The sequence below is a fragment of the Xenopus laevis genome, chromosome 5L, assembly GCF_017654675.1.
Source record: "Xenopus laevis strain J_2021 chromosome 5L, Xenopus_laevis_v10.1, whole genome shotgun sequence".
NCBI classification, from domain to species: domain Eukaryota; kingdom Metazoa; phylum Chordata; class Amphibia; order Anura; family Pipidae; genus Xenopus; species Xenopus laevis.
The window spans coordinates 141,709,535-141,781,623 of record NC_054379.1 but is presented as its reverse complement, the minus strand read 5'-3'; the positions used below and the strand labels follow the sequence as shown (position 1 = coordinate 141,781,623).

Here is a 72,089-nt window from a genome sequence, read left to right as displayed (position 1 = left end):
ATTTCCCTTCTCATCCCTCATTTACATATGCAAATTAGGATTTGAATTCGGTTCAGCCAGACACAAGGATTCAGCCAAATTCGAATCTTGCGGAAAAAGGCAGAATCCTGGCCGAATCCCAAACCGAATCCTGGATTCCATGCATCCCTAATATACAGTATATATATACTGTATAGTCCATTTAGATGCCAGCACTCTTTAAAAAATGTAGTTATTTGCCTGGGTGCAGAGCCACAGCAGCATTATTCAATTCGAAAACAAGTCCACACACTCAAGTCTTAAAGAACAAAAAATATATTTAAGTTTATTACTGGGAGACTAATGTTTCCTCCAGCAATCTAGCCTTTGGCTCGATCTTTAACTAGATCTAGCCTTTGGCTAAATTGCTGGCTGTGATAGTTCCCTTTTAAGCTTATATGTTTACTTTTACATTTTGGTTTGATGTTCAGGTCTCTCCAGATTTTTTTTTTGCAACCAGATTTGTTTCTGCTCCAGTATACATTTTATACTTAATTCGAGAATCATGTATATGTTGTCTACTCTGTATCCAAATATTTTCACTTCCATTGCTTTTGCTGACAGTACTTCTTTTACTATAATGCTACTTGGCAAAAGGATTATATTGGATTTAACACCTTGAACTGTTTACCAAAAGCTGGACAGCTTTTAAATCCACAAGTGTTGGCAAAATGATGGCATGCTTTGTAAATCCCCCATCATTTTTCCATTTACCTTTGTTACTCAGATTTACTTGATTGTGTCACAGAGGATGGCGACAGAGAATGTAGCAACTCTTCTCACTTGGCAATGCTTCTTTTCATGTCTTACTCCTGTTAACAATTTGAGCTACTAAAAAGTTATTTTAGATGCTTGAAACATTCTTATGGTTTTGTCTAATGCAAGATCATATTGTTATTATTATTAGAAAAGACTGGCAGAGGAAGAGGTGGCTGGATCTGGCAGCAAAAAGGAGATGGCAAATGAACAGAGAGTTACAGTAGTCAGTATATGTAATATGATGAGAGAGTAAATAAGAATTTTGGTGGCATCTTGTGTGATAAATGATTTTACAGGTATAGGATCCATTCTCCATAGCGAGTGAATCTGGCCTGTTTCGCTGAAAAATTTGCAAAACAGATTAATGTCTATGGGTGCTGTGGCGACTTTTTTTTAGCTTAATATATGGGCAACTTTTCTATGAGGAATTTTGCCGGAAGGTCATGTCCCATAGACTGCACTTTAATTAACTAATTTAAAAAAACATATTTTCCCCTTTCTCTGTAATAACAAAACAATAGCTTGAAATTGATCCCATCTACTATAGAATTAATCTTGGAAAAACAAAGTTTATTTAATGTTCGTATGATTTTTAGCAGACTTAAGGTATGACGTTCAAAATTACAGAAAGATCCCTTATTCAGAAAACCCCAGGTCCTGAGCATTCTACATAATAGGTCATGGACAGGTCATTTTTTTAGGTGAAAATAACCTGTGTCCATAAATTAGAAATTCATTGGTTTACATATAAAGTTAAGGCAGTGCAGAATCTAAGTAGCTTGCCTGGGGAGCTGGTGCAATAGTGGAGTTGTTAAAGTTAATATACACTTCTGGGATGTTATAGTGTTGAATTGGGTGAACTATTTCTGTCTTAAAGAGGTTTACATTAAGGAAGTATTGGGACATCCAAGTTGAGATAGTTGCCAAGCAAGGAGAGATCTGAGTTAAGAGATCTGGGTTGAAATCTGGAAAAGATGCATTTGAGCATCTTTAGCATAATGGCGGTATTGGAAATCTAATGAGGGATTAGTTTGATGGGGCAGGAAGCAAAGAAAAAATAACCAGTTTAGACCAGAGCCTTGATGAACCCCAACAAAGGGATGTAAAGGAGAAGATGATCATCTATTATAGGAAACAATGAAAAAACAATGAAAAAACTATTTGAACATTAAAAAAACAATACAGAGCAGCATTAAAAATCTAGAGAATGGAGGGATTGGAGAGGGTGATCTATGGTGTCAAAAGCTGAAGTGATATCTACAAGTAGAAACACCAGTTCAAGAGAGTTACCATTGACTTGAAAGGTGAAATCAGAGTATGAAGATAAGCCAAAGGTGTTAATGAGAGGAGTTTATAGACAGCAGAGAAAATATTAATTGGGTAAATGTTAATGGGTAAATGACCTTGAATCATGGGTGCATATCAGAGGAAAGGAAATATGAAAACCAAGTAGCAAATATATCAAACAACTTATTCTTACTTTCCACCATTCTATTTGCTGTATATAACTGTGTAGCCTGGACATGGGCATGTGTATGAGGTCCTATGTTCTGGCACAAAAGCTTGCTTTAATAAGTGTCCACAAAATGGCTCCTGCCAGCTTGCTGTAATTGAGAATACCAACAAAACAAAATCAAAATAATGTATATAATTTAAGCAATGTTTATTTTGCTTGATCAAGATGATAGAAAAGGATTTGAAATTATTTCTTATGGGACAGTTACCCTTTACAAACCCAAGAAAAAACATTATGTGCATTCTTGCAAACATTTTGCTCATTATTTTATATCACTGCATACCATGAACATTCAGAGATACAATATCTGTGGACTGTAACATAACTCTGTACACGATTTTATGGCCGGAATCAATGGTGCGTGAGCTGCTGGGGGGCCCTAAGGGGGTGCGGGCCCTGGCACAATCGCTCCCCTTGCTCCCCCAGTAGTTTTGCCACTGTCTGTGCACGTATGAACTTTGTACTATTGTGTTTAAAGCCAGTTTTATAAACTTTTTTATAAAAGTAATAAGTTAGCAAATAGGGATGTAGCGAACGTCGGAAAAAAAGTTCGCGAACATATTCGCGAACTTGCGCAAAAATGCGAGCGGTTCGCGAACGGTTCGCGAACCCCATAGACTTCAATGGGAAGGCGAACTTTAACATCTAGAAAAGACATTTCTGGCCAGAAAAATGATTTTAAAGTTGTTTAAAGGGTGCAACGACCTGGACAGTGGCATGCCAGAGGGGGATCAAGGGCAAAAATGTATCTGAAAAATCTGCCTGTGTGTGCTTGGAAGAGATAGTGTAGGGGGAGAGCTGTTAGTGATTTCAGGGACAGATGATAGTAAGTTTGCTGGCTAGTAATCTGCTTGATACTGCTCTGTATTGGAGGGACAGAAGTCTGCAGGGATTTGAGGGACATTTTAGCTTAGGTAGCTTTGCTGGCTAGTAATCTACTGTTCTCTTTAAACAACTGCCATACGTTGACCTTGTAGGCATTGTTTGCCCAGTTTTTTTGGACGCAGCCACTGAAGCACAGTTGCCATAAAAAATATGCCATATAAATGCTGAAAATAGTAATTTTTCGCCATACGTTGACCTTGTAGACATTGTTTGCCCAGTTTTTTTGGTTGCAGCCACTGAAGCACAGTTGCCAGAAAAAATATGCCATATAAATGCTGAAAATAGTCATTTTTTGCCATACGTTGACCTTGTAGGCATTGTTTGCCCAGTTTTTTTGGTCGCAGCCACTGAAGCACAGTTGCCAGAAAAAATATGCCATATAAATGCTGAAAATAGTAATTTTTTGCCATATACGTTGAGTCAACGTATGGCAAAAAATGACTATTTTCAGCATTTATATGGCATATTTTTTCTGGCCTCTGTGCTTCAGTGGCTGCGGCCAAAAAAACTGGGCAAATAATGCCTATAAGGTCAACGTATACACTACTACAGCGGTGGATACGGATTACGTAAAATATATGAATGCTGCTTGAAAAAAGTCACTCCGGTGTTTTTTCTGGAGACGGTAATATTATGGATATTTAGACAGAATGTGAACAAGGTCACACAGCTAGATGGCGGGTTGAAGAAAACAGTGTGCAAATAATGCCTACAGGGCAAATAATGCCTAAAAGGTCAACTTATACACTACTACAGCGGTAGTAAAATAAAAAAAAGTAAAATAAAAAAAAATGAATATTAAAAAAAAAAAATTAAAGTTGGTGCTGCTGAACTACTAGGAGCAGCAGATTAGCACACCAGTCCCACTCCCCAACACTGCTAGACTAATAGCACTGGGCTCTTATAGTAGTAGTAGTAGTAGTAGTAAAACAACAAAAAAATAAATAAAAGCAGTCCTTACAAGGACTACTGTTATTGCAGCAGTCAGCAGATGAGATCAGAAGCAGGACAGCTGCCCACTGCAGCTACATACAGAGCACTGCAGTAGAAGGTAGATTACTAGCCAGCAAAGCTACCTAAGCTTAAATGTCCCTCAAACCCCTGCAGACTTCTGTCCCTCCAATAACAGAGCAGTATCAAAACGATTACTAGCCAGCAAACTTTCAACTGTCCCTGAAATCACTAACAGGCAGCAGCTCTCTCCCTACACTATCTCTTCAGCACACACAGGCAGAGTGAAAAAACGCTGCAGGGCTTCGGTTTTTATAGGGAAGGGGAGTGGTCCAGGGGAGAGCTTCCTGATTGGCTGCCATGTACCTGCTGGTCTGGGGTGAGAGGGCAAAAAAAAGCGCCAACAATGGCGAACCCAAAATGGCGAACGTCGCGCGACGTTCGCGAACTTCCGGCGAGCGCGAACACCCGATGTTCGCGCGAACAAGTTCGCCGGCGAACAGTTCGCGACATCTCTATTAGCAAATATAACTATAGGGGTTTGACCTTCAGCAGCACAAACCAAACGATGAATGCTGTTCCTTTACTAATCCTTTCCTAACTCTGTCTCTCCTACAAGGATTACCTATGGGTAATTTTAACTCAACTAAGTGAGGAAAATGTAATACAACAAACAAAAGAAAAATAGCTTGAAAGCCAAATGTACTCTGAACTATAAGATAGTCACGTACAATGTAAATGGTTTAAATGAACAAGCAAAAAAGATCAGAGTTGAAATATGCTAAAGCATTTCTATAGCAATGCTCCAGGAAACATAAATATCCAAGACAAAGCACCCAAAACATACAATACATTCTATTTATTTATAGATTTATATAGCAAATATCTAAAAAAAATACAGAGCAACAACAACATTTTCCATGGGTTTCTACCATATCAAGAATACATACTATCTATCAAAACAGATCTAAAGTAAGCAATTTTTCCCAATAGATATATTAGATTTTTTTTCTATGCATTTTGTTTTGCCAAAAAATGCACCAGAAAAAAGTTTTGAAAAAAAAAACACGTATTCCAAATTATATGTTTAGATTAAATCTTATATAAGATATACTATACAAAAAGTTGAAGTGGTGATGCAGTTCTGAAGATAGAACTACAATGCGTTATATGGATGCTGCATCTTTGAATACATTGCTATCACTCTTTGGGTAAGAAGAATTTCTAATAAAGTAATACAGTTGCTACATTTATTCTTTGAGGACAAATAATATAAACTAATAAAACATACATCAGTGAGCTTTAAGTGGTCATTTATGACCTCTGAGAGATCTGAAAAAAATGGGGGCAGTGAGTTTTATAGTACAGAGACATGTGGTTGCTCCAATGAATATAGTGATGCCTACATTTGGAGGTGGTATAATCATGAGGGGCAGGAGGGATGTAGACAACCCCCCCCCTCCTACCTGTCCCGTTACGTGTGCATCATTCTGATGTGCAAGATAGGGGATGGCAAAAGTTGCAGACTGCATAGGTCTGTGTCCTTAGTGCTGGTTTTATGGCTGGCCTGAATACTCATACTGAGTTGGGCACCTTGCAACAGATTTTTCAATTTAGTGCATATTTCCCAGGCAGCAATTCCCCCAGGCAGAATTACTCTGTTGATGAATTGCATGCTCTTGCCCCCATTAGTATTCTTGCACTAATACCTGGGCAATATGTAAATCAGCTCTGGAAAAAGAAGTAAGCAGAAGAGGCATCATCATCATTTATTTATATAGCGCCGACAAGATATGCAGTGCTTTACCTCAGTTATAACAAATAGGGAATAAATGGAGGATAACAAACAAGGGTTACAGAGTACAATAGGATTAGAGGGCCCTACAATTTAGAGTTTACAAAGTAAAGGTTGGGGTACAATTGAGACATTAGGATTTTAGAAACAATTTTGTGATTTTTGATTTGACAGCAATGATTGATTAATTAAGGTAGATTGAATGAGCTTCTTTAAACAAGTGGGTCTTTAAGGAGGGCTTGAAAGTTTGGAAAGAAGGAGAAAGTCTGACAGCTTGAGGCAGAGAGTTCCAGAGAAGAGCAGAAGCCCGAGAGAAGTCGTGTAGACAAGAATGGGTAGAAGTGATGAGAGGAGAAGCGAGGCGAAGATCAGAAGCAGAGCGAACGTTGTATAAAGGAGAGTATTTAGAGATCAGAGAAGAAATATAGGGAGGGGCTTCATTATTATGGGCCTTGAAGGTGAGTGTTAGTAATTAGGGATGGGCGAATTTTTTCGCCTCGTTTCGCCTAAAAAATGACGGCCATAGACTTGTATGGAGACGTGCGTCAAAAAAAAAAAGACGCGCGACAAAATAATTTCGCCGCGCGACAAATTTTTTTTGACGCCCATAGACTTTAATGGGCGTGTGCGACATTTCGCCGGCGGCAAATTTTTGGCGAAGCATATGGGAGCAGCTGATGTTGAGCGGTGAGATAGATGAATGAGTCTAGCGGCCGCATTTAGAACAGAATGGAGTTGTGAAAGGTGACTTGTTGGAATACCTGCGAGGAGTAGGTTGCAATAATCAAGGCGGGAGATGATGAGTGACTGAATCAGTGTTTTAGTTGATTCTGAACTGAGATATGGTCTTCCCTGAATCAGTGTTTTAGTTGATTCTGAACTGAGATATGGTCTTCCCAGCTGTGTTCAGGTCACAACTAGGAAGGGGCGCTAGGTCCTTAGATAGATACCTCTGTTGTCTTCTTTAACTCTTGCCCTTTTACTAATCAAAGTGTCAATGGGTGTAGGTGAGCAAACACGGGGGGGGAACAGGAACGGAAGGGGGTGCATGCACCTTCTCATATATCCTACACCAATGTCTTCATGATGGAATGTATTTATTATGGCTAATGTTAATGGTAGGAGATTACACTTATGGAGCTACATACAGTAGATTTCCTTTTCTTTCTATGATAAAGGGAAGTTGCCAAACATTGTGTCAAGGAATACCCAGATATTTCATGCCCCATTATCAATTTCACTTTGGAAATAACGATAAAGAATTGATATATATGCAAATAAACTGTGTTTATTGATCAACATAGTTTCTAATCTCCTGCATTTGTGAAAGTTGGATTAAAAATGTGATAGGCAAAGGCAACAGAGGGAAGATTCTGGGTGAAGTTCTGGAAAGGGCAACATAGAAAACAAGGTGGATCAGGAGCGTAACTACAGAAGAGGCAGAACCTATGACTGGGCCCAGGAGGTATAGGGGACCCCATGAAGACCAAATAAAGAGCGATTTCAACATATATTAGTTACAGGGCAACCTTTTTGAAATAAAAAATAAAGTGGTATAAAGGTGATACATTTATTGGCTGACTAATATAATCATAGCAAGCTTTCGGGAACATTTTAGTTTCTTTTTCAAGCTGATTACAATGAAGCTGTGGTGTTCTCTGGTATATATACAACATTCAGCTCATAGGTCAAATGACCAACAAAAAAGAATATCAATTTGTCAATAAGGTGTTAAAGTCATAAACCTGGGCCTTGGATTTATGGCTAAGAAAGGCATGAACCAGGTCAGAAATACAAACATATGTGGATCTGAACTAAGAAATCATATGGAATTCCTTTTATTCCACATTCCATTAATTCAGCCCTTATTTATATTCAGCCTCTTTGACCCACATTATTTTGTACCTTATCTGCTTGTCTCTTGCAGATCCTTTTGTAAATGAATTTAAGACCTTACACACAGACTGGGGGCCTCATGGTGAATCATAGTAAAAACAACTTTGTTTATAGGGTTTGTTCACCTTTAAATTAACTTTTGGGATGATGTAGGGAGTGATATTCTGAGGCAATCTGCAATAGGTTTTCCTTTTTTATTATTTGTGTTTTTTCTTCAGCAGCTCTCCAGTTTGCAACTTCAGCAATCTGGTTGCTATCTGGTTGCTATGTTCCAAATTACCCTAGCAACCAGCAACTATGAATGAGACTTTAAGCACATTTATAAGTAATATACTGTATGTTTTACTTATTGTGATAATGTACTTGCAATACATATGTATTCCTGTAATTATTGATGCCACTGAGCAGTCATATAAAGTTTTATTCAATATGTTTTTTTGTACAGTAAAGCAGTTAAGCATTTCTTTCATACACATTGGGTGTTGTATCACTCGAGTAATGAATACAAGAAAATCCCATCACTCAGCAAATAGCACACACTGCATGCATATATCCTGTATATAGAAGAAGTTACACTGCAGTAAAGCACATTCATGTGACAGGTGTTCCTGTGGTTGGGTAACTGATCATCTGGAAAGAGCCATCTCTGCAAGTCACAATCAGGTACAGTGTAATGTCTCATTATTGTTAAGTATAATTTGTCTTATTATCTTTTGATTATGATTTGAGCTGAGTTTTCTGGTTTCTTATTCAAACATTTATTTGCACCTGTGATTTAATTGTATAGCTCATAATATATATATTATATCATATATAGGTAAGGGATCCTTTATCCAGAAACTCATTATCCAAAATGCTCTAAATCAGGGGTCCCCAACCTTTTGAACCCGTGAGCAACATTCAGAAGTAAAAGGAGTTTGGGAGCAACACATGCATGAAAATTTACTTGGGATGCCAAATAAGGGCTGTGATTGGCTATTTGGTAGCCCCTATGTGGATTGTCAATCTACATTGAGGCTCTGTTTGGCAGTGAACCTGGTTTTTATACAACCAGAACTTGCCTCCAAGCCTGGAATTCAAAAATAAGCACCTGCTTTGAGGCCACTGGGAGCAACATCCAAGGGGTTGGAGAGCAACATGTTGCTCACGAGCTACTGGTTGGGGATCACTGCTCTAAATTAAGGGAAGGCTGTCTCCCATAGATTCCATTAGGGCATATTTCTTAAAAGTACCACCACTGTTTGCCAGATGAAAACTCAACAGCTTGTATTCACTGCTACTGTATATGATTTTTAAGGAATGTTTATCAAGGTGTGAAATTCCATTAATATGTCCCTAAAATTCCTTCAACCTTTTTTTTTTAACCTTTTATAAAATGTCCCAAAAACATAAATACAGGTATGGGATCTGTTATATGGAAACTTGTTATCCAGAAAGCTCTGAATTGCAGGAAGTCCATCTCCTATATGCTCAATTTTAATCAAAAAACTAAAATGTCAAAAGACTATTTCCTACAATAAAACAGTAGCTTGTACTTGATCCCAAGTAAGATATAATTAATCCTTATTTGAAGCAAAACCAGCCTATCAGGTCTAAGTAATGATTAGCAGACTAATCATTGGAGATCCAAATTATAGAAAGACCTCTCAATACAGAAAACCCCACGTCCCGTACAGTCTGGATAACAGGTCCCATACCCGTATTTCAAAAATGAGTACTTTTCTTGTACTACATGCTATAATGCACGCTCATTTGGGAATTTGTTGCACTTGTTAAGATGCTTCTGATTAATCTAAGTGATATGTAATCTGTCTATATTAGCTAAAGAATGTCTGTTCCTGTTTTCAGGACAGCAATATGTAACTTAATTCAATTAATTTAAGTAACATACTATTTTTGCACTGGGCCTTATATAAATTACCTAAAATTTGTATTAATATTTTACAGTGTTTGATACAGTTATAAGCAAAATATTTATCTGTCTGTCTATCCTAGTGTCTATCTATCTATCTCTCTCTCTCTCTCTCTCTCTCTCTCTCTCTCTCTCTCTCTCTCTCTCTCTCTCTCTCTCTCTCTCTCTCTCTCTCTCTCTCTCTCTCTCTCTCTCTATCTATCTATCTATCAATCATCTATCTTCTGCTTAGGAAAAAAATTAGAAACCTTTCTCAAATCTTTCCTAAATAGAAGAACATCAGACCACTCCTCTTTCTTTCTCCTGACAACTTCCTTGACTACTCGTGGTCAGAATGGTCGGAAAATGCCCAGCAGGTGGCACTGTTGTAACCAATTACATCAATATTAAAATTACATGCATCAATTAATATCTTGGAAATAAAAAAAATAATAAATATACATTGCAAAAGTTATTAGAATAGCACCCAATTTTTCATTCACTTATTCTAAAGGTTTACTTATTCTTTAAGCTGACTGTGTCTGCCCCTGGGTCAGCTAGGTTGAGATTTGAGGTCAGTGCTGACTTTCTTTTGAGCAGCTCCATATATGATTTTATTATGTAAATAACATAAAACTATTTTTTTTAATATAATGTATTCATTTTTATGGTTTTCTGAATTATCTTTATTTTTCAGTCTGATCTCCACAATGGTCCCAAAGATAAAAATAATTACAGTTTTGCTGTGTATGCTGGCTGTTATCTTACTGTATAAGGTCACTATTAAAGAGAACGCTTTCAACCTCAGAACTTTATTCTTTCCTGCAAAGATTTCCCCAGAGGACCTTTTATATGCAGGGAATGGCATCATGTTTGTAGAGACCACAGACCGGATGGATCCACCTCATCTAGTGTTGTGTTCCATTGAGTCAGCAGCCCGTGTGTACCCTGATAGACCGGTGGCTTTCTTCATGAAAGGTTTAACAGACATAAACTCAGCAGAAGATGAGGTCAAACCACGGATGAGTTACCCAACACTTTTATCTTATGATAATATCTACTTTTTCCCTCTCAGAATGAATGAATTGCTTAACAATACTCCACTTATGCCCTGGTATCAAAAAGTATGTATCATTATATTCATTTTAGCACAAAATACCTAAAAGGTATAGGATCTGTTGTCTGGAAATCCGTTATTCAGAATGCTCCAAATTACAGGATGGCCATCTCCCTGAGACTCCATCTTTAATTAAATAAAAAAAATTTAAATTGATACTACATTTTCCAACTGGGTCACACTCATTTGTATAAATAGCATTTATTATAAACACATTAAAATGTTATAAAAGCAATCTGAGCATATTAGTCAATCTTATGACTTATCTGAGCAGAGTCCTGAACAACTGCGACTTTTCTGGAGCATCTCGTTCCCTTTTTCAAGCTTATTACAACTCTCCGAATTGTAATAATCAATGTCCGCTTTCAAAAGATCCTGCTGGGGAAGAAGACGGAAGTGAGGTGTATGGTCACCATGGAGACCCACACCAAAACATAGCGTGCCTACATAGGAATAGGGATGTAGCGAACGGCGGAAAAAATGTTCGCGAACATATTCGCGAACTTGCGACAAAACATGCGAATAGTTCGCGAACGTCGCGAACCCCATAGACTTCAATGGGAAGGCGAATTTTAAAAGCTAGAAAAGACATTTCTGGCCAGAAAAATGATTTTAAAGTTGTTTAAAGGGTGCAACGACCTGGACAGTGGCATGCCAGAGGGGGATCAAGGGCAAAAATGTATCTGAAAAATCCATTGTTGACACAGCGCTGCGTTTTGTGCTGTAAAGGGCAGAAATCACACTACGTCACTCAGGTGATGTTTCTGGACACGGAATGTGAAAAAGCTCACACAGCTAGGTGGCACTTGGTTAAAGACTGGGCAAATAATGCCTGCAAGGTCAACGTATACACTACAGCCGTTGGATACGGAATATATTATTGCTGCTTGAAAAACGTCACTCGGGTGGTGTTTCTGGAGACGGTATTATTATTGATATTTAGACAGCTAGGTGGCAGTTGTTTGAAGAACAGATGCAGATGAGAGATCAGCAGCAGGACAGCTGCCCACAGCAGCTACATACAGAGCACTGCAGTAGAAGGTAGATTACTAGCCAGCAAAGCTACCTAACCTAAAATGTCCCTCAAATCCCTGCAGAGTTCTGTCCCTACAATACAGAGCAGTATCAAGTAGATTACTAGCCAGCAAAGTTACTAGCAACTGTCCCTCAAATCACTAACAGCTCTCTCCCTACACTAGCTCTTCCAAGCACACACAGGCAGAATGAAAAAACGCTGCAGGGCTTCAGTTTATATATGGAAGGGGAGTGGTCCAGGGGGTGTGGGGGTGGTCCAGGAGGGAGAGCTTCCTGATTGGCTGCCATGTATCTGCTGGTCTGGGGTGAGAGGGCAAAAATAAGCGCCAGCTAAGGCGAACCCAAATTGGCGAACGTCGCGCGACGTTCGCGAACATTCGCCGAACGCGAATAGTCGATGTTCGCGCGAATTAGTTCGCGGGCGAACAGTCCGCGACATCCCTACATAGGAAGCAGACACACACACCTACGTTTTTGTTTCTATCACTAATTAATCCCCGGGAATCATCAGAACAACACTATGATCGATCGATTGTGAGGGGATATACTGCTCCTTTTTATCTATAGGCGAGGCCACATGAGGAGAAGAGGCAAATGGCTGCACAAGAAATATCAATCCTCAGAAGGAACTAAATCAACAACCTCGGAGAGACGTTTGGAACAAGTATTAGTACTAAAAGTAGATCTGGAGGTTATAATTTGAGTAAAATTGAAATTGACACCTTGTTTGAATTACAGTCCTATATAACGATTAAGCCTTCAGATAAGGGAGATGCAATTGTTGTCTTGGACACAGAAAAGTATATGAAAGAGATAGATTGTCAGTTGTCAGATAAGTTGGTATATAAACTATTGAGGGTTGATCCAATTGATTCTTTTAAACGAGAGTTGGATCTTTTGATTAACTTCTGTGCACTGCTGTGCCTGATGGAGATACATCAATGACGTGTTAGTTTTTGGATGTATTAGTTTCACGTTCACAGTCCAATTTCCATACACGAATATATACTAAACCTACAGATAGAAATCAGTTACTTGCCTATGATAGTTTTTATCCTCCAGGAGTCAAGAGGTCAATACCTATTAGCCAATTCTCAAGGGTATGTCGTATAACTAGTTACATAGTTACATAGTTAAATTGGGTTGAATATTACATCTGCTGAATGTTTCCTGTATTGTCCTGCACTATGCTGTCCTGTCTTGCAGGAGTTGAATATTTTTGCACTTGCACTTTTTGTTGTGTGTAGCACCATAGTCCTAGAGGAACGTTGTTTCGTTTCGCTGTGTACGTACAAACGTATATAGATGGAATGACAATAAACTCACTCTTGACTCTTGACAATTCGGAGAGACAAGAGCAAGCTTGGAAAAGGGAACGAGATGCTCCCGAAACGTTGCAATTGTTCAGGACTCTGCTCAGATAAGTCATAAGATTGACTAATATGCTCGGATTGCTTTTATAACATTTCAACGTGTTTATAATGAATGCTACATTTTATACAAATGAGTGCGACCCAGTTGGAAAATTATATGTTTATATTTGTGGATTGACTCCCCACAGTTAGGCTGAACGCACCTCACCTTACATGCTAACTCATTACAGATTTAGTGCATCACAAGTGTTGGATTGCTATATTGTTATATAGATAAAATAATTTGTGATGGCGAATTCGGGGTGTTTCGCCGAAAAATTCACGAATTACCCGCGAAATTCTCAAAATGGTGCCGGCATCTTGTTTTTGACGCCGGCATCGGTTTTTTGGATGCCGGCACACATTTGCTGCCGGCGTCCATTTTTTTTACGTCGTCGAATTTTTGCTGCGGTTTCACGAATCGCAGAAATTCACCACAAATTCGAGCCTGGCGAATAAATTCGCCCATCACTACATATTATAACAATACAATAATACAATATAATTAATCCTTATTGAAAGAAAACAATCCTATTGGGTTTATTTAATGTATAAATGATTTTATAAAAGACAAAGTATGCTGTTCCAAATTACAGAAAGTACCAAGTATTCTGGATAACAGGTTCCATTATCATCATTATTATTACATTATTATATTACATATTATCATAGTATTGTTTTAACTACTTACTCCATTTAGCTGAGCACTATCACATATCTGAGTCCTTGCTATCTAATGAAAATCACATGCAGGGAGAAAAATAAAAAATAATTCCTTAAATAGGAAATAATTATTCTCCTTTGGTGCACCAATCAGGGTCTGATGGCTCTTATCAGTTGAGCTTGAGGTCAGAATTCAGGCAAAAGTCAGGGTAGGCAGCAATCAGCATAGTCAAGAATCAAAGCAGGACAGTCAGGAACCAAGAATCAATCAGGAAAAAAGTAATTTAAGCACACCCAAGAACTCACAGAAGAATCCTTATTTGGGCATTGAACTCATGACATCACAGGCCAGTTAGAAGATGTCAGTGTGCTAGTGCAACCCACGTGGGAACCATAGCTGCTGTCATCTTGGATGCTCTCAGTGCCCCCTTCCCTGGGGGGGAAGGGGGCACTGAACCACCAACACAAGGTTTCTGTGGGAAAATCTCTTCTAACTGTGGAGCATGGACATCAGAGTGTTTACATTCATCAGGACTAAAACCTTTCCAAAGGATAAGCTACTGCAAAGAGCCTCTGGAAAATCTAAATTAAAAATGGAGAATCTTCTCTACCTCATAATCTTGCTGGCTATCAACAAGGACAGGAGTAGGTGGAAATTGTCCATTAGAAAAACAGTTAAAAACACATAAAACACATTAGGAATGTGAAGTAGAACAGCCACTGATGATTTTCAGTATGGGGTAATGGACAAATACATTCTGGAACCAGCTTGGGAGAGGTAATCTTTAAATGAATATTCTTGGTTGATAGCCAAACTATGTCTCCAATGGCATATAAAGAAGATTTATGTTTCCTAAGTTATCTAAGTTGTCTATACCAAAGTACACTTCTCTAAATGTGCTTTAGTGGAAATCCAGATTGCAGAGATGCAAGCAATGATGTAATTGGCTGTTGGGACATCTGAAAAGAGAAAATCCTCGGGAAAAGCATGGGGATGGTGACCATAAACACACAGAAATGGTGATCTTCCAGTAGATACATGAGAAGCATTATTATGGACACATTCTACCCATCAGACCAGTCATCCTGGTAAAGAGATACATGACATCTCAGGAAACTGCTTGAGAGCATGGTTAAAATTTTCTGTGGCTCCATTAGATTGAGGTGGAGATTGGAGAGTAGTGATGAGTGAATCTGACACCTCTCACTTTAAATTAAAATATCTCACTTTAAAATTCACAAATATCAATGGGCGTGGTTTTCACACAACAACTTTTAAAACTGTGTCTGTGTAACTTGCAAGATGGGGCAAAATATCTAGCTCATCCCTATTGGAGATTGATGTTGAGGGATTTACACAAGGATCCCAAAATTTGACAACCTCTGTCAGGCACAATTTCTGCAGGAAATCCATGGATTCAAAAATGCGACATACTGTATAAAGAGTTGAGACAGTTCTACAGCTGAAAGGAGCTTGTGTAGAGGAATTAAATGTGCCATTTTAATAAAGCAGTCACATACCCCCATATGATGGTGTTCCCTTTGGAAAGTGGCAGTTCAACAATAAAGTCCATGGCTAAGTGGGTCCAAGCATGAGGGTAAGGGTAGAGGTTAAAGGAGGCCAACATAGTAGGGAGTGACTGGGCTTTGAAGAGGCACAGACAGTACAAGAAGCAATAAAGTCTCTGATGTATTTTTGCATTGAGGGCCACCATACCAGATGATTTAGCAGATCGAGGTTTTCCTTACTCCAGGGTGGTTAACTTGTTTAGCACAGTCTTTGAAGAACAGGGAGATGGAGTTTTGGAGGAATATAAGCCATACCAATGGGGATGTCAGGAGATGCATACGACTGGGCAGACTGAATCTGTGAAGTCAATTATGGAAGCAGAGAAGCAATAATCCTGGTAGGTGAAATAATTGGATACTTGTCCTCATTGTGGCTATCCTCAAGGATGCAACTTCTGGAGGGAGGATCTGTTTTTTATTCTTGGAGCCTGGCCAACATATAATAATTATGTAATAACAAAATTAAATAGTGAAAAGAAGAGTGCCCACCAAGTCTGCAAATGATTCAATTTGAATATACGAGCCTGGAAATATTCTAGATTCATAAGGTCAATAAAGATTGTGATAGAGTGCCTTCTAGAAGATGTCACCACTCTTTTAAAGCTAACTTGAAAACCAGAAATCAGTAAATAGTCAAGTGGATGATTTCCCATATGACACTTGTCTCTGGCACAGACTAGCTCCATCTCCAATGTTGGATGCATCCACTTCAATAAGAAAGCTGAAGAGGGTCAGGATGCCTCAGGACTGGGGCAAAGGCAAAAAACTCTTTTAGAATTTTAATAGCTTTCAAGGCTTGTGGGGTCCAAGTGTTATTTTCACCCTTTATGGATGAGAATCAGGGTGAGAGTCAGGATAGGAGTGATGCGAGATGAGAATTCTTTAATAAATAGGCTGTAATAGTTAGCAAAGCCAATAGATTTCTGTATGGTCTTGGTACTAGTAGATATGAGGCCAATCCTGAATTGCAGAAACTTTGACAGGGTTCATTTCACAAAGCCCCAGCGGGTCTGAGAATCCCTGTTGCAGCATGGAGGTGGCACAATGTGCTTTAGTTGTTGCATTTTCCATAAAGGGTAGAGAAACAAACGCAGGAGGACTTCCATACATCGGAGAGACTATGTATTTGAGAAAGAGGTACCTACAGGACTTGCCCTGGGCTTCATAGGTATTAATACAAATTGCCATGTTGTGCATGGTTTTTCAACTCAGATGGTATTAAAATCAGTACAGGGAGGAAACTGGAACAAAACTGGCAGGAACAGTCCACTACATTTTATACAATCGGTTAAAGAAGCTCGAAGTCAGAATCCAGGCATAAGTCAGGGCAGCAGCAATCAGCATAGTCAAGAATCAAAGCAGGAGGAAACAATAATCAGTCAGAAAAGGCAATTTAAGAACACTCAGGAACTTACAGGAGAAGAACCAATATTCGGGCACTGAACTCACAATCTTAGCATCCTTTTATATTGAATTTGGCACAATTATGTCAGTGCAATAGGACTGCAACCCATGAGAGAGCCAGTTGGCGCCACAATCTTTGATGTACCAACCCCAGTGCCTCCTGACAGCACCTGGCCATGTGTTAACCTCGTCTGACCCTTCTGCAGATCAGTCAAATTCCAAACCAGTATGTTACTGAGTCCAAAACCCTGGCTTCTGAAAATATAGCAATACAAAAAGGTTTTAGGAGCATCATTATAATGAAGTCTATCATCTTACCTAGTATTTAGAGAATTAGTCAAACAGCTACTTGTTAACACTTAGCTTTATATCCCCCTTTATGTGTGCCCTTAGTTCTGCCTCAAGCTACACAGAAAGTTTCTGCATTGCAAGACTGCTACCAGCATGAAGCTATCCTTTGCCAGAGACAATAATCCATTGGGAAATGATCTCATTGTTGTTGTATATTCATTTTACAAATGGGGTAGAATTGGGATACTGGGGATTAGGAATTACTATATGTGCCTTTAAATGTGTGCTTGAATAGTGGTACCATATGTTGAAAGGAGAACCTATACTATATCAAAATTTACATTGATTAAGAAAATCTGGAATATATGTAAACCCTTAAGAGACTAATCCCTAGATGAGCTTGATGGGCTCACCAGACCCAAGACACAAAAAGACAGATGCCCTATCTAGACATTTTAATGATGCCTCTCCCATAGTGGTGAAGGGGCCTATCATCCCCAATAATAAAGTTATTGCCTTTCTGCATCTTCCAATTGCCTCCCAGACCAATTCTATGCAATCATCTGCTCTCCTGGATACTCCCATTGGCACAGCCTAGATTTCTCCTGACCTTTGTCTTTTCATACTTCAGCTGTTCACCTGGGAATGTCTCTATTATTGTTGAATAATTTAGTATAGTGTCTGTCTTTTTGAAAAAGATGTTAAAGACTGTATTGTTACCTGTAATTTGTTATGGGGCAAGGCTGCTGAGCTGTTTGGGTTTTTTTTTTGCAAATCCTGACGTATATGTAAGGGGAGAAAGACTTTCAGCAATTTTTTTTCTGTGCTGGAACAAATTATACCAGTGCGCTGAATATTGTTAATACTTTTGTTAATGCTTTATCAAGCATTATACAATGCTAATACTCAATAAAGTACTAATAGTAATTAATAATTCAGCCCATTTGACTGGTACAAAACACTGCTTAGTCCTTAGTTACAGAGCATTTGAGACTGGGCCATAATTGCATTGTGTACCTAGTGGAAATTAACTCAGTGCAGCTGTGTTTGACACTAGTGCACATTAATTCATAGACAACTGTAACAATCTCGTTAATGGGAACCTTGTGAGGTGAACGATACCTTTGGATGCACCTGTGGGTTCCGGTTTTCACCAACGCCCTTTAGGGGCCCGGGTTTTGTGCTGCGGAAGCCAACAGGAAGTGTGTAGCCAAAAGCGAGGTACTGGCAGGGATGAAGAGAAAATCGTAGTCAGGGTCATGCGAAGAGTTCAATGCTGGCGGCAGAAGCCGTAGTCGAATAATCAGGCAAGGATCAAAACCAGGAAGACAGAATGCAGTTCTAAAGTGTGCGCCTTCGCACAGAACCAGGAAGTGTGTGTCTGCGCACAGAAGCATAAGAGGCATGCCGAGAGGTAAGAGTCTGGTTAGATCTCCTGCCGCGTCTTACAACCTCATTAAAAATGCATGCGTATCTTGCAGTGGCATAACAATCCTGTACCGAGCCCCCCTACAAAAAAACCTTCAGAGGGGCCTGGCACGCACACCTACCTACCTGCCTCTCCATTCCCGCTCACACCCCCTCCCACTCACAAACTATCAGAAGCACATTTTTCTGATGTAAAATCAGCTATGAAGGACGCTGACCCCTTTGTATGGGACCCCCCTTTCCCCATGCTTCCTCTATAGTTACACCACTAGTAACATTGTTTAAATATAAAAGAACAATTGAAACATATAATATGTTAATAAGCAAGTAATTTGTAATTTCATTACAAACACATATACAATTATAGGAGAAAAACAGTTAATGTGCCTTTTATGTTGCCTTTTCATCATATACAGTAATTGTCCCATTCAGACAAAGAACCACTTCCTACCATAGCACCCTTATAAAAGTGTTAGCTCTGTTGCCAGCATTGGGGTTAATTTCATGCCAAACAAATGGTGCTAAGATATATACTGTATAGCCTAATTCTCTTACATCATACAGTAACTGCCGTAGCTTCTAAATTGCGGAAATCACCAAAATATGAAATAATAATGTAAAAATAAAATTGTAATGCTTATTCTCTTTAAAACAGTCACAATTATGTACTTTTTAACTGTATTTTCGTTGTCTTGTAGGTTAATCCTAAAACTGAAATCTACTGGAATCATGTGAGCTCAGATGCATGCAGGTTGGCTCTGATTTATAAATATGGCGGCCTTTATATGGACACTGATATTATAACATTTCGCCCAGTTCCAGAAAAAAACTTTCTAGCTGCTGAGGAACCTCAAATGACTGGCAGTGCTGTACTTGCATTTACTCCTCATCACACAATTGTCTGGCAGTTCATGGAAGACTTTGTCAACAGTTATGATGGGACTATCTGGGGACAACAAGGACCATTTCTCTACAACCGAATTCTTAACAAATTTTATTGCAAAGTACCTCCATTCAAAGGCCAAGAAGATATAATGTGTGGAACAATCTTATTTTTAAACATTGAACGATTTTTTCCAGTCCCAGTTATACAGTGGAAAAGGTTCTTTGAAGTTTGTGAAAAGCTGCCAACTTTTAATAACTCTTATGCTTTGCATCTTTTTAATTATGCTAATAGAAAGGATCGTAAAGTGATGGTCCCTGGAAGCAACACAATGGTGGAGCTTCTTTACAAAAAGTACTGCCCAAATACATATCAAGCTGTTCTTGGGAAAAAACCTACCTACCTTAAATATGTGCCATGAATCTTAAAAAAAGAGAAAAAGAAAAGTTCATTCAAAATAATACAATAAAGGAATAGAATAAAAAAAAACTTCGAATTTCGAATTGGCTACTTCGACCTTCGACTACGACTTCGACTTCGAATTGAACGATTCCAACTAAAAATCGTTCGACTATTCGACCATTCAATAGTCGAAGTACTGTCTCTTTAAAAAAAACTTCGACCCCCTAGTTCGCCACCTAAAACCTACCGAAGTCAATGTTAGGCTTTGGAACAATTTTTAGGTCGAAGAAAAATCGTTCGATCGATTAAAATCCTTTGAACGATTTGCGGTATATCGAAGTCGAAGGATTTCAATTCGGCAGTCCAATATCGAAGGTTAATTAATCACCGATATTCGACCATAAGTAAATTTACCCCTAAATCTCGTTCATTTACTTTTTCTTAGTCTGAACATGATTTTTTTTTTTAAATAATTGAAAAATATTTTTGAAGAACGCAGAGAGCAAAATTCAGAAGCTGGGTGTGTTAATTTAAAGTTTAAACATTCATTGAGCCAGACAAATTATATGCTTTATCTCTTCAACCATTCTGACTTTTAGGCAATGTGATATTTGGTTGCTAATTCACAATTATAAAATAATATTATTCACTTGCTGACACAAGGGGGCAAATTCACTAAGAATCGTAGTTGCGCCAGGCGCAAATTCGCAGCACTTCGCCACACTTCGCCAGGCGTAGTTTCGCCAGCGCTCCGCAAATTCACTAAAATCCGAAGTTGCGCACAGGGGTAGCGTAAGTTTGCGAAGTTGCGCTAGCGTTAATTCGCCAAGCGAAGCGAAGTTTCGCTAGCGATGGTTAATTTGCATACGGCGCCAAATTCAAATTTCAATGGAGAAATACGTATCAGCACTACAAATGGCTAGAAAACCTTCAAAACATCAAATAAAAATTTTATTTTGCCCTACACATGTGCCCACTGTATAGTTAAGTTGCCATGAGTTAGGAAATGTAGGGGGGAAGGAGGGGAGCCCCAAAAATGTTTTTGATCTTTTTCAGCCTATCACCCATAATATAGAAAACACGCCAGCGTTTTTTGGGACTTAGAAAAAATTTTCACTTTTTTTGAAGCAATCCCTATCTACTCTATTGCGCTTCACCTGGTCTGAGGTGGCAAAGGAAGTCTAGCGTAAAAGGTGGCGTTCAGAACAATGCGTGCGTTAGTGAATTTGCGTAGTTTCGTTCGTTGCGCAAATTCGCCAGGCGTAAGGGTGCGAAGTTACACTAGCGAAATTACGCCAGCGTCCGTTAGTGAATTTGCGAAGTAACGAAAATGCCCGACGCTAGCGAATTGACGCTAGCGTTCGGCGCTAGCGTTCGGCTCTTCGGCGCTTAGTGAATTTGCCCCAAGGAGTTTAATTATTAATTTCTCTAAAACTTAAATATTTCAGAAGTGTAAAAACCACCAATTACCCTAACACAAAACTTCTCAAAGTAAAAGCATTCTAGGTCCTATAGAAGTCAGTGGGAGCTGCACCGACCATACTGGACCTTTTTTTAGCCATTCAGACTTAGAGGTTTCCAGATTTTTTGTTGCCAGTAATTGATGAAAAAACATTTTTTTTATTCATATTCTTATTTTATGTTTTCTTCAGCACTTTTTACCTTTTTTTTCCATACTTTTTATATTCGGATAATTTATTAACTTTCATGGCATTTGTGATTTTTGAAAAATAGAGTTTTAATCTTGGTTTCCAAAAGCTCAGACTAAGACCCACAAGTAGGAATGCGAGGAGGAAGGTTAGGGTGAGGGAAAAAATATACTTACTATCCAAAACCTCCTTCTATTTTGGGAAGTGTAGAATTGATATCCCACTCTCCTACCTTGTTATTGTGAAGAAAGAAGGGTATTAAAGGGTAGTTCTTTCTTGACTGTAGTTTTGGCACCTCATTGGGTATTGGTTTCCCAGGTGATTTGAATCCTTCTACTGTGCTCAATAAGCAAACACTCCTGTGACCAATTGGACTGAATTTAAAGCCAATATTTCATATGATTAAAAGGCAGAAATGCCTTATACGTTTCATGAGCAAAAACACATAATCATAGGCTCTCACTTTTCTTCAAGCCCATTTGAAATAAAGAGAAAGTGATCTCACCGATTCATGATCCTCCCTTGATCAAGAAGATTAACCCCTTAAAGGAATTCCTTGTACTTAACTAAAAAACATATGAAAACATTATCCATTAATAAAGTTTACAATTGCATTATTAGTTACAGAATATATAAACATCATTGCCAGTTAATTGATCATGTGTTAGATCTTTTATCCAGGTTGAAAATCCAAAATACCTCATACATTGTTAAAGAAATTCTGTCATGATTTTTATGGTGTAGGTTTTATTTCTAAATGACATTGTTTACACTGCATATAATTTACTCTACCGTATAAAATGTTATTCCTGAACCAACAAGTATATTTTTTGCTGTAATATTGGTGTGTATTTTTGCCTGGTCCTGTGCTTTCAGAAGGAGCAATCGCTTCATTCATTCAGATAAGCTATTCTTTCTCCTACTTAATGTAACTGAAAGAGTCACAGGATTTTTAGGCTGGTGGCACACGTTCTAAAAGAATTTGAATCGCCGGCGGGGTGGCATACGTATCACTTTGTTTTCCGAAGTTGCCCCAAGTTTCCTTGTGAGACAACTTTGGGCGATTTAGCAAAATGAAGCGGTACATTTGCCATTCAGCCCGAAGGCATTTGGAGAGATTAGTCACCCGAAGAAGAGGAGATGTGTCACTGGGCGACTCTTCTCCCCCAAATCTTAACGTGTGCCACCAGCCTTACTATTGATTGCTGTTCTCTTATCTACCAGTGAGCTGTAATCTTGTGCCAGGGAGCTGTTATCTTGTTGCATTCCCATTGTTCTGCTGATGGGCTGCTGGGGGGGGGGTTGATATCACTCCAACTTGCTGTGCAGCAGCAAAGAATGACTGTAGTTATCAGAGCACAAGTCACATAACTGAGGGCACCTGGGAAACTAAGAACATATCTAGCCCATATCTAGTCAGATTTCAAAAGTAAGACTATGGATACACATGCATTTAACCACGGCGGTTCGTGCTGTTGTTTTTAAAAAAGCCAACCACTGTGTAAATACGGTAGTGGAAGTGCCATAGCCTTAACTATGCATCGGTTGGCTTTTTTTAAAACCTGCAGCAAATTGATGCATTTTTTTTTTTAAAAAAACATGTCTTTCCATGACAAAATCCTTTAAAAGAACCAGTAACACCTTTTTTTTTACCATCCCAACTCATTTAGTCGACTTAACACAGTAACTTTGAAAATAGTGCTCAATCCTGTTATGATGAAGATCATTTTGTTACACCAGCTATCTTCTTTCCCTGTATGCACACTGCCCCTGGCACTTCCAGGTCTCAATTTCCTGTTTTTCATGATGTCACTTCCAGAAACGAAGTCAAGGATCAACATGGAAGCAGAGTTCTCCACGGCACAGCTTTCCCCCACACACCAGGAAAAATGATAAAGAAGAGGGAAAACTTCCGCACCATTCTGAATCCAGTAGAGCAAAGCAACTGACTTCTAGTTAGAACTGGAAGTCCTGTGAAAAGACAGGATATAGCAGCAGGGACTGTTGCCCGTTCACCTTTTCTCATAGCTCACTGCAAAGCATAGAGATGGATTTATGCCTAAAGCATATCAAATAAATAAAATGCCATGAGACATGGGTATTATTTGAAGGGTATTGTAGGTTTTTTTGGATACATTTTTTTACTGTTACTGTTCCTTTAAGCTCTGCATCCATAAAACTCTACTGCACGTAGCCAGGTCCTACACATGTACTTAATGTGCAAATTACTAAAAGACAGGGGAGCATATTTATTAACATTGGAAAAAACATCAATGGTAATTATGGCCAAAGCAGCCAATCAGCAATTAGATTTGAACACAGGGTCGGACTCGGCCGACTGGACACCAGGAAAAAACCTGGTGGGCCTCTGCCTGGGCCTCCGACAGCCCAGACCCGCTCTCCAATCTGGTGAAACTAAAAAAAAAATATGTGTCTAGCGGAGGGTTTGCACATGCACACAGGATTTCTCACTTGCGCACTGTGCTCTGATGTTCGCACATGTGTGGTGGGTCAGTGTTTGCATCTGTTTTTGCAGAAAGTCAGCTGGCTTTTGCTCATGCGCAAAGTTTCCCCGAGGTTTGAAACCCGGTGGGTCCCAAACACGCCAGTCCAACCCTGTTTGAATAGTCACCTACAAGTTAGAAAAGAAAGGGGAAGATCTTATTGGTTGCTATGGGCAACATCAAGGGGCATTTTTCAAAATTCGATTCTAATTTGCAAAAAATTCGAAAATTCGAATATAGTTATTTATTATGTACTGTCTCTTTAAAAATTTGACTTTGACCATTTGCCATCTAAAACCTGCCGAATTGCTGTTTTAGCCTATGGAGGACCTCCTAGAACCTATTTGGAGTCAATTGGTGGACTTTGAAAATTCAAAGTTTTTTTTGGAAATCGAATTTGATCGATTGCGCTATTCCTTTGATTCGTACGCTTTGAATTTGGTCGAATACAGACCTATTCGATTGAAAATGGACCTATTCAACCAAATTTCGGTTGGTCTTTTTCAATTCAAAATTTGACCCTTGATAAATATGTCCCTAACAGTGTTGTTTGTCTCCAGTGTTAATAAATCCACCCCAATGTATTTGATAAAGTAGGGGCTCAACGTGTCACATACTTACAATTGTGTCACAAGACCTGTTTCAGCTTAGTCTCATTGTAAAGGGCTGGCAGGTATTTATTATGAATATATTTATCGTCTATGGTGGGATGTGATTAACACAGGAATTCATTCAAAAAGTTTATTATTTGATGGAAGCACTTTTGGAGCAACACTGTTAGCTAACTACACACAGCAATAATTGCCACTAGCCACCCATAATTAACATTAGTGTAACCCTATTTTGGTTTAAAAAGGCAAATACCAACTAGTAGCACAGGTTACATTAAATCCTCATTCAGCAGGATGGGGCTTCGCTAAGTGGAAGAAGCATGTGAGGGTGTTGTTGAACTACACCTCCACACAGCCAAAGATGTAAAATAAATCAAAAAAGGTAGCCTGGGTTTATTTGCAAACACAAATAACTCAAGCTTTATTATTCCATATAGCTCTTAACTCAATATAGCTCTTTCTATGTCATGCCAGAGTAATACATGGTCACTCTCCCCTGGTAACCCCACATATCTAATCCTTTAGAAACATTGTCAATTTTATTAGCGGTAATTTGTAAAAGTACTGTTGAGTTTCACACAATCTGAGCCCAATTTATTTTCATTAAAATTTCTGAATGTCTTACCTTAAAATGTCCACATGATGGCAAAATGTACTTTAGAAGGAAACCTGAATATTGGGTGCAATAAGTAAGATGAAAGTTATCCTTAAAGGAACATTAACACCAAAAAATTTAAATTGTTTTAAAGGAATGACAATATAATGCACCGTTGCCCTGCATAGGTAAAACTGCTTTGTTTGCTTCAAAAAGACTACTATAGTTTATATAAACAAGCTGCTGTGTAGCCATGGGGGTAGCCATTCAAGCACAGGATACAAAGTAGATAGCAGGTAAGTTCTGAAGAATCCCATTATATACCACAAAGCTTATCCCTCATCTGCTGTGTATCCTGTGCCTTTTCTCCTCTATCAGCTTTGAATGGCTGCCCCCATGGTTATAAACCAGCTTGTTTATATAAAGTATTTTAGAGAAAAAACACCAGATTTGCCAGTGCAGCACGACAGTGCATTATATTTTCATTACTTTAATATATTTACATTTTTTGGTGATACTGTTCCTTTAAAGGAGCAATGCATTTGAATGACTGAATTTACTGGGGGTCAAGTGCCTAGGAATGGGTGGGAAGACCAAGGGGTTTGTTTCCTCGATAGCATTAAAATCCTCCTTCTTCTTTAAATTTCGCCCATTTAAGCATGCGGCAGGGGAGGGAGGTTACTGCGAGGGAGGGGAAAGCAGCTCCCTCTTCCATACAGCTGAATGAAAGAAGCTGAAGAAGAAGCTGTTTGGATGAGTGGTAAAATGTTTTCAATAAAGTCCAGTTGTTTAGATTTAATTATACTGGATACTGTATATTTTTATTGTTACTGTGAGTAGAGAGTTTAGAATGTACACATTGATAGGGAGAAGGGTGCAAAATAGTTCTCTTTAGGATTTTCTAATCTGTGTTTATTTGTTTAGTGTTTGTTTTTGCTTCCCCCTAAGCCTATTGCTCTGCACGCTCACACAGCTTGTACAGCAAATAAAACACAATTCAACAAACAGAGTAGGTAGGAAAAGGCAGCTGTGCACACATACAGGTTGTGTTAGTCCTGGATTGGTCCCCGTGCATCCTAATCTTAGCTCTGGGCCTGCTTGGCAATACTGAGCAATAATCTTCACTGAATGAAAATTGTACTATTTTATTTATAATGTACAATGTCTGGGTCATGATGAGGTTCTCCATTGCTATATGTATACAACCTTATTAATCTGACTCAAATAGGGAGTTCTTTGAATATGCTCTCATCCAAAATACATCTTGGGGCCTTTTTAAAGATTGCTCATGCTTTTCATCATAAGAAATCTTTAAGGAAATGCTGCTTCCTGACTCATGCTGAGTTTTGACCCCAAAAAAATTTGGTTTACTGTATATATGTTTGTGAAGATTCTCATTTATTCAGGTCAAATCAACTGGACTCAACTGTGTTTTTTTCTTGAGACATTCCTTGAAGACGTCTCAATTTATATAATTTTAGCTGAATGGGCTTTTGGAACTAAGAAAAACTTTAGTTGCTTTTACAGTAGGCTGCCAATTTTTTTTCGGTTCCAAAAATCTATCTGCGTAAAATAATGGGAATTGCTAAGGTTCATGCACGGTTTCCGTAAATGGATTCTATTGTGATTTCCACGGTGAAGTTTCTATTTCTAAATAACATTGTTTACACTGCAAATGATTCACTCTACCATATAAAATGTTATTCCTGGACCAAAAAATTTATTTTTTTAGCTGTAAAATTGGTGTGTATGCAGCCATCTCAAGTAATTTTGCCTAACCCTGTGCTTTCAGAAAGAACCAGCACTTCATGATGAAACTGCTTTAAGATAAGTTATTGTTTCTCCAACTCAATGTAACTGAAGGAGTCACAGTGGGACATGGAGTTTTACTATTGCATGCAATTCTTATATCTACCAGGGAGCTGTCATTTAGTTACACTCTCATTGTTCTGTTGATACGCTTCTGGAGGGGGGTTGATATCTCTCCAACTTGAAGTGTGGCACTTAAAAGTAACTGAAGTTTATCAGAGCACAAGTCACATGACTTAAGGCACCTGGGAAACTGATAACATGTCTAGCAGAATTCTGTTGGTGCAGCCCTATTAACTGATGTTTTCGAAAAAAAAAAAAAAACACGTTTACCTATGACATAATCTCTTTACAGATTTCTTGTGCCGAAAGGTATGAATAATCTTAAATTGGCCCCTTAATGTTGAAATGTTGAAATGTATAATATGGAGGAGAATTTTAACAATACATTATGTAATAAAAAATTATGTTTCAATACCAAACCCAAGAGGAAGTGCCTTTCCTACAGATTGTCCTCATATTGAACAAAAGTGCTTATGACTTAGAGCAATGGCCAATGAGGTGTTTTGCTGCCAATGTTAAATTGCGGGCCACTAAACATCCAAAGTGCCTTGTTAATGCCTACTATGTAAAACACCGGTGGTCATTCAAATCAATTAAAGTAATTGCACGGAAATACATCTGCGGACAATGAAATGGCATGTCAACTGTAATTTAATGTTGAGGCAAAAGGCATTACCCTTTAGGTATACAGTATTTACAATGGAGAATATAAACCATTGTAACTGCACCAAACCACCTTTACTATATCTGCTAATCTTCAAATCCAGATGAAGGTGCACACATTAAGGGTGCATAAATGTGGTAAGTTTGGCAATATCAGGATTGGCATGAGATAATTTGTACTTTCTTCAACTGTAGTCAATATAAATTCATGGGGGTTATGGTTTGCATGTTTGCAAAATCTCAGTTCAATGTAGTTCCCAAGAAAAGGACAGGAAAATTATTGCATCATTTATCGCCTTTGCATTCCTAAAGGAGTGTCAATACATAGAATATTTTCCTATCACTGTGTTTGTTGATGGCAAAGCAATGATTAGTGGAGACAGACCGGCTTAGAACTAACACAGAAAATTATGGAAAATCTGCAACAATATTACAATTTAGGGAGAGGTACTGCTGCAAAAGTGCCTTTATTAACACTGGTGTTAATAAAGGCACTTTTGCAGCAGTACCTCTGCGCTGTTTTGTATCGACACCTATCTCTTTTGAACCACTATTACTGGCTTTGGATGGAAGCAAGGTGCGGCGATACTTAAATCTAATGAAGGAGGAATAAGTACCAGTCTCTTTACAATTTACTACTAGATTATCCATCCAACCCTGGTACTTCCTCATCTACCTGACGGGTAAATATGAGTGAACCTGATCAAGCTACTGATCATATCGGTGCCTCCACTTTTGCCTACAGTGACGCTGACATCCAACGGATTCTGGATGAAATAGAGGAGGGAGATATCCCCCTGAGCGGCGCAACTACCGTTGTTGACACTAAAAGAGATTTATTGAACTTCCAAAAGAAAGAATTAAGCCTGAATCTACATGTAGTCTCCCTGGCACAGTATGCTAGGCAAAGACGCATCCCTCGTGGACTACGAGTAGATCTAAAACCGAACTTATGCGCTGACGATCCGGTCCTACTGCAAAGATGGCAAGAGATCTGTAATAAATGCAGTCTCGACCTGATAATATTAACCGTGGAGCGCTTACAGGCTAAATTAGTGACTGTCCGGCAGAGCATCTGCGAACTCAAGGAAGAGATCACGCGACAGAAAGGGGCGGAGCAAGCGGCGGCCATATTGAAAGAGCACGAGGAAGTGCTGAGACGCCACCGGGAACACATTGCAGAGCGGAAACAAGTCAAGTTTGACCGCGACGCGGAAGACTACCGCAGGAATCAAGTCTACACCTGGCGGAGTGACCGGAACAAGCAGAGGCAAGCACGGCACTCTCCTCCTCACTACAGGGACAACGGGCGGTGGAGACGAGGCCCAGAAAGCGGCTCTAAGCGGCAGCTAAATAAGAGAAAGGAACAACCATCGCTGTACAGAGGAGATTCCGGTGATTTTTCCAGCAGCAGTGACCTCAGTGGGGCAAGTTGTTTTTTATACCAGGACACTCCCCTACAGCAAACCAAGAAGAAAAACCCCCGGGCCCCTATCCAGAGGGAACAGTACCCGAGCAGACAGAGAACACAAAGGTAATAAAAGAGACTACTGTTGTAAACCTATCCTCTTACTCTTTGTCTCCAGCTGAACTAAAACTGCTTGATCACGGTCTTGGTTTTGTACCCACCTACCATACAGATTTTATAGAGTGGGAAATTGACTTCCACAAGTTTGTTCGTAATCTGAAACTTAAAATGTGTTTCCCCGAGAACCCACAAGCATCTAATGTTAGCACACATGTATTTAAAAAGAAAAGCACATACATGCCAACAGTAGACAATGATGCTTTGAATGCTTTTGAAACTGTGGTGTTAAATGAAGTAAAAAAACTTTGGGACCACCCTGGCAAATCTGTACCCAATTTAACCCATGAAGAAAAATTAGCGCTAAAATCCTTAAAAATGAATGACAACATTATAATTAAAAAAGCTGATAAAGGTGGCGCAACTGTAGTCATGGATAAAAGTGGGTACAGATTAGAAGTACAGAGACAACTAACCACACCTGGACACTACCAGATAATTGGACATGATCCTGTATTTGAAATTATGAGTGAAATTAACTCATTGGTGACGGAGGCATGTAATAACAACACCATTTCCAAGAGTACCATGGAGTATCTAATTTCTGAACATCCACGTACTCCGGTCCTGTATTTGCTGCCTAAAATACACAAGTCCTTAGTCAACCCTCCAGGGCGCCCAATAGTCTCCGGCGTCGGTTCAGTTTTAGAGCCACTGTCTAAACTGGTGGACTCCTACTTACAACCTTTGGTCCAGGGTATTGAGACTTGCCTAAAGGATACCAATGACTTGTTGAATAGACTAACTACACTACCATTATTAAATATGGATTATACTCTATGCAGTATTGATATAGTTAGCTTATACACCTCCATACCGCAGGATGAAGGGCTTAAATGTGTAGAAGAGGCCTTACTTGAGACTAATTTGCCTAACGACTTAATTTATTTTCTGCTTGATGGCTTAAATATCGTCCTTAAAAGAAATTATTTCAGGTTTGAAGGGGAATATTATTGGCAGCGCCAAGGGACATCAATGGGGGCTGCAGTCGCACCTTCATTTGCCAACCTGTTCGTCCACATGCTCGAAATTGATTATTTCCTTAAACACAGGTACAAGGATCAAATTATCCTGTATCTACGGTATGTGGACGATATTTTGGTGATTTGGAAGGGCGATGTGCTTAATTTCCATGAGATGGTCACTGAAGCAAACCGTAAACACCCTTCTATTAAATTTACAACAGAAACCTCCAAGAAAACCTTAAATTTCCTGGACGTGAAACTAACACTAGAGGGAGGTCGATTGACCACAGATTTGTATCGAAAGCCCACAGACAGAAACAACCTGTTGAAAGCATCCAGTTTCCATAACCCACGCTGCATAGAAGGGATCCCTAAAGGTCAATTTCTGAGAGCTAGGAGGATAGCCTCAGACGAGCAGGGCTATTGGAGAGCTGCCTCCACATTGATAGATAGATTCAAAGTAAAAGGTTTTAAAGAAAAATCCCTTATTACTACAGCTAACCTAGTAGGAGAGGTTCCAAGAACATCATTACTTACAAAAACAGAGGCTAAAAGGGTAGAAAAGCAAAAGAGAATCCCTTTTGTTAGCAAATTTGCGAAGCAAAGCAAACCAATTGAAAAAACTATCAAGAGGTATTGGCCAATACTACAGAATGATAAATCCTTAGGGAAAATTTGTTCACAATTGCCGTTGTTTAGCTATAAAAGAGGCTCCACATTACGAGATACACTGTGCCCTGCGGAAGCCAAGGCCCCAAGTAGAATGGAAACAATATTCAAAAGCAAACCCAATATAGGGACCTTTCCGTGTCTGAGTTGTGTCTGTTGCTCATCCATCATTAAAGGCGATGCTGTACAACATCCCACAAAAGGCTATAACATTCGACTCAGACACTATGCTACTTGTAACACGGCGGGTGTTGTGTACATATTAAAATGCCCTTGCGGAAAGGTATATGTTGGCCAAACAAAACGACAAATTAAGGCCAGGATTAAAGAACATAGAGGTGACATCAAGAACTTTAAGCCTAATACCTACACTGATACCCCTGTTTCTCGCCATTTCAACCTCGCTAGGCATAATCTGTCACAATTAAAATGGTTGGTCCTGGAGGTTATCCAAGAACCCCAAAGAGGAGGGGATAAAAAGAAGTTACTTCTACAAAAAGAAGCCATTTGGATAAAAAAACTAAATGCTTTGGAACCATTAGGCCTGAACGACCAATGGAATATGGTGTGTTTCCTGTAGAATATAATTATTAACCTTGTTCCCTTTCCCTTAACAGATAAAGCTGCCATTGAATTTTGAATTGATTCTCCTGTTTGGTAAGATACCATAGTAACTTTTCATAGCTACATTTAATTGCTTGGCAGCATTTTCACTTTATGGCTACATTGTGTAAATAATTGTTAGTATGTTCAACCTTGTAAATTATGTTCCGATTAATGTTGTCTCCAGCAGGCTTTAAGTAGCAGTGCTGGTGCTCATTTGTAAATAGTTCTTATTCATTTTACAGTCCTCACAAAGAAACGACACAGCGACTTAAGACTTTATTTTTTCACTTGGAGTTAACAAACCATGGACTTTGGTTTCATCACCTGGGATTCCTAATGACTGATTGACTTAAAGCAGCTAAGCTGCAAACCCTTTCAGCACTTGCTGAAGTGACCAATCAGATGGATGGTGGGTGGGGTTTATTGTATTTAATGATGTACACTGGTTTGGCTTATATACACTTGATAAAGAGCCTTGGTGCTCGAAACATGTCGTGTTAATAAAGGCACTTTTGCAGCAGTAAAAAAGTGTTAATAAAGGCACTTTTGCAGCAGTACCTCTGCGCTGTTTTGTATCGACACCTATCTCTTTTGAACCACTATTACTGGCTTTGGATGGAAGCAAGGTGCGGCGATACTTAAATCTAATGAAGGAGGAATAAGTACCAGTCTCTTTACAATTTACAATTTAGGGAGAGTAACTGTTAAATAAGTGAGACAAGTAATAAAAAAAGAAGTAATGCTAAGGATTATAAAGTTATGAAATTTTGATCTTTATTATATACTTCAAATGTTATTGTACTGGAAAATGTCAAGTGTATTTATGATCACCATTGTAAGGTTGCAAATTGTGTTCTGGCGGTAGTAAAACCTTATCCTTCAGGTATAATCATTAAATAAAAAAGAAGGAAGGGGAGCCTGGACGCTACAAAGTTGTCCTTTGTGCACAATTGATTCATACTATGGGGCCTATTTGATAAACTGCACATGATCATTGTTACCCCTAAAATTTACTAGCCACCTAAATGTTTGCATCTACTGTATGTTGGGTACCACCACCTTGAACTAATCATCATGGCAAAATGACTGCATTTTGTTGGAAGTCAGGTAAAGATGATGGAGTTGATCTGCTTCATCAGTGAAAGTAGACATACACAAAATATTGAAACTAATTCTCAGCAGAATAGGATAATTTAAGTATAGTTAATCAATAAACCCACCAGCTATATCCTTCCATCAGTACACTACTGACAGGAAAGTAAAAATGTTACAAGAAAACTTTTAAAGTCATGGATACATTTTTAACGTGTTCATATCAATATTTTTTAGAATGCTGGAAAACTTGCTATAATTTCACAATAAAATTTAAGTTTGCTTGGTCATTCTGTGAAAAGCAATGGCTAACATGTCATTTTTATATAAATGAATGATGATGATAATACTATGGCCACCAATGGGCTTTTTCTTAGCATACATATTCCTGTAGAGCAGTGCTGTCCAACTTCTGTGGTACTGCGGGCCAAAATTTTGCTGGCCTATGTGGAGGAGGACCAATAATGAAAGTCAGTGTTGGTAACTCCCCCTTTTAAACCACACCCACTGTAAACCACACCCATGTTACCTCAATAACTTTTAAGATCATATCCACATTAACGGTGATAGCACACCAAAAAACCCAATGGTTGGTGCTCACTGCAGGGAAATCCCTCATCACTCATATGTGAAAAATTTAAGTCATGTTAAAAACATACCTTTAAATCCATATGCCTCATCCTCCCCTGTGGATAATACAACAACCCCCCAACACATGATTAAACACCTTAGGGGCCCTTAACAACAATTTCCAAATTCACAATTTCCAAATGCTAACAAACCCTAAGAACAAACCCCTAACAGGCTTACATTCCACAGGTAGCGTAGGGCAAGCAGAGAATGGCACACACTAGCAGCACTGGGCAAGCAGAGAATGGCACACACAGGGATGGAAGGCAGAACAGAGCAGGAGACAGGAATCAGGACCAGTCTAATATGTACTACATACAGTGACACAGTGCTGGTGCCTCATTAGCATTTTGAATAAGGTGTGAACAGGTGAACAATGTGGGCAGTTTCAGTCTGGGTATCAGGTGTGAACAGTACAGGCCTTTAGGATATAAACAATAGAGGTTTTATATATATATATATATATAATCCTCCCCGGAAGAAGCCGCACTGCTCAGGATTTATTGAAAAAATGTTCGTTTATTAAAGAAACTAACGTTTCGGCTGCAACATCAGCCTTTGTCAAAGTTACACAGATACAAACAAATTACCCCTAAATACTCAGAATCTGGGGCGAAAAACCCAAAGACCCTCCCCATTTTCAGATGCAAACCACGTATCTCGTACAGGAGGGGACGAAATTTACGGGACCTTTTAGTAAAAACAGACCCGGTGCACTGCTATCAGAGTGCGGGAGCATGTACGTGGCTGTCTGCAGCAAAAAACAGATGCTTTAGGTATCCATGCAGCCACTTGTTAGTGGGGCCCTCTTTTAACCATCCTCATACTGGAAAGAAGATTGAGATCAAGTATCGGCTTACCTGCACATCGAAATTCCTGATTTATTTCATCAAGTGTCCATGCGGGTTATTCTACGTTGGAAAAACAATTACGAATTTGAGAGACTGGATGGCCAATCACAGAAGTTCAATACGACAGGCATTGGAGACGGGCAAGGCAGATACTCCTGTGGCATCTCACTTCTTGAAGTACAAACACACCTTGGCGAGTTTTCGGTGTATGATCATTGATCACATCCCGACACCGATTAGGGGTGGCGATCGTGAGAATCTATTACTTCAAGTAGAATTGAGATGGATACACAGGCTCAACACGATCAGCCCGGGAGGACTGAATGAGATGGTGTCTTATACGCCTTTTTATTAATTTGGGATCAGTATATGTGGTTGAGATAGATAAGGGTTCGATACTTATTCTTCAAGTTGATATTTGACAACCAAGTATTCAGTGAATAGGGAGTATCGGGTGACTATATGCTATTTGTCTTGACGATTTATCCATTTACTCGTTATGTATAATTGTTAGTAACTTATAAGTAACGCTAGATAACAGGAGTAAAATGTGATTGGAGTAATTGTTTTTAATGTGTTTAGGTATTTTGGGGGAGTGACGTTGTTCCATGTAGGTTTCCAAGAAGGTGGCATAGTACTGTCCAATGGGGTAGAATATTTGATACACTGGAGCTAGGTAGAAGGGGGAGTTGAGTATACATGATAGAGGGGAATTAGAACTATAGTGGAATCAATATAGTACTATATTTGAAACAGTCCAATTCTTAGAATTTGGTAGTTAATACTTTTAGGACACGCAGCGTAATTTACCCCTTACCTATAGGACATGCAGCCTTACCCCTGGCACTACATATAGGCATCTTCATTGAGAGCTGGAATTTAAATATTTAAAAATTGAGAGCTGTATTTTTATAAATTTTTCTAGAATGTTTGGAAATTTAAAAATTTAAAGATTTTAATATTGAGAGCTGTAATCTAAAAATTGGAGTAATTAATGTTCTCTCTGATTAATGTAGTTCGTATAGGACATGCAACCTTACCCCTGGCACTCCATATAGGCACCTTCATTGAGAGTTGTAATTTTAAAAATTGAGATCTGTAATTTTAAAAAATTGAGGGGGAGTAATTAATGTTTTCTTTGATTTATTTAGTTCTGAATTATTTGGTGATACTTATGCACTTTAAATTTGAGAAATAATAGATTTTGACATGGGTACTGTTTTATTTGATTGTTCTATGTTTCAACCATTTACCTTTCATTATAGGTTCCACGCATGAAGTTAAAATATTAGCACTAGTGATTCGCCGCCAGCGAATAAATTTGCGAAACGCCCGCGAAAATTTGCGGAAAAATTTGCCAGAATTTTTTTTTCGAAAAAACGGACGCCGGCGTCAAAAACGAGACACAGGCGCCGTTTTGCAAATTTTTCGCGAAATTCACAAATTTTTCGGCGAAGCGAAACGGCGCAAATTCGCCCATCACTAATTAGCACTACGGGTGAATGAATGGGAGCACACAACAGATCGGTACTTCTGCCTATCGCATTCACGGATTAGATTGAAGCACTAATGGTGTGCACTGACTAGCGCTGCGCTAAACGGATTGACAGGAGGCACGGTTGACACAAGGCTGAGATCGGCTGATATAAAAGACTGCAATCGCACGAATTTGGGGGTTTTGCGGTGATCACAGTGAGGGTTGGTTCACTCACGCTGGGTGAGATTTAGGAATATCCAGTCACACACGGGGGAGATGTGTATCCTCGTTGGTGGTGGTTGCTACATGGAGGCGTGGGTAGTTACATGATGGTGTTCGGTGGAGGCGGCTGCCTGGAGATGGTAAGCTGATACTATTAATATAACTGGATATGGTCAATGCAATTCTGCCACAGGTCTACACTTGGGATAACGACTTACAGTATCCGGCTGGTGCTGTTGGTTTGCAACAGCTTAGTATCGGAAAGCCGATTTGGAACTAAGCGAGCATTGGATACAATTATTGGACACAATTATTGCTACTTTGTGACTTTAGGGATCGGATAAGCACCTTTATTACATCGCAGATGCTTGGCCACTACAGAAATGATAGATGATATTTTAGTGGGGGATGTATTTGACTTGATCAATTGCATGTGAACACGTCACAGGGGGGAGGGTCTTTGGGTTTTTCGCCCCAGATTCAGAGTATTTAGGGGTAATTTGTTTGTATCTATGTAACTTTGACAAAGGCTGATGTTGCAGACGAAACGTTAGTGTCTTTAATAAACGAACATTTTTTCAATAAGTCGTGAGCAGTGCGGCTTCTTCCGGGGAGGATTGTATGCAGCTTTGTGAAGCGTGCACCCAGGCGACGTGAGTGCATTTATCGTGAGTGCTGGGAGTTTGGGGAAAATATATATATATATATATATATATATATATATATATATAAAATTTCACATAGAGCCGCACACCAATTTCTTCATAAATCAAGTGATATTTATTTGCATAGATTCGTTTTCCAACGTTTCGGCCCTCTTTAGGGCCTTTATCAAGGATACATACATGCAATAGTGACTGTGTATTTATACCCCCACCAGTGTTTGAAATTTTGGCGCCAAGTATGATGTCATCAAAGGTTTGAACTTCACGTCACTAATTGGCCATTGAAAAAAGTATACATTCAAAGGAAACAAGATATCAGATCTCACCACTGGGTGTCACCGTTGTGCTTCAAACATGAGGAGCCCTTATAGTAAACTTTCTTTCGTGAAATCTGTGAAGTTTGTACAAAGTGTCTATTTAGTTACAAATATAGCAGTGTTATCTTTTAAAACAGAAACAATGAAATAAAAACATTCATTAAAAACAAATTTGAACAATGTGTCAATGCTTTTGCCTTGTTTTTCCGTTTTCTTACAAGCTCTTTGCCTTTTTTATTTATTTGCTGTTGTAACTATAAATAGTTATATGGAAAGCTTTTTTAATTTAAGAAGCAATTTAGCACTAGTTGGCCATTTAGTCCCTTTGGAGCGACAGTGTCCAGCTCGTGAATCCAGTAGGCCTCTCGTTTCAGCAGGGCTTGTGCATAGTCCCCACCCCGTGGTCTAATTTGAATCTGGTCTATTGGCATGCATCTGAAAGATGCTGGGCTATGTCTTGCCTCAGCCCAATGTTTCGCAACTAGCTGTTGTGAAATGTCTTGTTTTCTGGTTGTCTTTTCATTTCTATCGGGGTTTAATGCAGCCCTGATACTAGATCTATGCATGCACATCCGTTCCTTTAGCTGCCTCACAGTCTTCCCGCAATATATTAAACCACAGGGACATTTTACTATATAGACAACATTGGATGTAGTACAAGTCATCCTATGTTTAATCTTATATTTTTTGCCTGTTTGGGGGTGTGTGAAACTATCTCCTGTAATCAAACTGTTACATAGGATACATCCCCCACATTTGTATACTCCCGGGCGTTGTGTTAGGAAATGCTCTTTTTGTGCTGTTATATATTTGTCTACAGGGTCAGATGGGCTTAAGTTCTCTTTTAAATTCCTACCCCTTCTGAAACTGAATTTTGGCATGATTGGCAGTTTTCTGTTTAGATTATCATCACCGGCAACTATCTCCCAGTGTTTCTGGACACTCTGTCGGACATGGCTGGATTGCACCCCGTATTGGCTTACATAGTATACATCTTTCCCAGTATTTTTTCGTTTTTCCTCAGTGTCAACTGTGTCATATAATACTTTATTTCTGTCTTGGGTCAAAGCCCACTGTTTCGTATCTTCTACCAATTTGTTTGGGTAACCCCTGTCCAGGAATTTCCTACTCATAATTTCAAGGTCTTGGGACCTTTTCTCAGGATCACTGTCAATGCGCACCACCCTTAGCATTTGTGATTTTGGCAAAGAGCTCAGTAAATGTTTTGGGTGGTTGCTATGGTAATGAACAATGGTGTTTCTATCGGTTGGTTTAACATGTATGCAAGTATGGATCTTATCTTCCTCTTTGTAGACTTTTACATCCAAAAAATCAATCTGTTCGCTGTCATATTTTAAAGTGAATTTGACTGGACTAGCTAGTTCGTTTAATTCATTCACAAACTGCTGTAAATCATTTACTGGACCCAGCCAAACAAAGAAGATATCGTCAATAAAGCGTCTGTAAAATGCGCCATATTTTTTAAACATTGAGTGACCCAAAATATTTTTAGTTTCATATGCATGCATGTATGAATTTGCATAGACAGGGGCGACCTTCGATCCCATTGCAGTGCCGGTACATTGTATGTAATACTGGTTCTCAAATTTGAAGTAATTTTTATAGAGAATGAAATGTAATAAGGACAAAATGAATTCCACAGGGGGTCCACTATACTGATCATTCCCTGTTATTAATTCACGTGCGGCTTCTATGCCTTCTTTATGTGGAATACAAGTGTACAGGCTCTGCACATCCATGGTAACAAAGGTTATTCCAGATAAAGGGAAACTTATACTTTGTATCATTTTTAGAAAGTCATTTGTGTCCTTTAGGTAGCTGCCAATCTGCTGGATACACGGTTGGAGTAAAAAGTCAACATATTCAGCTATCCCTTCATTCAAAGATCCATTGGATGAAATGATAGGACGTCCCGGTGGTTGGGATAAATTTTTGTGAATCTTGGGGAGCGTATAGATTACTGGTTTTATTGGGCATTCGGGTGAAAAATATTTAAACATATCTTCAGTTATCCAACCGTTTAATAATGCAACATTCAATATGTCCCGTAATTCTTTCTGGAATCTGGTTGTGGGGTCCATGGGCAATTTATTGTAATTTAGCTCATCATTTAACTGGGTGAGGAGCTCATTTCTGTAGTATTTGTAATCCAATATCACAACCCCTCCACCCTTGTCTGCACTTTTTACAATTATATCCCTATTTTGTTTAAGGGATCGCATTGCCTCCCTCTCTGCCCAGAAAGATTTCCATGCCATTTATGTTTTGCTCCATGCCATTTTGTCATATCCGAATTTAACATCCGATTGAAAGTTTTTATGGAGGGATTATAGCTGGTCGGGTCGTATGTGCTTTTTGCTTTAAATTTACATGTAGCTGGCATTGCATCCCCTATTCGATTGTCTCCTTGTGCCATTTCAGATTGTCCACTACTTCCCCCTATGTCCTTTGAAAATTGTTCTTTTAACCTTAGCTGCCGTGAAAATTTGTAATTATCTATGATATGATCAAAAGGGTTCACACTCACCGCAGGTACGAAGCTCAACCCCTTTCTTAGCAGCGATTCTTCTGTAGCTGACAATCGATAAGATGATAGGTTGAAGATCAGGTTGTGGTCTTCTCCCTGTTCTGTCTCCCTCTGGATCGGGTCGTGGCCGGTGCGCCTCCTCTTGCTGCGGCGGGTGGTCTTCCTGGGTCTTTTGTGGTCCGGCTGTCTTTGTCTAAAAAAGGAATCGCCGGTTCCACTGCTCCAGATGCGCTCACCTCCCCCTCGCTGTCGGATCTTCCGCTGTCTGTTCTGCGTCCGGGAGATCTCTGCATGCGCCACTCTGTTCTCCGTCTGCGTGGTTTGGACACACCTCCCTGCTGCCACCGGTACACCGTGCCCTCTTTGTAATCTTGCGATACTCTCAGTCGCTTGGAGTTTTTCAGCGCCAGCAATTCTGCTTTGTATTTGCCAGTTTGCTCCTGGATCCTGTTTAGCCAGTCGCTTTCCCCGTCAGCTCGTAGGATAGGCTGGTTCGTGGTCTCAAAGTTTGACAGGTCGCTCCTCACAATTTTCAGCTCGCGCCCTGCTTCTTCAATGACTAACAGCATCAGGTCCAAGGAGCAACGATCCAATATCTGGCACCATCGTTTACAGAAGTCGGGGTTGTTTCTACCCAAGGTAGGTGTGTTGCTGACACGGAACCCCCTTGGAATTTTCTTTTCACGGTAGTAATCCGATAGGGAGACTCCGTGTAGGTGTAGTTCTATTTCTTTCTTCCTCAGTCGGAGCAATTCATGGTATGCTTCCCTGGCACCAAGTTTGCCATATGTTTCCTCATATGATTATAGTTACAACAGCAAATAAATAAAAAAGGCAAAGAGCTTGTAAGAAAACGGAAAAACAAGGCAAAAGCATTGACACATTGTTCAAATTTGTTTTTAATGAATGTTTTTATTTCATTGTTTCTGTTTTAAAAGATAACACTGCTATATTTGTAACTAAATAGACACTTTGTACAAACTTCACAGATTTCACGAAAGAAAGTTTACTATAAGGGCTCCTCATGTTTGAAGCACAACGGTGACACCCAGTGGTGAGATCTGATATCTTGTTTCCTTTGAATGTATACTTTTTTCAATGGCCAATTAGTGACGTGAAGTTCAAACCTTTGATGACATCATACTTGGCGCCAAAATTTCAAACACTGGTGGGGGTATAAATACACAGTCACTATTGCATGTATGTATCCTTGATAAAGGCCCTAAAGAGGGCCGAAACGTTGGAAAACGAATCTATGCAAATAAATATCACTTGATTTATGAAGAAATTGGTGTGCGGCTCTATGTGAAATTTTATACATAATATTTGAACCAGCACCCACAATCACCAAATCCGGATCCGAGTGCGGCTGCCTGCAGACAAGTGTATAAACCGGAGTCCAGCTACTCTGGGAATTGCAACCAGCACCCCGGTGATCGAAAGAAATATCCACCTGAATGAGAGATGGATGGCGGTATCCCAAGTTCTAATCTATCGCAACATGGAAGCTTTACAGTTGACGATGTAGAGAGAATACTGTTCCCCGAATCATATGAGGAAACATATGGCAAACTTGGTGCCAGGGAAGCATACCATGAATTGCTCCGACTGAGGAAGAAAGAAATAGAACTACACCTACACGGAGTCTCCCTATCGGATTACTACCGTGAAAAGAAAATTCCAAGGGGGTTCCGTGTCAGCAACACACCTACCTTGGGTAGAAACAACCCCGACTTCTGTAAACGATGGTGCCAGATATTGGATCGTTGCTCCTTGGACCTGATGCTGTTAGTCATTGAAGAAGCAGGGCGCGAGCTGAAAATTGTGAGGAGCGACCTGTCAAACTTTGAGACCACGAACCAGCCTATCCTACGAGCTGACGGGGAAAGCGACTGGCTAAACAGGATCCAGGAGCAAACTGGCAAATACAAAGCAGAATTGCTGGCGCTGAAAAACTCCAAGCGACTAAGAGTATCGCAAGATTACAAAGAGGGCACGGTGTACCGGTGGCAGCAGGGAGGTGTGTCCAAACCACGCAGACGGAGAACAGAGTGGCGCATGCAGAGATCTCCCGGACGCAGAACAGACAGCGGAAGATCCGACAGCGAGGGGGAGGTGAGCGCATCTGGAGCAGTGGAACCGGCGATTCCTTTTTTAGACAAAGACAGCCGGACCACAAAAGACCCAGGAAGACCACCCGCCGCAGCAAGAGGAGGCGCACCGGCCACGACCCGATCCAGAGGGAGACAGAACAGGGAGAAGACCACAACCTGATCTTCAACCTATCATCTTATCGATTGTCAGCTACAGAAGAATCGCTGCTAAGAAAGGGGTTGAGCTTCGTACCTGCGGTGAGTGTGAACCCTTTTGATCATATCATAGATAATTACAAATTTTCACGGCAGCTAAGGTTAAAAGAACAATTTTCAAAGGACATAGGGGGAAGTAGTGGACAATCTGAAATGGCACAAGGAGACAATCGAATAGGGGATGCAATGCCAGCTACATGTAAATTTAAAGCAAAAAGCACATACGACCCGACCAGCTATAATCCCTCCATAAAAACTTTCAATCGGATGTTAAATTCGGATATGACAAAATGGCATGGAGCAAAACATAAATGGCATGGAAATCTTTCTGGGGCAGAGAGGGAGGCAATGCGATCCCTTAAACAAAATAGGGATATAATTGTAAAAAGTGCAGACAAGGGTGGAGGGGTTGTGATATTGGATTACAAATACTACAGAAATGAGCTCCTCACCCAGTTAAATGATGAGCTAAATTACAATAAATTGCCCATGGACCCCACAACCAGATTCCAGAAAGAATTACGGGACATATTGAATGTTGCATTATTAAACGGTTGGATAACTGAAGATATGTTTAAATATTTTTCACCCGAATGCCCAATAAAACCAGTAATCTATACGCTCCCCAAGATTCACAAAAATTTATCCCAACCACCGGGACGTCCTATCATTTCATCCAATGGATCTTTGAATGAAGGGATAGCTGAATATGTTGACTTTTTACTCCAACCGTGTATCCAGCAGATTGGCAGCTACCTAAAGGACACAAATGACTTTCTAAAAATGATACAAAGTATAAGTTTCCCTTTATCTGGAATAACCTTTGTTACCATGGATGTGCAGAGCCTGTACACTTGTATTCCACATAAAGAAGGCATAGAAGCCGCACGTGAATTAATAACAGGGAATGATCAGTATAGTGGACCCCCTGTGGAATTCATTTTGTCCTTATTACATTTCATTCTCTATAAAAATTACTTCAAATTTGAGAACCAGTATTACATACAATGTACCGGCACTGCAATGGGATCGAAGGTCGCCCCTGTCTATGCAAATTCATACATGCATGCATATGAAACTAAAAATATTTTGGGTCACTCAATGTTTAAAAAATATGGCGCATTTTACAGACGCTTTATTGACGATATCTTCTTTGTTTGGCTGGGTCCAGTAAATGATTTACAGCAGTTTGTGAATGAATTAAACGAACTAGCTAGTCCAGTCAAATTCACTTTAAAATATGACAGCGAACAGATTGATTTTTTGGATGTAAAAGTCTACAAAGAGGAAGATAAGATCCATACTTGCATACATGTTAAACCAACCGATAGAAACACCATTGTTCATTACCATAGCAACCACCCAAAACATTTACTGAGCTCTTTGCCAAAATCACAAATGCTAAGGGTGGTGCGCATTGACAGTGATCCTGAGAAAAGGTCCCAAGACCTTGAAATTATGAGTAGGAAATTCCTGGACAGGGGTTACCCAAACAAATTGGTAGAAGATACGAAACAGTGGGCTTTGACCCAAGACAGAAATAAAGTATTATATGACACAGTTGACACTGAGGAAAAACGAAAAAATACTGGGAAAGATGTATACTATGTAAGCCAATACGGGGTGCAATCCAGCCATGTCCGACAGAGTGTCCAGAAACACTGGGAGATAGTTGCCGGTGATGATAATCTAAACAGAAAACTGCCAATCATGCCAAAATTCAGTTTCAGAAGGGGTAGGAATTTAAAAGAGAACTTAAGCCCATCTGACCCTGTAGACAAATATATAACAGCACAAAAAGAGCATTTCCTAACACAACGCCCGGGAGTATACAAATGTGGGGGATGTATCCTATGTAACAGTTTGATTACAGGAGATAGTTTCACACACCCCCAAACAGGCAAAAAATATAAGATTAAACATAGGATGACTTGTACTACATCCAATGTTGTCTATATAGTAAAATGTCCCTGTGGTTTAATATATTGCGGGAAGACTGTGAGGCAGCTAAAGGAACGGATGTGCATGCATAGATCTAGTATCAGGGCTGCATTAAACCCCGATAGAAATGAAAAGACAACCAGAAAACAAGACATTTCACAACAGCTAGTTGCGAAACATTGGGCTGAGGCAAGACATAGCCCAGCATCTTTCAGATGCATGCCAATAGACCAGATTCAAATTAGACCACGGGGTGGGGACTATGCACAAGCCCTGCTGAAACGAGAGGCCTACTGGATTCACGAGCTGGACACTGTCGCTCCAAAGGGACTAAATGGCCAACTAGTGCTAAATTGCTTCTTAAATTAAAAAAGCTTTCCATATAACTATTTATAGTTACAACAGCAAATAAATAAAAAAGGCAAAGAGCTTGTAAGAAAACGGAAAAACAAGGCAAAAGCATTGACACATTGTTCAAATTTGTTTTTAATGAATGTTTTTATTTCATTGTTTCTGTTTTAAAAGATAACACTGCTATATTTGTAACTAAATAGACACTTTGTACAAACTTCACAGATTTCACGAAAGAAAGTTTACTATAAGGGCTCCTCATGTTTGAAGCACAACGGTGACACCCAGTGGTGAGATCTGATATCTTGTTTCCTTTGAATGTATACTTTTTTCAATGGCCAATTAGTGACGTGAAGTTCAAACCTTTGATGACATCATACTTGGCGCCAAAATTTCAAACACTGGTGGGGGTATAAATACACAGTCACTATTGCATGTATGTATCCTTGATAAAGGCCCTAAAGAGGGCCGAAACGTTGGAAAACGAATCTATGCAAATAAATATCACTTGATTTATGAAGAAATTGGTGTGCGGCTCTATGTGAAATTTTATACATAATATTTGAACCAGCACCCACAATCACCAAATCCGGATCCGAGTGCGGCTGCCTGCAGACAAGTATATATATATATATATATATATATATATATATATATATATATATATATATATATATATATATATATATATAATTATTTTACCTTTTTACAGATGGCCACACTATGCCTCATTTATTTTTTTGCCTTTACATGCCCTTTAAGGATTAGTGATGAACTACATTTCTTGGATATGAATTTGCGATGAAAGCTTGATGAATATTTAAAACTGCAGCAATATTTTGTCACACCAAAAGGGGGCAACATAACACCCTCAATGTATACTGGGTGAAAAAATATGCCTCCAATGTATTGTGCATGTAAAAAGTCACAGAGAAAAAAATGACCATTCACTTCAATGTATTTTGCACTAAAAAAAGTCGCTACTTAAAATGCCCATTGACTGCAATTCCTTTTGAAAATTTTTATCAAAACCGATTTGCTCATCACTAGACTTTACTGTTACTGTGTAGCAGTTATAAACAGCAACACCATTTTTACACAATCATGTATTTTTCTTCTATATACAGGATACAAATAACTTTACAAGTTCTACAATTGGCCTAATCACAGCAACAGCTAATGAGAGCTACGGTTTTTCAGTAAAACAGTAACATAGGTATAGGGACAGTACTGTCGGTAAAGATGATCCACCATCGTTTTACTTCCAGGAACTAAATTATATTGCCCTTGATTGGCATGATCAAAGAGATGCAAAGCATAGGAGCTTGGAAATGGTCGATACTCGTCCAGTACTTCATAAAACTTCTTCCAAGATGGACCTGCTATTGGATAGAAACGATCAGGATTTGTTAAGGTTATGTTCCCGCACCTAACATCTTCCGTATACTTAAATCCAGGTAAAGCACAAAAAAACTTTTTAAGAATTCGAGCAAAGAGGTCCGGTCCTTGATGTCCCAAAATAGCTCCATTATAATTCTGAACAAAGTCTTCCATGCCCTTTGAGGTAAACGAATGATGTGGAAGACTTCCAAAAACAGAATTGCTGTAAATGTCATTACTCTCTGCAGCCACAAAGTTTTTAAGTGGGATAGGTCTTACTGAAATAATGTCAGTGTCCATATAAATGCCGCCATATTTCCAAATCAATGCCAACCTGCTGGCATCTGAGCTTACTTTAGTCCAGTCATTTTCATTATTAGTATTTACCTGCAAATGTAAGTGATAATACTAATATTAGTATATATTTTTTGCCTTATAGTATAACATGCCATATTTGAGGAATCGGATTTGCAGCTGCATTATCCATTTTCTTTGGTTTTTAAGTTTTAATTTTAATTGAGTGATTGCTAAAACCAGAATTTATTTCTGTAAACAAAAATACTGGGGTAGCATCAATATACAAGTTCTCATTCAGAAAAGAATATGATTATAAATAGAACATAACACATGAAGATTGGGGAGAGCAGCAGAAAACCTTTTGGTGGAGCATTAGGTACAGAAGAGGGCTGACATGATTGATTGCTAACTATGAGTTATGTTTCTCCTATTTGAGAATTTAGATAGCCCTTTTGTGTGCTCCAGATCTTAGGAAAAGGTCATGCAGAATTTTTCTATTGTTTTGACTTTGTTTCTTTTTCCATAGGAAAAAATAAAAAGTTGAATATTTTCTGAGAACATCTATGAACACATATTCATTGATTGGTATGTTTTTAGTTATTTGCCTGGCTTTCTTAGAAGGTAGCATTTACATGTTAATATGTGAGTATGTGTGGGGGTCAAATTATGCTATTCTTTGGTACTTTGACTTATACCTCCTGTAACATCAAATGGCTCAATCATAGGAAGGAAGAGATCTGATTGGCTAAATGGTAGTAGAGCAAATGCTTAAGAGATACTATGAACCTCAAGGGTGCCTGGAGAAGAAAGAGGACAAAGGGGGGATACATTTGGGGCCCAGGATGCATGGCCACCAGAAACAGAGCTCCTATCGCTTTTGATACTGTCTAGGAAAGCTGGGAGGTTGCTGCTCATGTTGCGCTTGATCAGGAAGTGAGGCCTGGAGCTCCAACTGTATAGAGAGACCCCATCTGTTACTTGCCAAAATGCAATAGATATTGAAAATGGGACTGACCCCACTGTAGATTGTGTCAACTCTGCAGAGCTGCCTATGAACTCGCAGTGATTAAACCACCAAGGTAAGGTTATTAGCAGAGCCCCTGTGTGAGGACAGGTAGCGTCTGCTCATGCTACATGGGTCAACTATCTTTTTTTAAAAAAGAGGTACTGATAGAACTACCAGGAGCTCTTAAGAGGCACTTTGTGCTAGATACTGAACAGTGCATACATTGATACCATCTGAAGTTAAATTGCAGGACTGTTAACTTAAATGACTATGTTAATTATACAATGATACTGTATTTCATTAGGCAGACAGACCACCCATGCCCTCACTGCAGGTGTGTCAGGTTAGATAGATCTTCCTCTTTTCTTTATAAAATTGATAACTTTTGCAAGCCCTGACGAGTATACCTTAGTGGCAACTCGATGGAGCCAATGTGCTGTTAAATGTCAAGTTTTCCAGTCTTTCCCACAAAGTCTTTGCAGGATTCCCAGGTAAGTCTAATTGCCAGCAGGCAGGCTGGTACTCTGTATATGCTGGTGCCTGATCCTGTCTAGAAGGAGTGTGCCAAAATTCAAAACAATATCAGTGATTTAAAATATTCAATAATCACAATACATTTTGGATGAAATATATATAGTTCTGTGAAGCATATAATTCTATTGCATGATTTTTTTTTAAATTTAAGGGCATCTGTTTTTATATAAGTGCAATGAGTACATAAATAGTTAAGAAGCTGCAAATACTTATAACATACATACCTTTTTGTACCAGGGTAGAAGTGGAGTATTAGAAAATATTTCCTCCAGTTTCAAAGGGAAAAGGTAGATATTATCATAAGATGAAAAGGATGGGAATTTAATTTTTGCCTTGTTTTCATCTTCTACGGTATTTATTTTGGGTAATCCCTTCATAAAGAAAGCAATGGGTCTGGTGGGGTAGATCCGGGCTGCAGACTCTACTGCACACATAACTACGTGTGGGGGCTCCATCCTGTCTGTGGTCTCTATAAAAAATATCCCATTTCCTTGGTGAAGAATCTCTTCTGGTCTTATCTCACGTGTTGCTTCATTGTTTGGTGCTTCATTGTTTGGTGCTTTTATATTTGGAATAAAAAATGGCTGAATAGCGGGCTCATTTTGATGATTCGAAAACAAGGTCAAATGGACCTTATAGAATAGACCAAAACCCACCAGAATGATGAAAATAAAAATAACCCTTATAAGTGATTTCATTATAGATGATGAATCTGTAAAAGAATGAAAACAATACATTTGATTTCTATTACTGTGGGACTTGTTTGTAAATATTGCACAAGTTGAACACACACACACATCAGTATGGGAATGGCAATTGTTGTTAATTGCTAACAATTTGCAGGTGTAAAACAAAAGATACAGTTGGTGCTATGTGAAAAGTGTCCCTTGCAATTGCTGTCTGGTCATGGCAAGTGTATTGGGATCCCTTGCACCTCTGCATGATGTTGAAACTGAAAATGCATTTTGTTATACGCTGTTCTTGAAACATAGTAATTTGTTTAGAGCTGTGCATCCACATATACAGGTATGGGACCCGTTGTCCAGAATTCTGGGCACCTAAAGTTTTCCAGATAAGGGGTAATTTGGGACTTCATACCTTAAGTCTGCTAAAAACCATGTAAACATTAACTAAACCCAATAGGATTATTTTTCCACCAATAAGGATTATTTATATCAGTTGGGATCAAGTACAAGGTACTGTTTGGTTATTACAGAGAAATGGGAAATATGTTTTAAAATTCTGAATTATTAGATTAAAAGGGAGTCTATGGGAGACATCCTTCATAATTCATAGCTTTCTGGATAACTGGTTTCCGGATAATAAATCCTATACCTGTACTGTACAGGAGAAAGTGTAATGGTTAAAACATTGCTAAGCACTACTGCTACTTTAACAGAGCTAAACAGATCTCACAATTTTTTGTTCAACTCAAAAGCTTTCCTTTAAGGGAAAGGTAGTTGGGCCCCATTGAACTGGGTGTTCACCTTTGAGTTAACTTTTAGTAGGATGTAGAGATTGATATTCTGATGCTATATGCAATTGGTTTTCTTTTTTTATTATTTGTGGTTTTTGAGTCATTTTGCAGTGCAGGAGTGTTGTATGTATTAGACTGCCCATTTATTTTTTTGTACAGTTTATCTCTATAAAGTTATAGTTGGTTACTAAGTACACTAAGTAGAGTCACTGCACTTTAAATCCTAGTATCCCAGTATCTTTCATGCAAGGAGGTCCAGGTCTGCCTGTACCAGCAAAGGGTTACAGAATATATAATGGAGGAGCTCTATGCAGGCCTTGCTCTGCAAGGGCATTCATCTGATAATAGTGTTAATAAGAACTTCATGATTTTTTTTCTGACCCTTTAGTATTTTCTATTTGACTATAGTAGTACCTGTATTATATATGTAAAAGTAAAAATACACATTTCGAGAATGCTGGAAAAAGTATATAGTATAAAAAAATATATCTTATAAAACAGTGGAATGCTTCATGTAATCAAAGGCATATTCTTACTGATCCCTACAAGCAGGTGCCAACATTTCTCTTATATAAAAGAGTCTTGAGCGCATTAGAAAGTCACTTAGTAGTGTTGTGTAGGTGGAACAGATGTGAGAAGAGATGCCTACAACAGCTTTACTCCCTGCACCGTGGACTAAACCACACCGCTAAGTGACTTTCTAAGTGACCTTCTTTTCCTTAATGCCTAGATCAATATAGAATCTGTGAGTCCCACTATCTGCATTCAGTGGTGTTGCTGAATAGTCCAACTTCTTTCTGTAATTCCCAATGACAAAGGAACTTAGAAAGAACTTATATTTACAAATAAGAGCTGTATAATTGCCATGATCTACCCAGATGCTTCTATAACTAGTGATGGGCGAATTTGTCCTGTTTTGCTTCACCGAAAAATTCACGAATTTCCGAAACGGCAAAAAAATTGCGAAACAAATTGAAGTCGAAGTTGAAGTTGACGCGCTTTAATTTTGGCGCCTGCGCCGTGTTTTATACCCGCGCCTATTTTGTCCAAATGCATTCAAGTCAATGGGCTCCCGAATAATTCTGACGCGCGCCAATTCTGACTCACGCCCAAATTTTTTTAACGCCCGGGTTTTTTTCGTTGGCGAATTTTCTCCACAGTTTCAAGAATTTATTCGCCAGCGGGAATTCCCCGTGAATTTGTGCCTGGCAAATTTATTCGCCCATCACTATCTATAACCACTACAATACAGGTAAGGGATCTGTTATCTGGAAACCTATTATCCAGAAAGCTCTGAATTCCATCTCCCATAGACTCCATTTTACACAAATAATCAAAATGATTAAAAATGATTTCTTTTTTTCTCTACAATAATAAAACAGTACCTTGTACTTGATCCAAACTGAGATATAATTAATCCATATTGGTGGTAAAACCAGCCTGTTGGGTTTATTCAATGTTTACATGATTTTATAGTAGATTTAAGGTATTATATTATTGAAAGATCCATCATCTGGAAACCCCCAGGTGCAAGCATCCTGGATAACAGGTCCCATTCGTTTATTACCTATATGCCCATTGTGTTTACGCATAACAAATGCCATTTATGACATTTTTTTGCAAAGAACAAAGCACAGGCACAACTGTGCTTATTATTTTTATTTTGCACCCTGCCTTTCATGTTAGAATGAATTGCTGTAGTTCTCTGTGTTCCATGGAGGACATCAAAAACCTGCAACTGCCCAATAAATACAGCTCGCACCAGGTTCAGATGAATGGTTCACATGGGACAGATGCTACAGGAGCTTGGTACCAAAAGGAAATTTTAATGGTGGAACAAATGATGGGACTTTATATGAATTTAGTTTGAAAACAGTTTCAGATTGAAATCAGTTTGTTGCAATACTTTAGTTTTGCTATTTTTTTTTTATATAGTAAATTAACATCTATTTAAGTGCAATTTTCACCAGCAGGCATTTATGTTATCTATAGCTGTCTGGTTATTTACTGGACAGTGCAATAACAAATACATTTTGTTTTACATTTCATGAGCATATTCCATCACTTATTTGTTGTTTTGCTGGTGAAGTCTATTTACAGTAACTGATTCCCATCTCATTGGCATGTAAACTGAGGGGATTTCACATGTACTGTAAATCTATTGCATGTATCTGCTTACCAATTGGCTCCTGCTGGAAGAGTAAATATGTTTTTTTGGATATTAGTATAATAGCATACTGTTGATTTTGGAAACTCTGAGCCACTTTTACAATAAATTAATTTGTCACAAAACATCTCTCAGACCTGTCATTGCTTATCAATATGTTTTTATTGTACATACACGTCAAGAAAACCAGTATACTTCAGCTATTGGAGGTCATTTACTGAACCTCTGGATGCAAGTGCAACAAGCTAAAGTTGTAGCCATACACCTAAAGCTGAAGCCAGGCCCGGACTGGCAATCTGTGGGTTCTGGCAAATGCCAGAGGGGCTGCTATAAGGTCCCATTGAAAGTCAGTATTTAGTGGGCTGGTGGGGGCTGTTTGGGCCTCTATGTGGGCTGATTGGGCCTCTGTGTACCTGAAATGCCAAGGCCTATTTTAATTCTCAATCGGACCTGGCTGAAGCCATACAACCCAAAAATCCTTGTTTGGCAAGGGATCCCAATCTGAGCAATACAGGCTGTCAGGTAAGTGCCTGTACCGCATAAACGTGTAAAGTTGCTATTAACTCCTGGTAGCGTCTTATCCAGGTAAAGGGTACAGGGAAGGCATTTAATACATGGACATCTCACACCACAATGCAATAAAACGGTAGACTTTATTAAAAACAGCTCCACTCAGGGCATGACAAGGGCAAATACAAGTGACCCTACTTCATTATCTTTTTAGTTACATGGCAATAGGTCAAATAAAGTAAAAAAATCAGGGTTCTCTTACACCCTCACTTCTTTCTTTCTTTCTTTCTTTCTTTCTTTCTTTCTTTCTTTCTTTCTTTCTTTCTTTCTTTCTTTCTTTCTTTCTTTCTTTCTTTCTTTCTTTCTTTCTCTCCCATAGTACTAACCTGCACTTGAGCACTCAGTCCCTACCTGGTGCACAATCGCCTGAGGTACTAACCTCAATCACTACCTTTAGACTAGAAGAAAAGAACTTTCATTTGAAGCAACGTAGGGGGTTCTTCACAGTCAGGACAGTGAGGTTGTGGAATGCACTGCCGGGTGATGTTGTGATGCTGATTCAGTTAATGCCTTTAAGAATGGCTTGGATGATTTTTTGGACAGACATAATATCAAAGGCTATTGTGATACTAAGCTCTATAGTTAGTATAGGTATGGGTATATAGAATTTAATTAAAAGTATGGAGGGGTGTGTGTATGGATGCTGGGTTTTCATTTGGAGGGGCTGAACTTGATGGACTTTGTCTTTTTTCAACCCAATTTAACTGTAACAAGGTACAGTCCTGCTTGACAGTTTGTCTTGCTTCCAGATCTTCATAGGACAGAGAGGAAGTGCCTAGCTTGTGTACTCTCTTTTATAAGCTCCTGAACTAGAATTTCTCTACAGGCCAACATTATGGGCGGATGCCTATATCTTTCACCTCCTTACAAATGATACTCTGGTTTAAAGGGTAGAGACTTGCAGCAATTTTCAATGTACAGGGCAGATTGCACCTGTTTGTTGCAATTTGCACCATGCCCCCTTTGACTCTGTCCCTCTTTCCAAATTTCCTTTGGACAGCTCTAATCTAACTTTGAACATATCATTATGAGTTTACTATACAGACTCAAAATTCTGCACTGGTGGACAAATACACAATGTAAAGCTACCACTGAGTGCATAATTGTAAATAGTAACCTTTGGAAATGTTTATGTAGTTGACGTGGTTTTGGTAGCTGAGAAGGTCCACTTCAAAATTTCCCTTGCAAAAATCAACAATCCAAAATTTGACAAATACAACAACGTATAGGTAACTTGCTGTGTTTGCTTAAAGGGTGCAGTCTGGGATTTTCAAACAACAGATTTTACACTTCACCAACAATTAGTTGTTAATTTTTATGTATCCTTGTTTTACACTTTTTTCTCACTGATTTTCTCTAATAAATAGCTTTTATATAAGGTACCCAGTTATAAGGAAGTTAAATACATTAAGTAAATGGTAAATTGGTGTTTAATATATGATCTCAAAATAATGCTACGCACACATTACCACATTTTAAGCTTTCACATCTTTGTCTATAAGGCTGAATTAAGACCACCAGTGAGGCGTGCAAAGTGCAGATGCTAATCGCCATATTTTCCCCCCACAAGGCTGGGTACAATACTACCATCATTGAAGCTGTGCTCCAAGTTGCATCCAACGCAACTAATTAAAAATTAACATGTTAAAATGAATATAGTTTTGCATGTTTATTGTGTGAAGTTGAGAAAGTGGCAGTAAAACAAAAATATACAGTTAAAAGGATACTGTCATGGGAAAAAATTTTTTTTTCAAAATGAATCAGTTAATAGTGCTGCTCCAGCAGAATTCTGCACTGAAATCCATTTCTCTAGGGGGGGAAGGGAGGAGGGTAATATCACTCCAACTTGCAGTACAGCAGTAAAGAGTGATTGAAGTTTATCAGAGCACAAGTGACATGACTGCGGGCAGCTGGGAAATTGACAATATGTCTATCCCCATGTCAGATTTCAAAATTGAATATAAAAAAATCAGTGTGCTCTGATAAACTTCAATCACTCTTTACTGCTGTACTACAAGTTGGAGTGATATTACCTTTCTCCCTTCCCCCCCCAGCAGCCAAACAAAAGAACAAAGGAAAGGTAACCAGATAATAGCTCCCTAATACAAGATAACAGCTGCCTGGTAGATCTAAGAACAAGACTCAATAGTAAAAACCCATGTCCCACTGAGACTCCTTCAGTTACATTGAGAAGGGAAAACAGCAGCCTGCCAGAAAGCATTTCTCTCCTAAAGTGCAGGAACAAGTCACATGAAATGGGGCAGCTGGGAAATTGACAAAATGTCTAGCCCCATGTCAGATTTCAAAATTGAATATAAAACAAATCTGTTTGCTCTTTTGAGAAATGGATTTCAGTGCAGAATTCTGCTGGAGTAGCACTATTAACTGATGCGTTTTGAAGAAAACATGTTTTCCGATGACAGGATCCCCTTTAAGGAGCTCTGTGATTGCAAGGGACATGATAATTATCATTTCCAACATGAAATAGTATAAAATTGCATTGAATATAATAGTATAAATGGCTTCAATGCTAATATTAAGCATGAGAAATCTATTTGGAAGTGGGAGATCAAATACAGTCCTGTGTGTGAACAAAAATTTGATGCAAAAAATAATTTATCTAGTGTAAAACCCATTGTAATTAGCTCAAAAGAAGTCAATGGTCAGTCATGCTTACCTGCCCCTCTCTTTCCTACAAACCAGGAACCAGCTCTGATTCAGAGTGAAGCCTTGTGGGTTCATGATATAAAAAGGGTCAGATATACTTATAAAAACAAATTCAATACATATGTAATTACAAGTATCTATTATACAAAATCATTGGTACCTGTTGGTCTTCGGATATGTGGTCCTTCAGTAAAGTGTATCACCATACCTTGAGTCTAGAAAAAAAATGATTATATAAACCCAATATGGATTCATGCAGCTTTCTTATCATCAAGTACAATGTACTGTTTTATTATTACAGGGGAAAAGGAAATTATTTTAAAAAATCAGAATTGTGTGCTTACTATGTATTCTATGGGGGATGGTATTTCTGCAAGTCCTGTAAGCAAGTGCACACATACAGTATACAGAGTATGCAAACTCCAGTTTTATAAAACAATAACATCAATAATAACTGTTTAAAAACTAAAATATTCACTCACAGGCAATGCACATTATGTGCAAAATGATTCTGGTATATTATGTCTTTTTTTTTAGCTAGAGAGGGAAAAGTAGCCCACAACTTAATTTATACGGGATATTTTGTAATTCGACAAAAGTCAAAGTCTGAGATCTTTAAATCAAGGTACACATGCATTTTTAAAATACAAAAATGGTTAAATTATATATATATATATTTTTAATATATTTGTTTTAGTAGTTTATATTTCTCTCTCCCCATTCTACTGTACATCAATTTGTTTTTCATAGGCAATATTGTTGATTGATTTATCTCTCTTCGTAAAAAATGTAATAACCAGACCGATGTGGTTCTGTGTATCGCATGGCAATATATGTTTTATTGTATCGGGTCGGTCAAATTTTTTTGCATTTAGGTATATGTAGAAATACAAGATTAATTAAAATATGTGGTGTTGTGAGGTTGAGCTGATAAAAACCCACCATGAAATCCTATGACAACAGCAAGACACATTTTAATTGATCCAATTGTTCTCTATAGATCTATTTACAACATTTGAGGTAAACCTCAATCACTGTAGTAGCAGCTTGTTTATAGTAAGAGCAAAGGTAAGATCAAATATCAGCATGCATAGACCATAGATGTTGCTTGGCATAAAAAAAGAAATACAATGAAAAATTAGTTGAAGGATTAAATAACCAGATTTATTCAAAACATGAGGGGACTACGTACCTGTGCCAGCAGAGTGTATTGAGCAGCACTATATACTACTCAGGGACTAGTCAGGCAACTTAGTACATGCATCACTGACGATTTTCCCAACCCCTTTTTCCTACCACATCATTTATGTACCGAAGTGATTAAACAGACTCTACAAAACATAGGATGAAAAGTATGTTTTCAACTTTAGCAGCAGAAATTAAGAGTATCATTTATATTCTACGTGTAGAAAACAATAAGCAACAGAATTCGTAGCATTCGTTTTTTTTTCTCTCTTTTGTGATTATAATGTCTCAATTTGTTTACCCATAAAGGGAAGAGACAGGGCAAAGGACAGAAATGGGCACTGGATATTATAGCAATGGATAACAGGATCAGTCATGGGGTAATAGAACCAGGATCAGGGACTGGGACCTGTGTGATGAGGGGCAAGATCAGTAATAGAGGTAGAGATATGGAAAATAGAGAACAAGGAATAGGACAGAAGTGATAGAGATAGAGGGCATAGGGTCAAAAAAGAGGGGGATAGTGATTTTAATTGAGAAACTGAAAACAGAGTGAGAAACTGAAGGCATTGTCCCAGATCCTCACTATCTTCAGCTCTCAATGTTAATAAGGGTCTTGGCAACTGTAAGAGAGGAATGTGGCCATGGAGCACATGGTTATGATGATCTTTTTTCATTGTTCTTACAGTATTTGGTTAATGGGTAAATTTATACGTAATTCTAGCATTATGGGTGTTAATGGTACATGACAGAAGCACAAAACCCCCTGCACAGAAATAATGAACTAACACTGGCACTGTTAGTGCTGCCACTATATTCTATTGCCCCATAGTGCAGAGGTTTAAATGCTTTGAGCAGTTGAACACATTCTTAATATTACTTAGATAAGAAATATATATTTTTTTTACATTTTTGGATAAGCTTCCAAATGATATTTTTATTTAATTTATTTAAACTGCCTTTATTTTGTACCTGTTTGCTGCCGGCTGAAGAAAAAGCCAATTTTTCTTTAAGAGACTTTTTGCTGTCCTGATGCTTACTCTGTGGGAACCTGTCATAGATCCATTAACTGGAAACCCATTATCCACAAAAAATATACAGAAAAGCTGTTTCCCATAGACTCCATTTTATCTAAAGTATCCACTTTTTTAAAAATGATTTACTTTTTCTCTGTAATAATCCTTCGAATTCGAGATTTTAGCGCAAAAGTTTCGATTTCGATTGAACGAATTGATTGAACGATTTTAAGCGATTGATCGAAGAATTTTTATTCGATCAAAAAAAAGTGCTGGGGAAGGTCCCCATAGGCTAACATTGCACCTCGGTAGGTTTAAAGTGGCAAAGTATGAAGTCAAAGTATTTTTTAAAGAGACAGTACTTTGATTATCGATTGGTCAAATGGTCGAATAGTAGAACGATTTTTACTTCGAATCGTTCGAATCATTCGATTCCATCGAATTCGATCAAATTTGACCAATTCGATGGTCGAAGTACCCAAAAAAATACTTCGAAATTTCGAATATTTTGTCCATTCTAATTATTCACTCAAGCTTAGTAAATCTGCCCCTTAATGTATGACAATCTAAATTAAGGAAAGATCCATTATCTGGAAAACTCCGGGTCTCAAGCATTCTGGATAACAGGTCCCATACCTGTACCAGTGTCTGTTGCAGTGTCAACATAATCACCTTGAAGTCCACACTCTAACCTTCCAAATGGAGCCAAAGATGATGGAGGGAATCAGGTAAGTATCTAGTAAGTATCTATCTACTAATTACATTTATTATGTCTCATCTCAGTTCTTGAACATGTGCCTGCATATCTAGCTATTTTTAGGTAGCTCTACAACTCCCTTATCTTCTTCACATTAGGGGCCTCTTTTATCAAAATTTGTGAAACTTGTGTAACTCACTTTAAAAGCTTGTGAAAACTGGAAACTTACACAGTCCATGCTTCGTTTTTACAGTTATCCTTTATTTGTATTGTCATTGTCAAATGTTCCATTATTGATTTTTAAAGTTTTCCATTTTCCATAGAAGATGCAGACTGTTTGCCTTGTACAATTTATTCTCTCTTGAGCAACTACTAGCCTGGTTATTGTATGTAATAGGCTGCAGTGTGCTTTCATTGACCACCACCAGTCTGCTGCACTGCTATGATCCTTCAAATTAGATATATATATTAGATTGATAAAGACACTGTACATATCAGTTTTGAAGACACTGGGACAAATTTGCACGTGTGCAACAACAACGGAAAGCAATCTCTTTTCACGCAAAATACATTAGTTAATGGATGTTGTGTTTTTTTCACTGCAAAAATGTCCATGGTGAAATTTTGCTGCAGTTTCCCTGACAAATATGTTGGTGGCAGAATGTATAATTGTATTACAAATCTAATTGGGACAAAAAATGCAGTGTTGGACTGGCCCACCATATACCAGGAAAACTCACGATGGGCCCAGGTGTCAGTGGACCTCTTTCTTCTAATCATTTGGCCTATTTCATGGTCATTCCTTATTTCTTTATGGGGGAACATGCTTAATAATTGAAGAATATAGTAAGTAGAAGTAGTAAAAGACTAGGGGGTAAATTTATCAAAGAGTGAAGTTCCACCACTAGAGTGAAATTCCGCTGCTCTCAACTCATTTCTATGGGATTTTGAAAGGCGTATTTATCAATGGGTGAAAGTGAAAGTTCACCCTTTGATAAATAAGCCTATAAAAATCCCAAAGAAATGAATGGAGAGTGGCGGAATTTCACTCTAGTGGCGGAACTTCACTATTAACTTCACTCTTTGATAAATATACCCCCTAGGAGAATAAAGAGGTTGAGTGAGGAGAGGAGGAATAATAATTTGAAAAGTGGGGCTAAGGTTTTCTGGTGGGCCCCAGGCATCCCAGTCCAACACTGCAAAAATGTACTTGGGACAAACAGAACCTGATATACATAAAAGCCAGTTGCCCGACTCCATTGGTTGTTCACCACATGTACCAGCACTCGACTGTTTTTTTACTTCGAATTCGACCTTCGATTCGAACGGTCGAGCAATCCTCCGATCAGGTGAATAGTCAAATTCGATAATCGAAGTGGACAAGTACGATTATCGAAGGATGTATTATTTCGCCTATTCGACTATTCGACTCGACTCGAAGGATACCTTATTTATGAAATCTTCGCCCGAAGTTTTATTTGTACCCCATCTTTGACCTACCGAAGTTGATTTTGGACTTCGACATTCGAATATGATATGATTCGAATCGAACGGTCGAAGTAAACCATCTTCGACTATTCGATTTTCTTCGATTTTTTTTGCTGGTGCTCTCCACTGTTGTGGGTGTATAGTGACACCTAAGGATCACTTTATAAACTGTTAGAAACAGTTTTTTAGTTCTGGCTGCACTAGAGGTTTGGGGAATTACATTAAAATAAATACTGACACCAGAAACATGTTTGTTTTGGCATCTATCAGAATATAAGCTAAGATTTTCAAGTATCAATGGCTTAAAACATAATTTTTGATTTCTATTTTTTTACAACATCAATTCAAATATTAATTGGCCCTATCTATCCTTACGCTTCACTAAATGGTTAAATGTTTCCAAGCTGCATGGAATGCTGGGAAACACTGGCTTACTTATAAAAACCCCCCCACCAGATGCCATTTGACTAAGAAATTTTAAAAAATTGAATTTTTGGTAGCCGCCATTTTGGAGGCAGAAGAGCAGGATGAGGAGCAGGAACACCTTGTCCCTGCTAGGATCAGGCAGCCTCGTCACTTCAGGAGACCTGTACTTTGTTTGGACGAGTTGTCTGATGATGAGGTTGTGAGGATCTTCCGCCTGAGTCGTGCCGCCATAGTGCAGGTTTATGGTCTCATCAGTGAGGCTATTGAACCTGTGACGGCACGGTCTCAGGCAGTGCCTCTGATGTGCAAGCTGCTTGCAGTTTTGCATTTCCTGGGCACTGGCAGTTTCCAGCAGGTTTCTTCACGCCTCATTGGCATGAGCCAGCCCACCTTTAGCAGGATGTTAGCACAAGTGCTCAGGGCACTACTACAGCACTCGCGAAGGCTCATTTCCTTCCCCTCAACTCAGGCAGAGTGGATAAGATTAAAACAGGATTTTTTCCTAATTGGCCAATTTCCAAATTGCCTAGGAGCCATTGATTGCACTCATGTTGCGCTCACACCACCTCGCCATCAGCAGGAGCGCTACCGAAATCGTAAGCGCTCCCATTCCATCAATGTGCAGGTGGTGTGTGATTCCAACATGCGCATCATGAGTGTGAGATCTGGCTTTCCTGGAAGTGTCCATGATGCCACTATCCTGCGTCAGTCAGCTCTCCATGGCCTCTTTACCCGAGGAGAAATGCCGGACGGCTGGCTTGTGGGTAAGTTATATTTGCAATTTCATACAAAGACACTTCAAATATTATTTTAAAGGTGATATGTATGTATTTTCCAGAAATGTTGCCCTATTTTCAGTCTGGCTACAATAGATGCACTATGCATCTTGGGACCTGTAGTTTAGTTCAATCAGCTCACTTTGTTAGGGCTTTTAATTCTTGCCACCTGATTCAGTTTACAGGTGAGATGTGTTAAGTGGATGATTTCTGTCAGGGAACCGGGAGTTCCCTCTGGGGAGTAGTCCGGATTTAGGAGGAAGCCCCTCAGGAGGGATCAGGATCGCGGTATCCAGGGATTTAGCAGAAAGGGTAATCGAGTTCAGGCAACAGGTCACAAGGCAGGCAGAATACAAACAAAGTCCAAAGTCCAGGCAGGGGGTCAATAGCAAGAGATCAGACAGGAATATCCTCAGGGATAACAGGAACAGCAACAGGGAACCCAGGAATCAATTCAGGAACAAGATCCTATTTTCGGGCGCCATCTTGGCGCCTCAGGCGTCCTTTTAAAGGGGTTTTTTGGCGCCCTTGCGTCGGCGTCAGCACGTCTGCGACCGACGCGCTGCGCCTGCGTCCGTCGCGCCGTTGTGACGTCTTTGCGCTTGCGCGCAGGCGTCTCTGCGCCAGCGCCGCTACCCACGTGGCGGCCATGGGCGCCGCCATTTTGGGAGCGGCGTCGGAAGGGATAGCTGCGCCGCCCGGAGCTCCTGGTCCTGCTCCGGGCGGCGATCGTGACAGTACCCCCCCCTCACGGGGGGCCTCAGGACCACCGGGACAAGGCTTCTGGGGAAACTTGGCGTGAAAATCCCTCACCAGACGAGGAGCGTGAACATCACGGTGTCCTTCCCAGGAGCATTCTTCAGGGCCAAAGCCCCTCCACAGAATGAGGTACTGAAGGGACCCTCTGGAGATCCTGGAGTCTAAGATTTTCTCCACCTCGTACTCGAGTTGACCCTCCACAGAGATGGCAGGAGGAGGAGATTGACCGCCAGAGAACCGGTTGGTGATGGCGGGTTTCACCAGAGACACGTGGAACACGTTGGGGATTCTCATCTCTGGTGGAAGCTGGAGTCTGACAGCCACAGGGTTGATTATCTCCAAGATGGGAAATGGACCCACGAATTTTGGACCCAACTTGGGAGATGGAATCTTCAACCGGATATTCCTGGAAGAGAGCCAGACATAATCACCCACCTTGTAGGGAGGAGAAGATCTTCGACGACGATCCGCGAAAGTCTTATGAACAAGAGCGCTCTTCTCTAGGTTCAACTTGGTAGCAGCCCAAATAGCAGACATATGGGCTGCGGAATCGTCAGCAGCCGGGACGTCAGATAGTACAAAGTCTTGGGGAAAAGCTTGAGGATGCTGCCCATACACCGACATGAACGGAGATCTTCCTGTAGAGGAATGACAAGCATTATTATGAGCGAATTCCGCCCATGGGAGGAGATCAGACCAGTCATCCTGGCAGAGGGATACGTGGTTCCTCAGGAACTGTTCCAGGGCTTGGTTGACACGTTCAGCTGCCCCATTCGTCTGCGGATGGTATGCAGATGAAAACTGAAGAACAATTCCCAGGTCTTTGCATAGGGAACGCCAGAATTTGGCAGTAAACTGGGTGCCTCTATCGGAGACGATCTCCACCGGGAAACCATGCAGGCGGAAGATGTACTGGATAAATAACTGGGACAACTCCACCGCAGAGGGCAACTTCTTCAAAGGGATGAAATGGGCCATTTTGGAGAATCGATCAATGACAACCCAGATCACAGTGTTCCCACAAGAAGGAGGAAGTTCGACAATGAAGTCCATGGACAGGTGGGTCCAGGGACGGGAAGGAACCGGCAAAGGCTGTAGTAACCCACTGGGGCGGGAATGGCTTGACTTAGATGTGGCACAAACATTACAAGCAGCAACAAAGTCCTTCACATCTTTGCGGATATCAGGCCACCAGACCAGGCGTCGTAAGAGTTCAAGAGTCTTAGCTGGACCAGGGTGTCCGGCTTGCCTGGAGCAATGGGTCTGTTGCAGGATAGGCAGACGCAGCTCAGGAGGAACAAATGCCATTCCAATGGGAGTATCTGAAGGAGCAGAAGACTGACCAGCCAGGATTTGGTCGGCAAACTGTGGATACAGGGAGGCAATAATCTTGACTGGAGGGATGATTGGCTCTTGTCTCTCAGGAAAGCGGTCCACCGGAGTGAAGCTACGAGACAAGGCATCGGCCTTCTGATTCTTGGAACCTGGGCGATAAGTCAAGATAAAATTAAATCGAGAGAAGAAGAGAGCCCACCTTGCTTGTCTGGGGTTTAGCCTCTTGAGGGACTGGATGAACTCGAGATTCTTATGATCGGTGTAAATCTGAACAGGAATCAGAGAACCCTCCAGGAGGTGACGCCACTCTTCAAGGGCAAGTTTAACAGCCAAGAGTTCTCGGTTCCCGACATCGTAGTTCTGCTCTGCGGACGAGAACTTCTTGGAGAAATAAGCACAGGGATGCAACTTCCCATCAGCGGGGTGTCTCTGAGACAGGATGGCTCCGGCTCCGACTTCAGAAGCATCTACTTCGATGCAGAAGGGTAGTTCGGGATTGGGGTGTCGGAGGACAGAAGCGGACGTGAAGGCCTCTTTCAAGGACTGAAAAGCTTCAATGGCAGATGGAGGCCACAAGCTGGGTTTACCCCCTTTCCGGATGAGGGCCAGGATAGGTGCAATGCGGGAAGAGAACCCCCGGATGAACTGCCGATAGTAGTTAGCAAATCCGATAAATCTCTGGATTGCCTTGGTACTCAGCGGGATAGGCCACTCCTGGATGGCAGACACTTTCACGGGGTCCATCTCAAATCCCTCAGGAGAGATAATGTATCCTAGGAAGGGGATCTTGGACACCTCGAAGACGCATTTCTCCAACTTGGCGAAGAGAGAGTTCTTCCTCAGACGAGAGAGTACCTCCTTCACCTGGGAGCGATGGCTTTCTAGGTCTTTAGAAAAGATCAGGATGTCGTCCAGGTACACGACTACGAACCTTCCTAGGAGATCCCGGAACACATCGTTAACAAACTCCTGGAAGACGGCAGGGGCATTGCAAAGGCCGAAGGGCATAACGAGATATTCATAGTGCCCGTCACGAGTGTTGAAAGCCATCTTCCATTCATCACCCTCACGGATGCGAATGAGGTTGTACGCCCCCCGGAGATCCAACTTAGAGAATATCTTCGCCCCCTTCAGCTGGTCAAAGAGCTCTACGATCAAGGGCAGAGGGTACCTGTTTTTTACAGTGATTTTATTCAGGCCCCGGTAATCTATACATGGCCGAAGACCTCCGTCCTTCTTCTCCACGAAGAAGAACCCAGCCCCTGCAGGAGAGGTAGAAGGGCGGATAAACCCCCGCTGGAGATTTTCTTGGATGTATTCCTTCATTGCGGTAGTCTCAGCAGGAGAGAGAGGGTAAGTGCGGCCTCTGGGGGGCATGGCTCCTGGCAGGAGTTCGACAGGACAGTCGTAGGAGCGATGTGGAGGAAGGAATTCCGCAGACTTCTTACAGAACACATCGGAGAATTCCTTATAACAGGAGGGAAGAGACTTTAACTCGGTTGAGGAGATAGTTACCTTCTTGAGGGGTTTAGCAGGAAGGCAATGCTGTAAGCAGAATGGGCTCCAACGAGAAACCTGCCCTGTGGACCAGTCTATGGTGGGATTGTGCAGGCGCAGCCAGGGGAGACCCAAAACAACTGGAACAGCGGGACAAGGGATAATAAGAAACGAAAGTCTCTCTTTATGCAGGGTCCCAACCTGCACAAGTAGTTCGCCAGTGGTCATCGTGATTACAGACTCCAGGGGTTTATCATCTATAGCGACGATCCTCATGGGAGAAGGCAAAGAAAATAAGGGAATTCCCATGTACTTAGCAAAGAGAGCGTCCATGAAGTTACCCCCAGCTCCGGAATCGATGAAAGCATTCCCGAAGATGGTCTTTTCAGTCAGACGAATCTGGAAGGGAAGGAGAAACCTGTGTGAGTTTCCTTGGGTCTTCCCCTGAGACCAATCTCGAGACTTTTGAGTAGTGCCCCCTACATGAGTTACCATAGACATACCTCGGGGTACAAAACTCTTAGCCTTTGCAGGACAGGCATTGGCGAAGTGGGAATGTCCGCCACAATACAGACACAGGCCTGACATCCGTCTGCGGAGTCTCTCTTGTTCAGTGAGGCGAGTTCGTCCTACTTGCATGGGTTCCTCCTGGAGAGAAATGGATGCTTGAGCAGGCGGGGTGACAGGAGCCTGCAGGAGAGGCCTCTGGAAGCGGGGTGCCAACATGGGTTGAAACTTCCTGACACGATCTCTCAGGGTTTGATGCTCTCTCAGAAGAGTGTCCACCTTGACAGCCAAGGCGATGAGGTCTTCAACTTGCGTGGGTAATTCACGGGAGACCAGGTCATCTTTGATGCGAAGGGAGAGACCATTATAGAATGCAGTATGATATGCGTCATTGTTCCAACGAGTCTCAGCAGCAAGTGTACGGAATTCAATAGCATACTCCGCTACACTGCGACTCCCTTGGCGGATTTGGAACAGACGGGAAGCAGCAGATGTCACCCGGCCGGGAGCATCGAAGACGATCCGGAATTCTTTGAGAAATGCCTCTGCGTCATCCATCAGTGGGGACTGCTTCTCCCAGTGTGGAGATGCCCACTTGAGAGCTTTCCCTGCCAGACGAGTAATCACGAACCCCACCTTGGCACGTTCAGAGTCAAATTCAGTGGGGTGTAGGGCAAATCGAATCTGGCACTGATTCACGAATCCTCGACAGGCTTGAGGATCGCCATCGTAGAGAGGCGGAGCAGGAATATGAGGACCAGAAGTGGAGGGCTGGGTAGCCATGGCAGCAGCCGCTTGCGGAGGAGGTGCCGGCAGGGGGGTCGCTGGTGTCAACAAGGAGAGCTTTTCCAGAATCGCCTCCAGCGTGTGTCCCACGTAACTCTGCCGGGCTTCATACGCCTCCATGCGGGAATGCAGGCCCCGAAAGGCCCTGCCGAAATCTGGCTGAGCTTCCTCAGTGGAATCCATGGCCCGAAAATAATGTCAGGGAACCGGGAGTTCCCTCTGGGGAGTAGTCCGGATTTAGGAGGAAGCCCCTCAGGAGGGATCAGGATCGCGGTATCCAGGGATTAAGCAGAAAGGGTAATCGAGTTCAGGCAACAGGTCACAAGGCAGGCAGAATACAAACAAAGTCCAAAGTCCAGGCAGGGGGTCAATAGCAAGAGATCAGACAGGAATATCCTCAGGGATAACAGGAACAGCAACAGGGAACCCAGGAATCAATTCAGGAACAAGATCCTATTTTCGGGCGCCATCTTGGCGCCTCAGGCGTCCTTTTAAAGGGTTTTTTTGGCGCCCTTGCGTCGGCGTCAGCACGTCTGCGACCGACGCGCTGCGCCTGCGTCCGTCGCGCCGTTGTGATGTCTTCGCGCCTGCGCACTTGCGCGCAGGCGTCTCTGCGCCGGCGCCGCTACCCACGTGGCGGCCATGGGCGCCGCCATTTTGGGAGCGGCGTCGGAAGGGATAGCTGCGCCGCCCGGAGCTCCTGGTCCTGCTCCGGGCGGCGATCGTGACAATTTCTTAATGGATCTGCACACACACAATTTTTGACATTTGGGGGGAGGGGAATTCCCTCTTTTATTGTGCCAGCAATGTTGTTTGGCTAACAAAAGGGGTAAAGTAAGTACCCCAACAGCAAAGAATTTGTGTGTAGATCTGTTTGTAAAGATTGTACTACTACACAATGGACATAACTACACCATTGGAATAGTCAACACAACAGACAACTGGAATCAATTACTATAATATATTTTGGTTTACATTTTTAGGAGACGCAGGATATGGACTTCTGCCTTGGTTGATGACCCCTGTGAGGTTTGCCCAAACACCTGCCCAACGTAGGTACAATCGTGCCCATCGGAAGACACGTAATATCATTGAGCGCCTCTTTGGGGTGCTCAAATCTCGCTTCCGATGCCTCTCAGTCACTGGGGGAGCTCTGCTTTATTCCCCCCAGAAGGTTTCACAAATCATCACTGTCTGTGCCATGCTGCATAATGTGGCAAGGGAGCATGGATTACCTGCAGACATTGATGATGACCTGGAACCTGAGATTGAGGGGTATGTTGCCAGACAGAGGGACAACCAACCAGAGGGAAGAAGAGTGCGTGAAAGGCTCATCCGTGCCCACTTTTAGTTGTAAGTTGAACAAACCACACAAAAATAGTTAATTTGTACTAGTTAAGACTTCTCAAGGGCCAAATAGTGGTACATATTTTTTTGGGCCCTATTCCTAAGTGCTTTTTTTGTGATTGTTTGCAATCTTGTCAGTTACCTTTCAAACCATGTTTTTCCAATGTAAATCTGGTCATTTGCTTAACCTTTAGCCCTCTTTCACATGAGCATTTGAAGCTGCGCTCCCCTGCGTTCTGTTTTTGTGTTTAGCCCCAGCGGAGCACAGGAGTAGACGCATTCAGTTGTTTGAAATGGGACTGTACTCCACAAACACAAGAAAACATTTAGCATGTTGCGTCTCAATCTGTACAGCCCCATTGAAAACAACTGCATGCGTCTACTCCTGCGCTCCCCTGTAATGAGGTTTAGTAATGTCATGATCTAGATCAACTCAATAATGTCTGAAATCCATTAATTCCTAGGTCAGTTGTTTGGCCTTAATATGTTTGCCTTGTCATGAGTGTTATATGTCAGGTCTTTATAACCAATCTCGATTATTAGGCCTTATATGATTGTTGTGAAATGAAATTGTTTGGAATGGATATCTGGAAAGTAAACAATTTTTTATACTTTTCTTCCAAATGAACAGCCTGCTGATGGTGATGTGCTGGCGTGCCCCTAGCAGTGAATGCTTTCCTGTAACATCTTATGCTGTAAGCAGAAAAATGATGAGATGATAAACAAATTTCCATGTGTATACACATATTCAAGAGAAAGCATTATCTGTACTTGTCATTTCAGCTTTCTGGCCTCCTACTGTGTTATGGTTGTGGTTCATGTGTGTCGTACTCTACTTTATTATCTTGGTACTTGCCCACAGAGGATACAGACATGGACACTGACTGATTGGCCACGCCTCAAACTCCGTTATTCAGGTATTTAGGAATTACTCAGGGAATGTAAAAATATATTGCTAACAACTTACCATATTATTGATGTGACTTTGCAGCCTCTCCATGTGCAAACTTTTCCTGACCCACTAAATTGGACTCAACACAACCGACAGATGTGATGAACTGAAAGCTGTTTGGCTCATTTGAACCTGGATGGAGTCACCTTTCAATAACATATCAGTAAGTGGCAGTGTTTGTTTAGCAATGACAGGCTTTTGTGTGGCTACTTAAATTTGTTTGGATTTGTGTTAATGCATTTTTCTTGTTTGATCCACAGGTATGGCTTCTTCTGTTTTCTTGTTTGAAATGACATTACCCATGTTACTATTTTGGACTAGCACCTTGTCAAAAAAGAAAAACAAACACACCCAGTAATGTTTTAGTGGCTTTACTGACACAATCTTTGTCAAAATCCAAAACCGTTGAACAACAATAAAAAGACAATATATATCTGTAGAAAGTTTGTTTCTTTGTTTTTGGAACATACAATAGTTATTTGAAAACCTTAAAATATGTACCTTAGCTGGAAGGCACAGGAGGAATTTGTTCTCAACATATATTTCAAAATATAGCAGCCCCTATAGACCACTAAAGGGCAAAAGCTTTACAAAGGTTTTACAAAGCATTTGTTGCATAACATTGCTAATGCACCCCAGGATTCATCATGGCCAACTTTACATTAAACAGTATCCAAAAATGTGGCCCTGATAAGCTTGTGTCCAAAACAATAATATAACAATCAATATGATGTACAAATGACACTTGTCAATATATGACAATTTGGCCAGTTGAAAAGCATCAACAATATGAGATTAGTGCTGGCCAGGTAGAGTGTTGGACAACCAACAATGCTTGATAGTGCAAAGTAACAACCATTTGTGCCTATAAGGCATATCATACACCTAGGACTTGCTATTGAATGAGCACAGGTGGAGGAGGAGGAGGAGGTAGTAGGCGTTGGCACCTATTAGGAGTGCTGGGTAGCCAAAGTAGGCCAGAGGTAGGCCACATAACTTCTTGTGCAAAGTAACAACCATTTGTGCCTATAAGGCATATCATACACCTAGGACTTGCTATTGAATGAGCACAGGTGGAGGAGGAGGAGGAGGTAGTAGGCATTGGCACCTATTAGGAGTGCTGGGTAGCCAAAGTAGGCCAGAGGTAGGCCACATAACTTCTTGTGCAAAGTAACAACCATTTGTGCCTATAAGGCATATCATACACCTAGGACTTGCTATTGAATGAGCACAGGTGGAGGAGGAGGAGGAGGAGGTAGTAGGCGTTGGCACCTATTAGGAGTGCTGGGTAGCCAAAGTATGCCAGAGGTAGCATATGTTAACATATGTTATGTTTGAAGTAATTAGTGAAAAATACACAAGCAAAAGAGTAGCATTTCAATTCTTTGAGCCTTACATGTAACATTTTTGTCCCAAGTGAATGTTTTGGGAAACACTGCAGCATTACTATAGAAATATGTTAGAGCAAATGCACTTTGATGTTTGTAAGTGCTTTTCCAGATGTTATTGGAAAGGGTGCCAATAGATCTTAAAATGGCACCCCTCAGTGAAGAGAATGCAGCATGGTCTAAACAATGGGATGTGTTGTTTGGATGTCAGTCCCATTGCTGGGTAACGGACAAAGTCACACCTGAAGCGTGAATTGGGCGAAGTTCTTTGCCAGGATAAAATGGGCAAAGAGGCCAGTGTCAGTTTGAGAAGTGACACAGACTGGAGCTAGGGACGTTTGCGCTTATCCCCTCGGACAGGACCTTGTCCCCTTCCACGCCCCCTTCCTCTGCGCTGCTGAGGAGATGCAGGGGGTGGAGGGGGAGCAGCAGCAGGACCAGGGACTGGACCCTCAGCAGAACCCCGTGGTTGGTGAGGCAGTTCTCGAATAGCCGCCACCAGGTCCTGGATGCTTCTTTGGAGGGTTTGCTCCATGCTCTGCATACCATCACGGAAGGCGGCATGCATGTGAGCAAACCGTCTTCGCATCCAGAGACTGTGGTGGCGTTGCTGTTGTATGAGAATTCCCATAAGCCCCACATAGTGCCCTCGTCTCTCACCCAGTCGCTGTGGTTGCTCCTGTGGTGGTCCCCCAATTGGTGCAGCAGCAGCAGAAGCTGCAGCACCTGCTTCAGCAGCATCACCTACAACAAAAAAGAAATATAAACATCGATAAATTTATTGGACATGTGCATAACCCATAACAAAAAAACAAAGGTGGGAAAGGAAGCTCACAAAGATAATCTTAGAAGATAAATTGGTGTTGGGTGTTTCCATGTTTGGGTGTGGGGGGGGGGCTAAATCATTCCAATACTGGATTTGAAATGGAACATTAATGTGTATCTAGTCAAAATATATGTGTTTTTTGTTTGCCTTGTTTGTCATCAGCTGCAAGTTAAGGAGATAGTATGAGACACACAATGAGAGTGGTGATTGAACCTGGGAGAGGGGAGTGAAACTTGACAGAGGGGTGGTATAGGAGGTGGGAGCAAGAACAGAGAGGGAACCTGCAAGTGGAAAGGGAGACCGGAGAGACAGCATGGAGTGAGAAAACTACTATGAGGCATGAGGAGCCAGAGTAAATCTTGAGACGGTGGATGGCTTGGAGTGAGGGGGAGCAAGATGGACCATGTAAAAGGAAAAAGAAAAGTGTCGAGTCAACAGGTGAGAATGTACGCTGAGCAGAGCCAATAGTCAAGGGCAGTCACAAAGACATCAGTAGGATTTTAAAGTGGGGCTGAGAGAGAGTGAAATAGTAGTAGCGCTGTATGGTGATTTCAGGCTGACAGTCAGAATGGGGGGGGCACAGGAAGAGGAAGGGAGAGATGCAGAGCCAGAGCAGCAGAAGAATCTGATATAATTGACACTTTGGTCGCATAAGGAAATGCCCAAAATGTATATTCTATCCAAAATCTGTCTTTAACAACCTACTGCTTTTCATTAACACTGAAGAGGCACATAAAGTAGGCTGCATGAGGGACTCAGTAAATGTGCTTTGCATGTTTGTGACACAGACAAATAAAGGAAGGGCTCTTACGTCTGGGGGGCACCACAGGTAGCACAGCTGGCGACTGGGCACGCCGGGGAGCTCGATGTTCTGTAATGTGAAATTGGACATTAGTAATGTTGCAAACAATTTGAGGAAGCAACTACATTGGCCACAAACACAAACATGTCTGTACCTTGAGCTTGTGGGGCTCTAGGGCTCTCTGCAGCCTCACCCTCTTCCTGGGGCTGCTGAGGATCAAGGTCCTGGTCCTGGTCGTCACTGTCCGTGGGTTGTGGTGCTGTCCGCGGTGGTGCTGCAATTGTTAAGAAATGTGCAAAATAAATTTGTCAGTCATAAGCTACTACAATTGTACTTGTTTATTAGGCTGATGGACAAACCTACAACATGTTTCTGAAATATTTAAGTTAGCCTTTAAAATAATAACTCAAATGTAATGGGCGAGGAAACGATATGTTAAAGTCCAAGTGGAGTCTATCAGGGCACTGCAAGGGAGATGCTAAGGTTGAAAAGTTAAATACATGACACAAAGGCCCTGTTTGCAATGATGTGAGAAGCACAGAATGTAATAAGTGACAATACAGGTGCTGTAGGCTCTACATATGTTGCTTCACACTTTTACACACTGAAGTTAAAGGGTTTGTTAACCTTAAAGTAATGTTTTCCTCTGGTACTCAATATTCTGTTTTTTTTTTATATAAGCTCTACAGTAGACGATTTTGAAAATGTGGTTGCTAGGATGTAAATTACCATAGCAACCATACATTCCTAGAAATCAGAGACTGGAATAGAATGATATGACTGTCTAAAATGATAACATAACATACTTCAAAAGTTAACTTCAAGCTCAACAACCCTTTTAATCCACTTTATAAACATTTCTGTTCTAGTAGGGAAATGGTTAATAAACGTTTGCCTTTTTGGCAATGTTACAGCTGCACGTAATTAACTACTACTAGTGATGGGCGAATTTATTCGCCAGGCGCGAATTCGCGGCGAATTTGCGTGATTCGCTGCCAGCAATAAATTGGCGAAACGCCCGCGAAAATTTGCGGCAAAAATTATTTAGGCAAATGATAAGAATGTGGATAAAAGCAGTAAGAATGTTGTGTATTAAAATGTACTTACTTCTCCAGTCTGTGTCATGTGAGCCTTCCAAACCTTCACAGACCTCTCTGCCCATAATGTCCAGAAGCCGGCGTTCATAAGGCTGGAGCCTCAAAGATGGTAATCTGCCCCCGCCGGTCTTCTGGGCCTTTGCTCTCCTGGCAGCAAACTTCGCCCGCATCCAACGCTTCAGGTCACTGAAGCGCTTGTACACAGTGTTACGATCTCTGTGTACAGCGCCTACAGCGTTGACTTTGTCCGTTACTAGCTGCCAGATTTTTTTGCGTCTGGCAGCATTGATGCAATGGGATCGACATCCAAATAACACATCCCATTGCACGATGACTTCATCAACCAGTGCTGCATTCTCTTCACTGGTAAATCTAGTGTGGGATGCAGCCACCCTGGGCACCTCATCAGGGCTGGAACCACATTCTCCTTCCTCCTCCTCACTCCTTCTTCGCATTTTTCTAGCAGCTGTTTGGCAACCTCCTCCACCTAGCTCATCCAAATAGCAAGTGCGCATTAGGGGCGCCAATGCACCTAAAATGGCCTCCAGAGGACTTCCTGTTTGAAAAAAATGGCAGAAAGGAAGTGGGGCATAAAAAATTCGATCGATTCGAATAGAAGTGGGGCAAAGGCTACCTTCGATCATCTTCGACTATTCAATACTCGCAAACCTTCGCATCGTAGCATGGAATCGATCGATCGAACAATGTTTTCCTTCGATCGAATATAGCCGTATTCGATCGAAGACAGCCTTCGATTATCGTAGCATACCAATTCGATGCTCGAATATCGAAGTTTTTAAAATTCGATATTCGACCCTTGATGAATCGGCCCCATAATGTTGTGATTTTTTCTTTGGTCATTAAGGGTTAAAAATCAGGGTATATTCACTCTTTTATTGACTTACGTGCAGCAAATGAAAGTCCTTCGTTGTTTCATTGGTTATGGTATAGCTAAAAAATACTTATTAGTGTTGTATCAGTATCAAATACTTGTTAATGCTTTTAGACAATAGGGCTTATTTACTATAGCAAAATGCAGAGCAAAGTGCAAAATTGTACACAAAATTCCC

General features: G+C 40.3%; 2 protein-coding genes and 1 long non-coding RNA gene across 4 annotated transcripts; 2 read left to right on the top strand and 1 right to left on the bottom strand.

The window, feature by feature from the left end:
- Positions 1–8,243: 8,243 nt before the first annotated feature.
- Positions 8,244–19,996, top strand: LOC108717151 (alpha-1,4-N-acetylglucosaminyltransferase). Its single transcript, XM_018263970.2, has 3 exons — positions 8,244–8,483; positions 10,409–10,835; positions 19,329–19,996. Exons 2-3 carry the CDS (start codon positions 10,422–10,424, stop codon positions 19,932–19,934), a joined length of 1,020 nt encoding a protein of 339 aa, XP_018119459.1. The 5' UTR covers positions 8,244–8,483; positions 10,409–10,421; the 3' UTR covers positions 19,935–19,996.
- Positions 19,997–44,720: 24,724 nt separating this feature from the next.
- LOC108716239 (alpha-1,4-N-acetylglucosaminyltransferase-like) lies at positions 44,721–55,362 on the bottom strand. Of its 2 annotated transcripts, none has more exons than XM_041563505.1 (4): positions 55,328–55,362; positions 54,296–54,350; positions 47,479–47,966; positions 44,721–45,804 (listed from the first exon to the last, which is right to left on the bottom strand). In XM_041563505.1, the coding sequence occupies exons 2-4, from the start codon at positions 54,339–54,341 to the stop codon at positions 45,214–45,216; spliced, it is 1,125 nt and encodes a 374-aa protein (XP_041419439.1). In that variant the 5' UTR covers positions 54,342–54,350; positions 55,328–55,362; the 3' UTR covers positions 44,721–45,213. The 2 variants fall into 2 exon arrangements, with proteins under 2 accessions (XP_041419439.1, XP_041419440.1); XM_041563506.1 differs by lacking the exon at positions 55,328–55,362 and adding an exon at positions 54,146–54,197 and having other exon boundaries at positions 54,296–54,356.
- Positions 55,363–65,347: 9,985 nt separating this feature from the next.
- LOC108720017 lies at positions 65,348–67,341 on the top strand. Its single transcript, XR_005961397.1, has 5 exons — positions 65,348–65,960; positions 66,586–66,649; positions 66,738–66,871; positions 66,946–67,069; positions 67,167–67,341. It is a non-coding gene; the product is annotated as an uncharacterized LOC108720017 (long non-coding RNA).
- The last annotated feature ends 4,748 nt before the right edge of the window (positions 67,342–72,089 follow it).

Excerpts from the sequence above, each read along its gene's own strand:
- LOC108716239 (XM_041563505.1), bottom strand. The coding sequence starts at position 54,341 with ATGGTGATACACTTTACTGAAGGACCACATATCCGAAGACCAACAG. Across the intron at positions 47,967-54,295 it reads ACATATCCGAAGACCAACAG|ATTCATCATCTATAATGAAA; the intron begins GTACCAATGATT and ends ATTCTTTTACAG. Across the intron at positions 45,805-47,478 it reads TTCTACCCTGGTACAAAAAG|GTAAATACTAATAATGAAAA; the intron begins GTATGTATGTTA and ends TTACATTTGCAG.
- LOC108717151 (XM_018263970.2), top strand. The coding sequence starts at position 10,422 with ATGGTCCCAAAGATAAAAATAATTACAGTTTTGCTGTGTATGCTGGCT. Across the intron at positions 10,836-19,328 it reads TTATGCCCTGGTATCAAAAA|GTTAATCCTAAAACTGAAAT; the intron begins GTATGTATCATT and ends GTTGTCTTGTAG.